Source organism: Pituophis catenifer, unplaced genomic scaffold, assembly GCF_029215685.1.
Source record: "Pituophis catenifer annectens isolate HBS135680 unplaced genomic scaffold, rPitCat1.0.hap2 SCAF_1, whole genome shotgun sequence".
Taxonomy (NCBI): Eukaryota; Metazoa; Chordata; class Lepidosauria; order Squamata; family Colubridae; genus Pituophis; species Pituophis catenifer.
Genome location: NW_027256881.1, coordinates 237,984,068 through 238,055,357, shown reverse-complemented (window position 1 = coordinate 238,055,357; position 71,290 = coordinate 237,984,068). Strand labels below are relative to the sequence as shown.

General features: G+C 41.2%; 4 protein-coding genes across 8 annotated transcripts in view; 1 reads left to right on the top strand and 3 right to left on the bottom strand.

The window, feature by feature from the left end:
• Positions 1–23, top strand: part of PRPF19 (pre-mRNA processing factor 19) — a 10,673-nt gene extending 10,650 nt beyond the window's left edge. For both annotated transcript variants that reach the window (XR_011599718.1, XM_070931760.1), the window contains one exon: positions 1–23. This exon is cut by the window's left edge. The gene's annotated coding sequence lies outside the window, so the exon portion shown is untranslated.
• Positions 24–5,930: 5,907 nt separating this feature from the next.
• On the bottom strand, positions 5,931–12,422 carry ZP1 (zona pellucida glycoprotein 1). Its single transcript, XM_070957307.1, has 10 exons — positions 12,358–12,422; positions 11,389–11,532; positions 10,415–10,599; positions 10,214–10,311; positions 9,635–9,762; positions 9,355–9,544; positions 8,899–9,049; positions 8,204–8,288; positions 6,625–6,741; positions 5,931–6,066 (listed from the first exon to the last, which is right to left on the bottom strand). Exons 1-10 carry the CDS (start codon positions 12,377–12,379, stop codon positions 5,945–5,947), a joined length of 1,242 nt encoding a protein of 413 aa, XP_070813408.1. The 5' UTR covers positions 12,380–12,422; the 3' UTR covers positions 5,931–5,944.
• A 15,629-nt stretch (positions 12,423–28,051) lies between these two features.
• Positions 28,052–54,270, bottom strand: BAAT (bile acid-CoA:amino acid N-acyltransferase). 4 transcript variants are annotated; one of them, XM_070931739.1, is made up of 4 exons: positions 52,287–52,360; positions 50,870–51,354; positions 36,600–36,802; positions 28,052–29,791 (listed from the first exon to the last, which is right to left on the bottom strand). In XM_070931739.1, the coding sequence occupies exons 1-4, from the start codon at positions 52,307–52,309 to the stop codon at positions 29,204–29,206; spliced, it is 1,299 nt and encodes a 432-aa protein (XP_070787840.1). In that variant the 5' UTR covers positions 52,310–52,360; the 3' UTR covers positions 28,052–29,203. The 4 variants fall into 4 exon arrangements, with proteins under 4 accessions (XP_070787840.1, XP_070787850.1, XP_070787833.1 ...); XM_070931749.1 differs by lacking the exons at positions 28,052–29,791; positions 52,287–52,360 and adding exons at positions 35,296–35,892; positions 54,221–54,270; XM_070931732.1 differs by lacking the exon at positions 28,052–29,791 and adding an exon at positions 35,296–35,892.
• Positions 54,271–59,444: 5,174 nt separating this feature from the next.
• CCDC86 (coiled-coil domain containing 86) lies at positions 59,445–67,467 on the bottom strand. The gene is made up of 4 exons (XM_070957306.1): positions 67,115–67,467; positions 65,345–65,474; positions 61,540–61,614; positions 59,445–59,933 (listed from the first exon to the last, which is right to left on the bottom strand). Exons 1-4 carry the CDS (start codon positions 67,345–67,347, stop codon positions 59,814–59,816), a joined length of 558 nt encoding a protein of 185 aa, XP_070813407.1. The 5' UTR covers positions 67,348–67,467; the 3' UTR covers positions 59,445–59,813.
• Positions 67,468–71,290: the final 3,823 nt, after the last annotated feature.

The following is a 71,290-nucleotide window of genomic DNA, read 5'->3' as shown; positions in this document are numbered from 1 at the left end:
CATTAAAAAAAACTAACAAGGTGTTTTTGGGTGGTATCTCACATTTCAAACATTTGAATTTTGAACTACATTTTGCCAACACACACAAGTTGGCTGTATCTCTTACAAATGTTTATGCATCAGAAGGTATCACAGTTCAGCAATTTTGATGATGAGTTCCTTAAAGATAGTATTCAATTTACATACATGCAAATGTGTGCTACTTGGAGATGTGAAATCTAGTACTTGTTTGATTAGAATAGACAGTAGTAGGCTATGTGGGCCAGGACCTGATTTGCATAAGACACCTTTCTGTATTTAGATCAGTGTGGTTTTGATCAGCCTTTTTCTCTGGGCTTCTTAATTTCCAAAGACTTTCATATTCGTTTCATTTCATTTATTTCGTAAATATATAAACGTACATTTTATTCTGTATTGTTTTAAGCATCACCTGGCTATATTGGGATAAAACTGAGGCCACAAAGTAGTTAATCTACCATTTTAAGTGAATTCATTTTGTCTGGTTAGTTTATGGATCATTGTGTTAGAAGCTTGGAATTACTGAGCAAACTGGTTAAATTAATCCTGGCAAGTGTTTTATATATAGCATATAGCAAGTAAAACATACTGTCAGGATTTTTCTGGGGACTTAAAGGAATTGTCACAGGACATTAAAATACCAATGCATTTTAGACATCAATACCAGAGACAGACCATGTTTGTCTATAAGTTTGTCGTCACATTTATACAGAAACATTAGGAAAAAAATCACTTCACTTAAAGAATGAACTTCATTGAACTACAAAGGCTTCACTTGTATTGCCTTACAGACCCTAAACAGCGACTGCAAGGCAATAGCTAAGATTGAACAGATCAAAGCAAGAGCACATCAACTTCTCCAGACATTTTTAAAAGAAGTTTGGTTATTTAAGTCCCATGAAAACAACACGGTTTCAAAAATGCTATGTGCTTACAAGGTCATTGGAGGATGCTACATTTTCATCACCTGCCACTTTATGGTATTGTGTTGTAAATCTTTGAACAGTTGTGATAAGGCCAGGATTAAAGCATACCAGTTAAGGCTAGCTGCTTCATAATGCAGTTACTGCTGCTTCTGTTAGATTCCCTAAACAGAAACTACCGTATTTTTCAGAGTATAAGACGCACCTTAGTTTTTGGGGAGGAAAAAGCTGATTAGTGGGTGGATCGGCCTCCCGGAAACCCCCAATCAGCTGTTCCCAGAGGTGAATTTTAGCAACGGGTCCCTTGGTTGTGAGCTCTCTGCTTTGCTTTTTTTTTTTTTTGCTTTTTTTCCTGCCTCTGAAAGAGAGCTTCAGAAAAAAAGCCTCTGAAACTCTGTTTGCGGGCTTCTTTTCTGAAGCTTAGTTTCTGATGCTTTTTTTGGCCTCTGAAACCTCCGTTTGAGAAACTGGGCGGGGCTACATTTGAAGTATAAGAGGCACCCAGATTTTCACCCTCTTTTTAGGGGGGAAAAGGTGCGTCTTATACTCCGAAAAAAACGGTAATATACTCTTCCATTGAATTGAACTTTCATCTTTTGTCAAGGCCTACACACCTATGGTTAGAAACTGAGAAAACTGCCCCTAGAACAGGCAAACAATTAGCCCTGTAATGCAGGATATTTTGAGTGGGATTGTGAATATCCCAAGTGTGAAATTGACACCCAAGTTTAGTATAACTTAATGTTATTAAGTATTGCTTACTGGTAATATATCCTACTGATACACATATAACTCATTCAGCAGAAGAGGTCTTATAGGCCATGATGGATTTCTTTGCATAATAGCAGGATGAATTCTGAAAGGAAGGACTTTTCATACAGAAATAATATGTTCAGCTTGTGAAATAACAATTTGAGAGGGGTAGACAAAAGAAGTAAACAGAAGACATTTACCTGCATCTTGGCATTAGGCAACAGATCTTGCTGAGAAAACAGCCGTTACAACTTGCTGTGCTCACCCAGCAAAAATTTAGAAAAAATTTAGAAAATTTAGAAAAAGCAAATTTTTTCCCTAGCAAAAATTTAGAAAAAGCAAATTTTCACAATGATCATACTGTCCAAGGGGCACAGCAAACAAGGAACAACAATGTATATTTGTACAACATCTATGGGACCTGCTTCATGGCTATCTAATTTTTATTTCATTTTCTTACAGTTCAGTAAAGCCAAACTCAGGTTTGTTATTTTCCAAAGCAAGCAGCGTTCTGGAGATCTATATGCAAGTTAGGCAAATTGCTGAGCAATTTTACCCTTCAGGAAGATGCTCAGAATAGCTGAGGGGTCATGTTGAAAGTGCAAGATTTAGTTTGAAAAGGAATCCCAAAATTTCTAGGTTTCATAGAAACCGTTAACTGTCTGTCAGAGTGTGTGTTCTCTTTTTTTCCCCCTATTAGAAAGGCAGAGACCTGACATCTGTTCAGTTTTACATACATTTGATACCTTGTGCAAATTAAAATGAAACTGACCACAAAAGCAACTGATATTTTGGCCTTGAATTGACAGATGATCTACAAACATCTTCCCTCCCTTTCCCCTTTTAGACAACCAGTTTCACTCAGACCAGGAGCATGAATATGTAGTTTACTTACATGGGTATTTAGAGTGTGATCAGAAAAATCCAGGTGGCAGTGACAACAGGGTGATTGAAGTTCCACCTGTTTTTGTGTGTTTTTTCATTGGGAGACTCCCACAGTGGAACTTAAGTTAGGCAACTATATACAGGTAGTCCTCAACGTATGACCACAATTGAGCCCAAAATTTATGCTGCTAAGTGAGACATTTGTTAAGTGAGCTTGCCCCATTTTACAACTTTTCTTGCCACATTTGTTAAGTGAATCACTGCAGTTAAATTAGTAACAGGTTTATTAAGTGAATCTGGCTTCCCCATTGACATTCCTCATCAGAAGGTCTCAAAAGGTGATCACATGCACCCCCAGGACACTCTAACCGTCATAAATGTGAGTCAGTTATCAAGCATCCGAATGTAAATCACGTGACCATGGGGATGCTGCAACAGTCATAAGAATGAAAAATGGTCATACGTCACTTTTTTTAGTGCCGTTGTAAGTTCAAATGGTCACTAAGTGAACTTATAAGTCGAGGACTATCTGTAAATGTTAAATAAATGTGCGTCATCGTCGACATCATCCTGACATACAGGATCACTGCCAGTTTGGCATTTAATGCACTTATTTATTGCCAGATTGCGATGGGGGTGGGGAGGTTAAATTGTGGAGTTTTAAAACCGGGCTTTTTAGTGTTGTACACTGCCCAGAGTCACTGTGAGATGGGTGGCTATATAAATTTGTTTAATAAATAAATAAGTACACTTTCTTTGTGGCAGAGTGGGGCCATAATAAAACCATTTTCTGTCAACTGAACAGAAAGAAAGCCACGTTTGTCAAATGTCATCAAGAAGAAACCCTGGCCAGGAGAAAAGCAGCCCTGTCAATGCTAGTTTGTGGTGGGCGAACAGTGCAAGTTGTGCTATGAAGCCTGCCTGGCCCCTGAATATTTGCTAAGCTAACAGAGAGAGTTGTTCTGCCAGCATCGCACTGCCAGAAAAAGGCCAGGTGAGACCCTCATCTCAAGAAGCCCCCTCACATTCGGGCAGAGCTAAGATAGGGGAAAGGGATTGTCAACTTCAGCCATCCCTCTTGGTTGACTGACTGCTTCACCAGAGGAAGCTAACCCAAGGAGGGGTAAGTCTCATTTGGGAGAAAGAGTGAAGTTTAGCATCCTGGGCAGTGGTGAAATCCAAATTTTTTTACTACCGGTTCTGTGGGTGTGGCTTGGTATGCATGGTGTGGCTTGGTGGGCGTGGCAGGGGAAGGATACTGCAAAATCTCCATACCCACCCCACTCCAGGGGAAGGATACTGCAAAATCCCCATTCCCTCCCCACTCTGGGGCCAGCCAGAGATGGTATTTGCCAGTTCTCCAAACTACTCAAAATTTCCGCTACTGGTTCTCCAAATTGCTCAAAATTTCCACTACCGATTCTCCAGAACCTGTCAGAACTTGCCGGATTTCACTCCTGATCCTGGGGACCCTAAGGTTGCTATTACCGCTTTAGCAAAGGCATTAAAAAGCTGCCTGGGTTCACTGAGGCAGCCCCGGGCCTGTCTGAGTCATGAAGCCTTTTCTAGGGCAACCATTCCAGTGAATCCTGCCAAGCACTTTCACTCTGAGGCAGGAAGACTTGATTTCTCCCTTCAGGAAGGTAGACAAGCTGGGTTGGGGTTTGTTTTGTTGTTTTTTGTTTTGCTCCTTCTCCTGATTTTGGAAAATGAGAATGCGTATCTTTAAAGGAAACCCAGATTTCAGCAACTAGGTAACAATTCAGCGAGCTCATCCTTTCCATTAAAATATGAGATTAGGCAAAGAGAGGAATTGGATTTGACCTTGGTCATATCCAAAAGACTGGGGAGGGGAGGATGCAGTCTCAATTTTGTTAGATCCCCCCCCCACTACAATTTTTCCCTCCTTTCACTACTTATTCAGTACAAAGCCAGCTGGGTGACCTTGGCCCAGTTCCTCTCTCTCTCAACCCTAGAAAGTAGGCAAGGACAAACCACTTTTGAAAAACCTTGCCAAGAAAACAGCTAAGAGTCAAAAATTGTCTCTATGGCAAAAAAGAGAGAGATGACTTTATAAAGTGGTATGCAGTTACCATTATAGAGGTAGATTAAAAGTGGCCTACAGTATCAATTTCTCATCAACTTGAACCCCAATGAAATCCTAGTTTTATTCTTGCAGGTAGGGTATGCACCCAAATTCATTCTCTAGGACAAAACCCTGCCTGTAGGTTTTTGTCATTTTAAAATGACCCCATCCTTGATCCCATCCTCTCAGTTTTAATTGAATTTGGTTTTAATTGGGTTATTTTAATTACTGGGCCGAAATTATTTAATTGTTTTTAAACTGTTTTTTAAATTTTATATGTTATGTTTTATCTCGGCTGTGCACCGCCCTGAGTCCCGCAGGAGAAGGGCGGTATAGAAATATAATAATAAATAAAATAAAATAAATAAAAAACATTAGGCTAGCCTATATTTTTGCATTGATATTTTTTGATTCTGTATCAGAAAACAAAAATGTAATGGTGTAGACAAAGGGGGTTTCCAACAATTAAGGCCCATCTCTGCTGCAAGTCATGAATATAGTAATTGGAGCTGAAACAAGTTCCAAATAAAATGTTAAGTATCCCCATGCAACATCAATGGCAGCAAAGATAGGGCAAACTCTGGTTTTTCCATCCACTTCTGGTGATGAAGTTCAGAAGGTATTTTGAAAGATATAAAAAATGGGTCAGCTGGAAAATGTGGGAAAGTATTGTTTTGCTACCAGACATCCCACCCCCCCTAAATATGTGTTGCTCCCCTCCTCCCATTGTTGCATTTGTGCAGATCATCTCAGGGCCATGTTTACAAATCTGCAATTCATATAACTCACATGAATTATTACCAGCAATAATTCATTCTGTCTTTATTTCTCAGAAACTCCTTAATAATTCCTAGAAACACTTTCTAGAATCTCTCTTGTTTGCTTCATTTAATATAGCTGGTGCTTTTAATGTCATCCCTCCCCTTGAAGCAATATTGAGGCCCTGGCAATAAGCTTAGAGGACCTCATGCAGGAATCTGTTTGAAATAAGAGACATTCTTTCTCTTTGTACATGCAGTATTTGCATAAAGGCATAGTTTTTAAAAGGATCCATATGATAAAAAAGGGAGTGAAGCATGAATTTTGATATCAAAAATGGGTTTCTTGCATTCATAATTGTAGCAATGTGAAGATATCTAACATCTACATAAGAACTGAATTATTACTGGAAGTAATCAATGGCAGATTTTCTATCTAGTCAACGAAGAACTGAAATATCAAGAGACACTTTATAAGCTATTGGGTATAGCTTTATTTATGTATTTTCTGTATAACAAATTTAGAACTTTGTAATCCTGCTTCTTTTCTTCCAGAGCGCTAGCACAGCAATAAATAGGATAATCCCAATGATAGGTAGTACCACCAAAAGCACCAGAGTCAGGTCTTCACTGGAGTTCACATCTGTGGATAAGAGAAAACAGTTTGTAACTTATCTATTGTCATCTCACAAAGCAGTTGTCACTTGGCCAAGCTATTGAAAAACATTTTTCTTGCTGTATAATGATTATTCTGTAGGGGCCACAGAAATAGCACTGAATAAAATATAATGATGTCCACATTTCTTATGAATGCTCCCTTACTTAATCTTTACGTAACATATTCTATTATAGAATATACAGTGGCTTGAGATCCAAATTATTAGCAAATTCTATCAGCATTACCCCAGCTTGGGGTAAAAAGAATGAGGGGGAAGAGGAAGTTTACAGCTTGGATTTTTCTGTAATAATAATGCAACAGCTTCAGGACTGTCAGTACATTCTGGAATATTAAAGGCAGTAATTGTCAGCTGGTGCCTATTTACCAATCCACTTATAAATATTCCTATTTAAATGACTATGCATATCAAGCATTCACTTTATACAGAAATGTAGTAATCCGAGATTGGTGTTTTAAGGAAAATATGAAGTATGTTAAATATATTATTTTAATTCCTGGCTCTTTATTATTGTAATTACTTACCATTCTTCCACTCGACTTGTTTCTCATGAATACTTTCTTGAAAAATTACAGCTCCATAAGTGCTTACTAAATCCAAGGATTCTGTCTCATTCTCCTCCTTCAAAAACCGACGGCCTCCTAAGACACAGGACAAGATCTCCAATAAGATACATAGAAATGATAAATTCCCAGCAGATTGCAATTTAATTACTAAAGGGGAAAGTTCTAAAATAATAATAATAGGGGATTGGTGAAAGAAAAGTTCAAAAGACCACTCTCTCAGCTCAATTCACCTCACAGAGTTATGAGGAAAATAAGAGGAGGAATGGGCATTAGATATGTTTGCTGCCTTGAGTTATTAATAAAAAAACAATAAAGGTAGGATGAAAATATTTTTTAATTATTTACATAATCACTTAAACATATACAAATATTTTTAAAAAAATGAATCCATGGGATAATCAAGAAATTATAAATTAGTAAGCTTAATTTTAATCAGGCAAACTGGTGAAAACACTATTCAATGAAAAAGAATTGAGGCACACAGAGGCATAAGCCCACTAAAGAAAAATCTGCATGATTTTACAATGCTAAATACTGCTTTACCAATATTTCATTTTTTTAGAATAACCGTCAAGTGAATGAAAATAACCTTGCTCATGTTCAATATTTGGATTTTCTAAAAGCCTGTGGCAAAACTGGTAAGAAAAATACAATTTAGTGGCAATGAGGTCAAAAGCTTTGTTCTTTTACATATTGCAAACAGGCAAAACAAAACACAAAATTAATTAGTAATATGTCGAATGGAGACAAGTAGAGTTTCTCAAGAACTTGTTTCAGAACCAGTGCTTTTTAACTTAAACTGCACCTAATCAATGTTGGAAGAGCCCTTAAAACTTTATTTAGTCTAACTTCTTCTTCAATGGAGGAACTGCTAAACATTTTGGACATGTGACTATGTATCTTCTATTTGAAAACCTCCAGTAAAGAGTGATATGTCACATCATGAACACCATCAGGAAATTCTTCTTAATATTTAACCACCTGAATCTATCTCCCTCTGATTCTTGCATTGCCCTCTGCCTGTGGGGTGAAAGAGAACAAGTGTACTTCCTCCAGTGTATATCTGAAAACTGCTACCATTTCTCCCCTCAGTCTTCTCTTCTGCAGGCAAAATATACTAGCTCCTCTAACTATTTCTCATGGGGCTGTTTGTCAATCCCCTTGCCACCTTATAGTCATCCTATGAACTTGCTCCAATGTATCAATGTCTATTTTATATACTGCAATGTCCAGAGGTGAATACAGCATTCCAATTGGGGTTTGATCAAGGCAGAGTAGAATGGGACAATTGCTTCTTATGGTCTTCCTTGCTCATACAAGTTTATGGATAAGCAGTGAGCTAGTCAGGTTTATGGGCAATGCTAAACTATTGAAAATGATTTCAAAAATCCTTCCTTAACCTAGATCATGTTTGATTTCTTCATGCATTCCAAGATATGTTGATGTTAACTATTTTTATATATTATGTGCCTCATGAACACCTAAGTAGAGGGAGAAAAGTCCTTTAAAACTGTGGCAGTGAAGCATTCTAACTTACTTGAAGTCACTGGCATTTGACATGCAACTCTGCAGGAATCATGATCGGAAGGATGGCAAACAGATACGCTGCAGAAGAGGTACACCTAGAAAAGAGATAGCATGAGTCTGTTAACAGAGTAGACCAACTTCAATCTTGCCAGGTCTAATTTTAGTTAATTTCAACTCACACAAGATTATAACTTCTATTAAGATATATCTCCAAAATATGTACTCATTAATGCCTTGCTAAAAAAGACATTTTCAGTCTCCTTTATTTACCCAAATAAGCAAGCAATGGGCAGTGCCCTAACAATTAAGGTATTGTATATTTTATCCATCTCTCTTTAGATATAAGATATACACAGCTTCCATAAGCAGTTTATTAGATACAAGTATTCAGGAAACAAGATTTCTTAAACAGATTTGTAAAAAAAGATGACTACAAATAAATATATTGGTCTCACCTCAAAATGCCCATTAAAAATCCAGGTTAATGCCCTCCAGAGATTTGTTTCAGACCTGCTCCTTAGCAACATGTGTGATCTGTACTAGTATTAAAAACCTGACCACACCATTTTCTTAGGAAAAGTAGTTACTAGATTTTTCCCCTTTATATTCAAGTAGCATACTGTGCACATTGTCCCCTACTCTCTTAGAAGATAATTTAATTGGAAAAACTGAATGCAAAAAGAAGTATTTTGCTTATCATCTTACCAAACCATCTAGCACCATTTGAGGGGCAGAATCCACAAATGTGAACGTGTAAATGATGAAACGCTGGTAGTGGTTAGGAAAGGGAAGCTCTGATGTAACAGGTCCCATGGGTACCAGCTCGGTTCTGTAGTTGTCGCCTTCAAATGGGCACCTGGGAAGAAGACGCATTAGAAAGGCTGTCAAGATGTGGCTCTTTCTCCCAGCCTTGGGATCATGATGTGTTGAAGGCCCAATTGTATAATGGTTTCATTTCCGTTTGGATCTACATTTTATTATTCCATCATCATTAATTGGTTTAACCAGATTTTACAGAATTTTCTGTAAGCCACCCAGAGTCACGCTGATTAAAGTGGATGGCTGTATAAACTTGTTTTAAATAAAGTGAGTAAAATATTGCCATTGAAACCACCCAGTGCTATGAGAATTAGCATTTTTCTTTTTTTTTTATTTACTTACCCATCTACTAGGATTGGCCACTGTAATTGCTCAAGGGGATTTGAATTTGGAGTAGCCCAGCAGTCATGGAGAACCAGAACTAGGGATGGGTCCAGTCTCTGTAGGATGCGAATCTCCACATGCACAGGCTCTCTCAGGATCTTCACAATAGGATACTGTGTATCTGAGTAGTATGAGGTATAGCTCGAATCTGGGGACAAGAGGCAAAATATGGCTGTATGATTTTTCAAGGCAAGGAGATGCACAGCTGTCTTGATATCAGACATTAAGGCATATGTACCAGTGGCAATTCGCAGCTCAAGCCGGAGAGGTCCCACTTGGAAAATTGGAGCTGGGCTGGGAGGTGAGAACACTTCAACCTGAAGTGGCAGGAAATCAGTAGCATTGTAGATACAACGAGCATGAAGCCTACATGTACAAGATAGAAGAGACTTTCCTGTAAATCATTTGTTTTGAGTAAAATGTTCAAAATTAATCTTACTTTTAGTAGATAGCTATCTTTTCTAAGGTTTTGAGTTAACAAACCTCGGTTATAACATGATTATTTATGGCAGTCTAAACAAATGTGAATCAAGCTGCGCTTAACTGTTGGATACTTTGAAAAAAAGTGCTATAGAAGATGGACCTTAGTTTACAAATGATGCGCAACCAATCTATGCCAAAAGTGGGGAGCCTTCTACAATTGGACTTCCATTCCCATTCTAATCAGCTAATGTACTCAATAATCTGGAAAAATAACTACATAAATCAAAAGCTAAACTACATAAATCTGTAAAACTTAATTTAGAAGACTAAAAATATCCATATCTTAAAACTAAAGGGAGAACTATCTCATCGGTACATGGCAAATTGAACATACATGAAGGTACTATCTCGTGTAATAGAGCCATCTGGACCTTTTAGGATGTCAAGGCCAGAAACCAGCTGGTTTTCGTATATCAACTTGCCACCAGTCACCTAGAAGGACAACAAACACAGGCATTTTTATATGGTCTAGTAATTAAATCAAAGATCCTTCAAGATCCAGATAGATTAGCACTTGCCTAGACAGCATCCTCACCTGGACAGTTGTGCCACACTGTGTGAGAGGAAAGCGGAAGACCAGGAAAGATTCTGTCTTCCTGACTGGACTGCAACCTGCTTGGGCATAGGAGAGTTTGACACTCTCCAGAATGATCGGATAATCCAGCATATCCCTGGAGATTACCAAAATGAAGTAGCCATCTCGAAGGCACTGAACAGTGACTACAAGACACAAAGTGCAGAGATTACAAGCCAAACAGATCAAGAACACTTGGGGTGGATGGGTGTGTTTGTTTATTTTCAGGAAAAGGCAGAAGTGATAGTTCTCTCGCCCAGTTTTATCAGACTGGGAGCAGAAAATCTATTGCTCAGCTGCTTTGATGCTTCTCACATTAAAAATAAAGTGTATCTAGAATAAGCTTCACCAATATGAATCAATGTATAATCTGCAAAGGCCCCAGTGAATAATTTCTAGAGTTATTGACCATGTTGGAGGAAAACTTGGAAAGTTGTCCCGATGAACAGCTTGATGTTCCACTATAGTTTGGTGCAGCAGTTAAAGTGCTGGCCTAGAAACAGAAGATAGTGAATTCTAGTCCTGCTTTAGGCATGAAAAACCAGCTGGATAATGTCTCAGCCTAACTCACCTTACAGAGTTGTTGTCATTGTGATAGGAGAAAGGAGTACGAATAAGTTTGCCACTTGGAGTTGTATATGGAAAAAAGGAGGGATAAAAAAAATCGAACAAAATATCCTAAACAATATGGAAAACCTTAAAACCGAAATTCGCACAAGATCTGACTATTGCATATAAACCCTCTTTTTATGAAAATGATCTTATTTGATAAAATGCTGAAAAGAATGTGGATAAGAAAAAAAAAACTGTCTCAGCAGTGTTCCTAGTTATTGGCTGAGAGCAAGCAAGACATTTTACTTTCAAAGTACAGCAATGGCTCAGCAATGGCTGGACCCTAGGCTCAGCATTAAGTATTTTTTTTTTTTACTTTTTACCTGTGTTGCCATAGTAGCATGGAGTCACCTGATCCCTAGCATCATAACAGCATCCAGTCTGATGACAAGCTGTTGGTCCTTGTACATCTGCACAGGGTATTCTCCCAGAAGAAACTTGGCATTGCTGCTGAGTTAGAGGACGACCTGGAAGTAAGAGAAATTACATTGTTTAGAAAATAGAAAAATTAGCCCTTAATGATTAGATGCATGTATCATAATAAACCATAATGTTTTTGTCTGGTTTGAGCTTAGCATCACAAACTCTTGTGATTCAAGGAACAAAGGGAGAAGGGCAGAAATACACAAGAAGCTGAAAACTGGAAGGGCTTTATACCTAAATATAAAGACAACTAGACCTCACATGTGACCTGTTAGGTCATTTCAGAGATATTTCCTTACTGGATTCCTCAATGCCTTCAAAAATAGCAGAGCTTCCAATGGACATCAAGAGTTCTTAAAGTATCTCCATGGAAAGTGTACTGGTGAACTGTATAGGAGTCAAACATCAGGAGCTGACATATGAAATGTTTCATGATGTTTTGTATTAAGTCATAAAATACTTCGATAATTTTTATGTCCTAAATTGTTTTATAAAACCTGCCAGATTTCAATTCGACAGGTGTCATGGGTCCCAGATTTTGGATGCATTCTACAAGTTAGCCCATTTGAGGTAATTTGGTTGAAAACATTTTGGCCTATGAGGCACCGTTTCACCCAGTTAAAGGTAACAGACACACAGTATTTAGTAGTATATAAATAAGAAAAAGCAGAACTAGAAAAGCAATATAGAGCAAGAATGCCTATATAACCATTTCTTTCTCACCGTATGATAAGATCTGCACATTCAAAAATTAAAAACATAAAACGAGAAACCAAAGTTACATTTATTGAGTGATCATATATACTCCATATTGCACATGTATGAAACTGGCAATAACAAAAATTTAAGTAATAAGAAAATCCACATACCTAGGCTAGACTGGATGACCATAGGATGCACATGCCCAGGAAAGGCCTCACCAGGACGAAAATGGTCAGGCTGAAGTGGAAGAAGCTGGCCAGGTTGCGATTCGCCTGGATACACCAGGCCTGGCTGAAACTGCCCTGGACGCACTAAGCCAGGTTGTGACACAACTGGATGCACTAGACCAGTCTGGAGTGGGTGCACATGTCCGGGCTGAACTGGGTGCACGAAGCCAGGCTGGGACTCACCTAGGAGCACCTGTCCTGGCTGGAAGGGACGCACTAGGCCGGGCTGGGACTCTCCTGGGCGAACCTGGCCTGGCTGGATGGGGCGCACTAGGCCGGGCTGAGACTCTCCTGGGCGAACCTGTCCTGGCTGGATGGGGCGCACTAGGCCGGGCTGAGACTCTCCTGGGCGAACCTGTCCTGGCTGGATGGGAGGCACTAGGCCGGACTGAGACTCTCCTGGGCGAACCTGTCCTGGCTGGATGGGAGGAACTAGGCCAGGTTGGGACTCTCCTGGGCGAACCTGTCCTGGCTGGATGGGGCGCACTAGGCCGGGCTGAGCCTCTCCTGGACGAACCTGTCCTGGCTGGATGGGAGGCACTAGGCCGGGCTGAGACTCTCCTGGGCGAACCTGTCCTGGCTGGATGGGGCGTACTAGGCCGGGCTGAGACTCTCCTGGGCGAACCTGTCCTGGATGGATGGGAGGCACTAGGCCGGGCTGAGACTCTCCTGGGCGAACCTGTCCTGGCTCGATGGGGCGTACTAGGCCGGGCTGAGACTCTCTTGGGCGAACCTGTCCTGGATGGATGGGAGGCACTAAGCCGGGCTGAGACTCTCCTGGGCGAACCTGTCCTGGTTGGATGGGGCGTACTAGGCCGGGCTGAGACTCTCCTGGGCGAACCTGTCCTGGATGGATGGGAGGCACTAGGCCGGGCTGAGACTCTCCTGGGCGAACCTGTCCTGGCTGGATGGGGCGTACTAGGCCGGGCTGAGACTCTCCTGGGCGAACCTGTCCTGGCTGGATGGGGCGTACTAGGCCGGGCTGAGACTCTCCTGGGCGAACCTGTCCTGGTTGGATGGGGCGCACTAGGCCGGGCTGAGACTCTCCTGGGCGAACCTGTCCTGGCTGGATGGGAGGCACTAGGCCAGGTTGTGACTCTCCTGGACGAACCTGTTCTGGCTGGATGGGAGGCACTAGGCCGGATTGGGACTCTCCTGGGCGAACCTGGCCTGGTTGGATGGGGCGCACTAGGCCGGGTTGGAACTCTCCTGGGCGAACCTGTCCTGGATGGATGGGAGGCACTAGGCCGGGCTGAGACTCTCCTGGGCGAACCTGTCCTGGCTGGATGGGGCGCACTAGGGCGGGCTGAGACTCTCCTGGGCGAACCTGTCCTGGCTGGATGGGAGGCACTAGGCCGGGCTGAGACTCTCCTGGGCGAACCTGGCCTGGTTGGATGGGGCGCACTAGGCCGGGCTGAGACTCTCCTGGGTGAACCTGTCCTGGCTGGATGGGAGGCACTAGGCCGGGCTGAGACTCTCCTGGGCGAACCTGTCCTGGCTGGATGGGAGGCACTAGGCCGGGCTGAGACTCTCCTGGGCGAACCTGGCCTGGTTGGATGGGGCGCACTAGGCCGGGCTGGGACTCTCCTGGGCGAACCTGTCCTGGCTGGATGGGGCGCACTAGGCCGGGCTGAGACTCTCCTGGGCGAACCTGTCCTGGCTGGATGGGGCGTACTAGGCCGGGCTGAGACTCTCCTGGGCGAACCTGTCCTGGTTGGATGGGGCGCACTAGGCCGGGCTGAGACTCTCCTGGGCGAACCTGTCCTGGCTGGATGGGAGGCACTAGGCCAGGTTGTGACTCTCCTGGACGAACCTGTTCTGGCTGGATGGGAGGCACTAGGCCGGATTGGGACTCTCCTGGGCGAACCTGGCCTGGTTGGATGGGGCGCACTAGGCCGGGTTGGAACTCTCCTGGGCGAACCTGTCCTGGATGGATGGGAGGCACTAGGCCGGGCTGAGACTCTCCTGGGCGAACCTGTCCTGGCTGGATGGGGCGCACTAGGGCGGGCTGAGACTCTCCTGGGCGAACCTGTCCTGGCTGGATGGGAGGCACTAGGCCGGGCTGAGACTCTCCTGGGCGAACCTGTCCTGGTTGGATGGGGCGCACTAGGCCGGGCTGAGACTCTCCTGGGCGAACCTGTCCTGGCTGGATGGGAGGCACTAGGCCGGGCTGAGACTCTCCTGGGCGAACCTGTCCTGGCTGGATGGGAGGCACTAGGCCGGGCTGAGACTCTCCTGGGCGAACCTGGCCTGGCTGGATGGGGCGCACTAGGCCGGGCTGGGACTCTCCTGGGCGAACCTGGCCTGGCTGGATGGGGCGCACTAGGCCGGGTTGGGACTCTCCTGGGCGAACCTCTCCTGGCTGGATGGGACGCACTAGGCCAGGTTGGGACTCTCCTGGGCGAACCTGTCCTGGCTGGATGGGGCGCACTAGGCCGGGTTGGGACTCTCCTGGGCGAACCTGTCCTGGCTGGATGGGGCGCACTAGGCCGGGCTGGGACTCTCCTGGGCGAACCTGGCCTGGCTGGATAGGGCGCACTAGGCCGGGTTGGGACTCTCCTGGGCGAACCTGGCCTGGCTGGATAGGGCGCACTAGGCCGGGTTGGGACTCTCCTGGGCGAACCTGTCCTGGCTGGATGGGGCGCACTAGGCCGGGTTTGGACTCTCCTGGGCGAACCTGTCCTGGCTGGATGGGGCGCACTAGGCCGGGCTGAGACTCTCCTGGGCGAACCTGTCCTGGCTGGATGGGGCGCACTAGGCCGGGCTGGGACTCTCCTGGCCGAACCTGTCCTGGCTGGATGGGGCGCACTAGGCCGGGTTGGGACTCTCCTGGGCGAACCTGTCCTGGCTGGATGGGGTGCACTAGGCCGGGTTGGGACTCTCCTGGGCGAACCTGGCCTGGCTGAATGGGGCGCACTAGCCCGGGTTGGGACTCTCCTGGGCGAACCTGTCCTGGCTGGATGGGACGCACTAGGCCAGGTTGGGACTCTCCTGGGCGAACCTGTCCTGGCTGGATGGGGCGCACTAGGCCGGGTTGGGACTCTCCTGGGCGAACCTGTCCTGGCTGGATGGGGCGCACTAGGCCGGGCTGAAACTCCCCTGGGCGAACCTGGCCTGGCTGGATGGGGCGCACTAGGCCTGGCTGAGACTCTCCTGGGCGAACCTGTCCTGGATAGATGGGAGGCACTAGGCCAGGCTGGGGCTCTCCTGGCCGAACCTGTCCTGGCTGGATGGGACGCACTAGGCCAGGCTGAGACTCTCCTGGGCGAACCTGTCCTGGCTGGATGGGGCGCACTAGGCCGGGTTGGGACTCTCCTGGGCGAACCTGTCCTGGATAGATGGGAGGCACTAGGCCAGGCTGGGGCTCTCCTGGCCGAACCTGTCCTGGCTGGATGGGGCGCACTAGGCCAGGCTGGGACTCTCCTGGCCGAACCTGTCCTGGATAGATGGGAGGCACTAGGCCAGGCTGGGACTCTCCTGGCCGAACCTGTCCTGGATAGATGGGAGGCACTAGGCCGGGCTGGGACTCTCCTGGCCGAACCTGTCCTGGCTGGATGGGACGCACTAGGCCAGGCTGGGACTCTCCTGGCCGAACCTGTCCTGGATAGATGGGAGGCACTAGGCCGGGCTGGGACTCTCCTGGGCGAACCTGTCCTGGCTGGATGGGGCGCACTAGGCCGGGTTGGGACTCTCCTGGGCGAACCTGTCCTGGATAGATGGGAGGCACTAGGCCAGGCTGGGGCTCTCCTGGCCGAACCTGTCCTGGCTGGATGGGACGCACTAGGCCAGGCTGGGACTCTCCTGGCCGAACCTGTCCTGGATAGATGGGAGGCACTAGGCCGGGCTGAGACTCTCCTGGGCGAACCTGTCCTGGCTGGATGGGGCGCACCAGGCCGGGTTGGGACTCTCCTGGGCGAACCTGGCCTGGCTGGATGGGACGCACTAGGCCAGGCTGGGACTCTCCTGGCCGAACCTGTCCTGGCTGGAAGGGACGCACTAGGCCGGGCTGAGACTCTCCTGGGCGAACCTGTCCTGGCTGGATGGGGCGCACTAGGCCGGGCTGGGACTCTCCTGGCCGAACCTGTCCTGGCTGGATGGGGCGCACTAGGCCGGGCTGGGACTCTCCTGGCCGAACCTGTCCTGGCTGGATGGGGCGCACTAGGCCGGGCTGGGACTCTCCTGGCCGAACCTGTCCTGGCTGGATGGGGCGCACTAGGCCGGGTTGGGACTCTCCTGGGCGAACCTGTCCTGGCTGGATGGGGCGCACTAGGCCGGGCTGAGACTCTCCTGGGCGAACCTGTCCTGGCTGGATGGGGCGCACTAGGCCGGGCTGGGACTCTCCTGGGCGAACCTGTCCTGGCTGGATGGGGCGCACTAGGCCAGGCTGGGACTCTCCTGGGCGAATCTGGCTTGGCTGGATGGGGCGCACTAGGCCGGGCTGGGACTCTCCTGGGCGAACCTGTCCTGGCTGGATGGGACGCACTAGGCCAGGCTGGGACTCTCCTGGCCAAACCTGTCCTGGATAGATGGGAGGCACTACACCTGGCTGAGACTCTCCTGGGCGAACCTCTCCTGGCTGGATGGGACGCACTAGGCCAGGCTGGGACTCTCCTGGGTGAACCTGTCCTGGCTGGATGGGGCGCACTAGGCCGGGCTGGGACTCTCCTGGGCGAACCTGTCCTGGCTGGATGGGGCGCACTAGGCCGGGCTGGGACTCTCCTGGACGAACCTGTCCCGGCTGGATGGGGCGCACTAGGCCGGGCTGGGACTCTCCTGGACGAACCTGTCCTGGCTGGATGGGGCGCACTAGGCCGGGCTGGGACTCTCCTGGGCGAATCTGGCTTGGCTGGATGGGGCGCACTAGGCTGGGCTGATTCTCTCCTGTGCGAACTTCTCCCGGCTGGATGGGGTGTACTAGGCCGGGTTGGGACTCTCCTGGGTGCATCTGTCCTGGATGGACGGGGCGCACGAGACTAGGCTGTGACTCTCCTGGGGGCACCTGTCCTGGGTATACTTGGCCAGGCAGGAGTGGGAGAAGTTGACCAGTGTGAGATTGCCCTGGACGGAGTTGACTGGGCTGGTGTGGGAGAAGACCACCAGGCTGGGACTGCCCAGGGTGCACCTGAGCTAGGTGAGACCCTCCTGTGTGCACTAGAACAGATTGAGGCTGGTTCACATGGTGCATGTTGTTCTCTGGGGTTTTGACATTGGGGCAGATCATGTTGATGTCATGAGCAGCTACTGTTCGGTTGTTTGTTAGTTCCTCTAAATGGACTTTCAACTGATGTATGCCATCCTAGAAAAACGTTAATCCAAAATGTTACAATATAAGCTTTTAGTAGATAGAGTCAGATATATAGATATATATAAAATATGCATATATATATGCATATTCTTTCTAGCCAGGTTTTACCTACGTAAACTAAGTTATTCTACAGTCCTGGTAGGTACGTAAACAACTTAGTTTACGTAGGTAAAACCTGGCTAGAAAGAATATGCACATAAAAGCCTACGAATAAATATATATTATGGTTCCTTAAGTTTTATCTAAATCTTTTTTTACATTAATTGCTATGCTTCAGAAAATATTTTAACAGTAAAATTGGCAAGGACCTCTCCCATCTTTTAGGATTAGGATTTCCAAATCACGGTAGTTTGTAAGTATGGAATTTCCCTTCCATTATTTTTTTTAACAGAACTTGTTTGTCTTTGTAATATGTGAATAAAGGGAGCCTGTAGGTGACCTGTAAGCCCTATAGGGTAGGGCAGACTAAGAAACTACTTCTATGTAGGGCCAAAAATACAACACTGTAGTAACAGAATTCCCCACTTTACCATGATGTTAATTAGGGAGGGGGTTGTCTGATATGTTTTCTCCCTTTAGTTTCTTAGAACGGACTCAAGCCCTGCTTGTTTGTTTAGTTTGGTAGCAACTCTAGCTTCTGTGCTTCAAAAACCATTCCCTGTGCTTTTTACATTGCCCTTGAATTTGCTGGGGGGGGGGGAATGCAGACCCAGGTGTCTACATAAATTATATTTCTGCCTTTCCCAGCCTGGGGCCTTGCTGACGTTTGGGGTGGCAATTCTTATTTCTAGCCAACATTGTTTTTGGTTGTTGCAAATTTAAGCCTAAAATATCTGATGGGAAGATTGGGAAAAACTCTTCTAAGTAGAAATTCTGAAATACAATACATATGTCTACAGCTCCCCTCCCCCCACCCAGCATTTTCCAGCGAAGCCTCACCTTCTTTATTACACCGCAACCACCATAGCCAGCAAAGAAGGCAACTGTCCTATTATCTGACATGATCAAGTGACGACAGATGGGACAATTGGCAACTTCAAAGACTTTCCCAGATTCATCTGTTGACAAAAATTAAATCATTAACTACCAAAGGCTATTTATCCAAAAAGATTCCAAAGGCAGTAGCACTAATAGGCTCTGCAAATATGTGTTCTTTGGATTACTTACATGGTCTTCATAACAACACCCCACCATTACTGAAGAGATATAAAAGCTAGAAGCAGATTTGAGCCAGGCTAAGATTCGATATTGGGATAAAACTCAAATATTAGAAATCCAAATCTTTGGTCAGGACAGAAATGCCTCTTCCGTGCCAAGGTGCTGAGATGACAAACGGTATTTGACGTAGGTACAGAATTGTAAAAGGGCAAACTGACCCTAAACAGATACATCCTGTTGTTTAATGTTTATTACACCTCAAATATCATGTATATCCTAGAGAAGAAATACTGCTTCCCTTACTGTCCTCTTTACTGCTCGAGGCGCCTTTGAGCCCCTTTTCTCCTCTTTTATTATGTCTTGAGCTCCGGAGCTGAGAACCTGAGCCTGTGGGAAAGGGGCTGTTATGTCTTTCTTAGAGATAGATTAAAGGGTAACCTCTACGTGTGAAATGTCTCACTCTTCGTAATAACTTTGCCTTTATACTGTATAAATATCTGGCCGAAAGCAGCCATCATTGTTCAGACCCTTTTCTTGTCTTTGGACTGTTTGAACCGTGCACAATAAACTTTTTCCTGCAACAGATTAAAGAATTTAATTTCTGTAATTTGTATTTGTCATAGATTCCATAATTCTTTTGAGCTTCCTCTACAGTACAGTTAAACAAAAACTTTGTACTACAATTTGCAGAATTCTCTCCAATAACCATACTAGAGAATTCTGGGTGTTGAAGTTACCTCCCAGAAAGAGGAGGCTACAATAGTCACAAATTAGTTTGTTTGGTCCTATGGCTAATTCCAGCCATGATGATTTGTAAATCATACTGTAGTTCATTGTAGGGACTGACCAATTATAGTTTATTTATTAAACCTCATTTAGATAACCCAAGTTTACAATATGTGAATCAAGGCATAGGCTCTGAGCTGACATTCTTATAGGAGAGGTTTATCTGAAAACAAATTCTACAAGAATTGGATGCTAGATTAAAATATATCCAGAAAGAAACTACAGAAACTTTAGCAAGTAATAGCAAGCAGCTTCATTTTAAAAGCCAAGATTTGTGAATAGCTTTCCTGGCTTTGCATTTATAAACCTCCAATTTCACTCCCCAAGGATTGTGGAATTATTTCTTACACACTCTTACAAGTTGCTAATCTTTCCTAGTGCTCTAATTTCCTTGTAAGATTTCCTGTCCCTATTAAATATTTTACACCAGATTATCTAGCCAAAATTATGTTAGAAGGAAGCTGCTTGTGAACCATGGATTGCCAATAGCTTGTTTTCCCCCTTGCTCTTTTCACTATAATTTCATGCTAATTGCCCTACAAGTTCACTAATTGTAGGGCAATTAGCATGTCACATAAGACCCAGGGCAATGTGGGTTTAAATCCCTCTAACCACAATACTCTTTGGTGACCCTGGCCAATAAATAACTGAGAATAAAATATGGGAGGTGAAAGAAGGCTTAAGGTGATGCTTTTTAATAAAGTTTGTTAGTTGGAAAAAGTGTTGCCAGGCTCCTTCTGATTGCTGGCTCCTTTAGATCAGCATGTCTCTCCCTCCTAGAATGCCAGCAGAAGTTGTTAGGAAAGCCTACATCTATTCTAAATTGTAGAAATGGCAATTATATATTCTGAATCAACTTAATATCAACTCTTCACTCACAGGAAGAAAATTGTCTAACTTCCTTTTGCTCAGTAATAGAGAGCATATAGAAGTAGCCACCACACTCACCCTAAAAAGGATTACTATGTGTTGTAAGCATAAAGTCCCCTAACAGCCCCAAGTGTCCTCTTGTTACAAGACATGTTACAACTCCAATTTAGTATTTTGCAGGAAAACAGTCCATTTCCTTACCCACAACTTTAAAGCGGACCTCTTGGCCATGACGGGGGTAGACAAGCAATTGCAAACCATGGTCTCCGCAGTTATAGCGATACTGAATGGCTTCTGTGCTAGATTTCCAGAAGTCTGCTTGCCCGTGACATAACCCAAGAATCACCAGGATTATTAAACCTAGAGAGCCACTACAACCCCACCCCATGGTTGTAGCGGCCAAATTAACAAATGCTGCACCAACAAGCTGCTACTGCTGGTAAAAACAGAAGGGCGGAAGAACTGGAACTATAAAAGAGCAAGGGGGGAGGTGGATTGGCTGAAATGAAAATTCACCCCAGCAGTGTCTGCACCTGGGGATCTGCAGAGGCCAAATGAGGGACAGGGTCAAAAGAACAAAACTCAACCAAAAGAGAAACATACATAGTATTCATCCAACAGGCACTTCCCTGCCACTTTTTTCTCTCATCCTTTCTTGGACTGGGCTGTAAAAATAATTCACTTTAGGAATTATTGCTGATTAGGGAATGAGGCAATCCCACATATACTAACTTGGAAGCCAGTTCCACTAAATTCGGTAGAACTAAGTTTTGCATGGATTTTAGTAGCAAATGTTCTGTCTCAGTTCTTTACATTTTTCCCCCTATGCTGCCTCCTTTTCTGAGACTGCATACTTTCGTTTTCTTTGAAGTTTTTAGGGCAAACAGAAATTTAGCAAGATAAGATTGGAATAGCTTCTCCAGTTGAATTTCATCCTATTACACAGTGCAGCTGTTTAAGAAAAAAATACACTCTGCAGGGAAACTAGATCTACCAGAAATTTGTTATGAAGGGTGCAGGTTTAATTATTTTTATGGTGTATATAGGTTTTTTAAATTAAATTTTAAATTAAATTTTAAATTAAATTTTAAATTAAACAGCAGCCCACAATATTATAATGTACAATTTCAAAGTACTCTACACCATGCTTCTTGCCACCCATAGCTTTCCATTTTTTTCGTCTTGACACTAATCTAGTCTTGATTAGGCAGTTTTAGGTTTCATCCCTGAGTTTTTCTTTTTCCTTGAATCTCTTTTTGTCTTTCTGCAAACTTTACAGTAACCCATTCTACTCATACCTCCCTTTTGTGATAAACTGAGCCCAAAGATTGGCAGATGAAAACATTATTAGCTTGGAAATGAAATAAGTGTTTCAACCTCTATTTTCTGACTGGTAGGACATTGTTTATTGTATTCTTTCCATTATATTCATGGATTTTATAATCTGTACCATTTGGGCACATGGTTACATTACTTACTAATTTATATTGCTTTTCTCTGCCTTATACTAAGTTGCATTAACTTTAATGTTAAAGTTAATTCCATTCTGTCTCTAAACACGTCTATACCAATAAAACACCACTGAAGTAAATGATTGTAATTTTTCCATTTAGTATGTTTGGTATATTTGTTCCAGTCATGATTTGGGCTGCAAGAATGCAGGTGACCACTAGATGGTCCAAAGATATGTGTCTAAAAGCCTAAATGCTAATAAACACAGTCATAATTACTATCAGAGTTTCTAAAGTTCTTAAAGAACAGAGGATCCAAACTTTGGAGAAGATGGGCAAAAAAAATAATGTTGAAAAACTAAAAATTATCATCTTCTCTGGAGGAGATTTTCAAGTGCAATAAAAAACGACACAGATTCACAGCATGAGAGTTACACATATTTCCCATGATCCCTGCATTTATTATCACAATGTTCTCATTTCACCGCATGTCCACTCACACATATTTGGATTGTTAAGATTGTTTTTCTGCAATGTGAGGTTACAAGGGATGAATCTTTCATTTTAATATTGCTCCTAGGAACCTCCAACCATCATTATCTTTAATTCTGCTTCTTCTCAAATAATGTTACCACTAGAATCTGGTGAACCTTCACATGTCTGTTAGTTATATCATACTTCTACTCCCAAATGAGGAGATCAACCATGACTGCTCTTTAGAACAGTGGTCCCCAACCTTTTTATCGCCGCGGACCAATCAGCCTTTGATAATTTTACCGTGGCCCGCCCAGGAGCTTTTGCGCACGGCCCAGGAGCCTTTGCGCTGCAGCGTTCATGTCCCCCGGCCGCTGCGCGGCCCGGTGCCAGGTACTCCACGGCCCGGCACCGGTCCGCGGACCGGGGGTTGGGGACCACTGCTTTAGAAGGCCAAATCCTGAAGATGAAACTCAAATACATTGGCTACCTAATGAGAAGGAAGGTCTCACTGGAGAAGAGCCTAATGCTGGGAAAGACTGAGGGTAAAAGAAGAAGGGGACGACAGAGAATGAGGTGGCTGGATGGAGTCACTGAAGCAGTAGACGTGAGCTTAAATGGACTCCAGAGGATGATAGAGGACAGGAAGGCCTGGAGGAACATTGTCCATGGGGTCGTGATGGGTCGGACACGACTTCGCAATTATCAACAACTCCCAAATGCTTTGCCAGGAAGTGAGTCTGTTAAACCAATGTGGGAATGGATCTTGCTTCTTTGTTTAGCTCTGGAATTTATATAAAAAAGTGAGAGCTGCTACAAACATGCTGGAATCAGATAATATTTTTTTCCAGTGAAAAATTGTATCACTGTTCAAAAATATACTCTCTCTTAAAGATGGAGGGACCAGCAATAAAGTTCTAACTTCAATTACAAAGATGTTTGCTAGCCAGCAAGGCAGAGGTAGGTTTTTATACTGCATTTATCCTCTCCCATTCCCCCAACTCCACCATTCAAGGTAAAACACCATTTTATTTTTCTTCAATATCTTGACATGCACCATGGTTGCAATTTGATTTTGGCAAAATATTTGACAAAGAATTCCATGATATTTTGGATAGCAAAGAGGCTTGCTGCAGGTTAAGTAGATTTGTGTCGGGTTGGAAAACATGTTGAAAGAGTAAAGAAATATCTTCTATTAGTAAAATTACTAATTTTCTTACAGATGTTTTATTACCCAAGTAGGTTACATCACCAGTACTAGTAGAGAGCAGTGTTTGCATGAGAGAGCACCAAGGACCAGTGTGGGATTCAGCCAGTTCGTACCACTTCAGGAGAACCGGTTGTTAACTTTCTGAGCAGTTTGGCAAAGTGGTTGTTGGAAGAAATCATTAGGGCAGAGAACCAGTTGTTAAATTACTTGAATCCCACCACTGCCAAGGACCCCCGCAGAGTAAAGTTAGCCCTGGTTCTTCAACAGACTGGAAAGAGGAGTGCCATTGCAGTGCCATTGCTGCAAGACTCCATCCTAAACTTTACATTATTCAATGTTTGTTTTTATCAAATATGCAGATGATGGTAGTAGTTTCTAAATTCTATAATGGAATGGAAAACTGACCAAAATCAAACAGCCTATATCTGCATAAACCTGCAACCTGTATCTGCATAAAAGATATTTCCGTTTAAGACTACAGCAGTATGTTGAATGGTTAGCAATTTGGCAAGGAAAGTAAAATGATTCCACATGAGTAATTATGGAGCTGCTTAGGGAAAAGAAGGAGGAGAATATAAACATCTCCTAAAGTACAAGAAAGTATATGAAATTATTCTTTAGCACTCCCTCCTGACTGCCATAGATTTTAAAAACACACCACTATTCTGAAAAGCCAATTTGGATGAAGATTGAAGTACTTCTTAGAAACTAGAGAATCCAAAAATGAATGGGAGAATCATTACAATAGCTTGTTTGCTTCCTATCCCACCCAGAACAATTCTCTGATTAATCCAAATCTTATTCTCTAGCCCCCCCCTTTCTCTAAAAGAAATTGGACCTCTGATTCTGACTTTGTCTCAGGCAAAGCCCCAGGAGAAGATTATACCCATGGAGATTCATTAAAAGTTAATACTGTTTGGTGGAAGCCTATTTTGGTTGAATTTTTTAATAACGTTAACTCCTCACACCAATTCCCTCAAGAGGAGTTGCAATGCAAGCTCTAGTGATCCCAATAGGAAAAAAAAAGGTAATCCTCCAGGGAATTATAGACCAATTAGGCTGATTAACACCACAGCCAGATGTATACAAAACTTCTAGCTAACACATTAGAGGATTGGATCACTGAAACAATGTATTTGCAGGCAGGGTTTAGAGTAGGATACTCAACAATTTTGTATTGTATGATTTGATAAATAAGTATGTAAAACATGCCTTCAGGAAATTGTTGCCCTTGTGGATTTCTGTGAAGCTTTTGATTTTATCAGTAGAAACAAGCTATGAGTTAAATTAGATAGAAGTTTATTGATATTAATCATGATTGTGTTTAATACACAAGCACTCAAACTCAGATTAGGGTCATCCCAGGAGGACATCTGACCACCCCAAACAAAATAAAGATTTCTAAAGGATGTGTGCTTGTCCTGCTCCTCTTTCATCTATGTATTATGGTAATTAGGTCATCCCAGCTCTGAATGGAGAATTTTGTTTCCCCAGGAAATATGGGAAATGGGAACTTGTCCATATTACCTTATGCATATGATTTATTGCTTACATCTTACTCTCAGATAAGCTTGCCCAGACAGTTAAAGGCACTGGATTGTTATGGCTCCTCAAATGTTTGAATCCTGAAAAAGCAAAAGTGGTGGAATAGGGGTGGTGGGAGGCATATGTTAAGTGCATGTGTAGAACAATTGTTGTGATGGAATGTGCCTTTGGCAACCCAGAGATTTTCTTGAAAGAAGCCTGAATTAAGACACCATGCAGTCCCAAGCTAGAGGGGAAGGGAGGAAGAGGGTTAGGGAAGCCTCTCCCTAGAATCTTTCAGGATATATCTAGTAAGTTAAAAGTAGTTTAGCAAGCTTCTTCCCATTAAGTGCGAGCAAATAAAGAACTGAGCTCAATTGGACCCCACTGTCTTCTCTCTGGGCTTGGGCCTAATAATTTGCATATGCAAATAGAGGTATTTATTGTGCTGTATGTGCAAAGGGAAAAGGGATCCACACCATTAACTCTTTACTCATCTTCCCCAGTACTGTTGGAAGAAAAATCTGTTCATTGCAAGCCGAGAGAGAGATGCAAGAGTCAATGAATTTGGAGGCAGGCTCCATTTATTTAGGAATCAGAAGCAAAGTGTCTTAGCATCAGTTCTGGGACAGTTGACTGCCTGGCATGGGAAGTAGAGTGAGTTTTATACCCTTTTGGACCGTTGAGATTGAGATGCCTGATGGGGTGATTAGATTAGATTAGATTAGATTAGATTAGATTAGATTAGATTAGATTAGATTCTCTATTCTAATTGTCCTTATTTGGTTTCCTGGGTGGTGGTGGTCAGGGTCAAGGCTAGCCTTGGGGAAAAGTGGGGAATATAAATTCTGTGTGGCTTAATCCTGTCAATTCGGCCTGTCTCAGTCTTCTAATTGGGGTTACCTGAGGCCATTCTGGCTGGGAGGCAAGGATTGCTTTAGCGTCTATGGATGGTTCTTCTTTGCCTTCTCTGGGGGCATGGAATTAAAGAGGGGTGGGTGTACCAATACCCAGAATATGTACTGCACATAAAAAATAAAGTAAAACTATTTCAGCAAATTGCATCAGGCTCAGTGGAGCCTGATATTCTGATGCTGTTTCAGATCCTGGGCCCAGGCTTGCTTACTCCAGCCCCTGCTGCTCTGAGAAGGTCACAAAAGGACCCCAGGGACCCTGCAACTATCATAAATACATGCCAGTTGCCCAGTGTCTGAATTTTGATCACATGACTAGAGATGCTACAATGGCTGTAAGTGTGAAAAACTGTCATAAGTCACTTTTTTCAGTGCTGTTTTAACTTCAAATGGTCATTAAATGAATGGTTGTAAATTGAGGACCAGCTATACTAAGCCTTCTACCTTCAGCCTTGAGCAAGTGGAGGATCAGCTGGAGACGGCAATGCTGATGATAGATGCAGTGGTGGTGATGGTGGCTATACTTTTCCTACTTGTGATTAAGTTTAAGGATCCCACTAAGCCATAATGTGGTTTATATGGGAGGAAGGGGTTAGATATTAAACATTCCCAGCAAAATACAGGTTATAGATTCAATAAATGTACTCTTTGTATAAAGTTGCAAAGCAAACATGGTTAGAGAATCTACCAATTGGTTTCTTCCAGTTTAGATGTTTGGGAAGACTGTGTGGATATCACAATTCTTACGCTCAGAATTTTGCAGCATGTTTCCCTTGATAGTTCTTGAAAGTGCACAAACTCCAGTTCATTTAAAATTGTATATATAATGAGTGGAAGAGATTCAAACTCCTGTATACAGTAAATGCTGATTTACAGCACTCAGTTCATAAACAGGTCTCCTCTAAAAACAGCCAGCAGGTTGTCATCATTGTTAAAATAATCAGGCTGATGGTCACTTGTGGCTTTTCCGGGTTATTTGCATTTGTCTGTCATTTTTATGTTGTTTTAAAATTCTGGGGGGAAACAGAGTTTTCCTTTGCCTCCATCTGACCACACATTGGATATAATAATAATCATATTAACATAAGCGGTATGTTTCTTCTGTTGCGTGTATATATAATGCACAGAAGTATTGCACAATTTATTTTAACTGGCATGCAAATAGGCCTCCACTTCAACTTACTCAAAATGTATATTTACCTATCTAATCAAAGTGATTTTTTAAAAATAGAGATCAGCCATCCCCAAATTGAAGCCATGCAGTTGTATAGGAATTACAACTTCCAGCCAGGAATGCTGACATTCATGTGTGGTTGAGCTCATTCACATAATGCAATGGTAGACTTTTTAACACTATGATTTGTTGCACAAGCCATGTCACTGCACAAGGTTCCATTCATAACATCATGCTAAACAAAAACTAGGTAATCACATTGTGGTTTTGCATAATTTGCGATCCCAGCCAATATAAGATTCTTTAGGCTTGAAGAGGCTGCATGTTGTGAGTGTGGACAGGATTATTTCTGAAATAAAATAGGAAATACAAGAAAGGAGATATTGTTTGCCTAACGTTGTATGGTATCTTCCAAAGTTGTGATATTAACAATATTAACAATATCTGATTAGGCTTTAAAATTGGAAAATACACAACGATGGCAAAACTAACAGCATATATCCACAACAGACACTTAACTAAATTTAACCAAGAATGGCTTCCATATATACGGTATACAACACAATACACACAAAAAGGCAAATACAAACATTGCTAATATGATTTTAAAGTGACTTTGAATGTTCATATAATCTGCAAATTAGTTGCAGTACAGAGAAAGGGGAAGTTAGAGATTTAAATTAAATACCTATGTATTATTTCCAAGCAGGACACCCTTTTTCTTTTCCTCCCGCCCCCCACTTTTTTGTAGTTATAAATAACAATAAAAATAATAGAGATTTTTTTTTAAAAAAATGATTTATATGCCGCCCTTCTCCGAAGACTCAGGGCGGCTTACAATGCGTTAAGCAATAGGCTTCATACTTTTGTATATTTTATACAAAGTCAGCTTATTGCCCCCACAATCTGGGTCCTCATTTTACCTACCTTAGAAAGGATGGAAGGCTGAGTCAACCTTGAGCCTGGTGAGATTTGAACTTGCAGTAATTGCAGGCAGCTGATGTTATAAAGTTCAAAGATATAAACTTTTTTCATATGACAAAATCATGCAACACATTTTGCAATTTATCAATGTTATATTTTGCATCCACTGTATAAGCAATCCATGCTTGTTTTATATTAGAAATATTATATTTAACATTGATACAAATTTGCTATTTATGTTAATTATCAGAGTTAACAGCTTTCAGGGTTTTTTGCAGACAGCACTGCACTTAAAAATGTAACTTCTTTAACATTTTTACCTAAATCATACTAAAATAATAAGAAGGTAAAAAGAGAAATAAGTGATTGAATAACTTTATAATGCATGTAAGTCAGTATCCCAATAGAACCAAGCATGGTTTACATATGTCCTACCCAGGGGTGGGTTCTACTTACCTTTACTACCAGTTCGCAACGGGGCTGTGTGCGCGCTCTTCTGCGTATGCGCAAAAGCATTTTGATGATGTCAAGGTCACTGGGCGGAGCCTCCCGCTGGTTTTACTACCGGTTCTATAGAACCGATGCGAACCGGGGGCAACCCACCACTGGTCCTACCCTGAGATTAATTAGGAATCCTGCAGATAGCTGTTTATGAAACAAGTTGTTTACCACAATAGATGCAACACATTGAGAATTTATGGAGATTTTTTGTACACAAAAGAGGCCAAAGGATTCATTTCAAAGCCAACATATTTATAATTAACTCATCATTTTATTTGAAAAAGAAATTTATAGAAATACTCTGAAATTCACAATAGATCAAACAAGACAAGTACCATTAATCTTTTTGCATTTCCAGAGTCTTGTCATGGCACATGATTCTTACTCTCTAGTTATCTTTATGACACCTGCATTATGAGAACCTAATTTTTATCTTCTGAGTAGACTTTTTTGGACCCAAAGAACTTATGAAACCTGCACTTTTTTCTAATATCATCACTTTCCCGCTGGGCCAAGATGGAGCTCAAAAAATTTCAGGACCTCTTTCCAGAAGTGTTCCTCAGCTTTGGCATGAGGCTTCATCTCCCCTCCCCATACTGTGGGTATAGGACTACCCCGGATAGAAGAGATAAAACAAATTGGGGATCCTGGTGGTTCTATCATATGTCCAGCCCCAGGGTAAGGTAATAAGCTGCAGTTAGTTCTCCCATACTTCTTTGCACGGCCCAAGGCCACTTCAGCAAACATCTTGCTGTTCAAGCTTTGGTCAGCTTCTCCTATCACAAGGAGAATGTGACCCTGGGCTTTTTCCACGGGAATGGCAGAGACTTCATGAACTGAATCCAGAGGATCTCCCATAACATTGAAACTGGACATTAATCCCACTTCATTGATAAGAATTGCCTCTGCTGAGTAGGGTACAGCAGGGATGTTGATATCACGAAAATGGAGGGGTGCACCATTCATACTTGTGGCACCGTTGATGCAAACTGCAGCTGCTATTTCCTCTAAGAAGGTTCCCATGGCTAATGCAACTTCAGCTCCTTTGGACAAGCCAATAACTCCAATTTTGGGGCCTTTTACCTGGGTGAATAAGGGGAGAGATAAACACATAGCCAAGCTTAAAAATAGTTCATGGAAGCTTGAAAAGTGGTTATTAGATTAGAATTCTTTATTGGCCAAGCATGATTGGACACACAAGGAATTTGTCTTTGGTGCATATGCTCTCAGTGTACATAACAACACTGTTATGTGCAAACATAATCCAGGGAAAATGGAAATTCTTAATCCTGATCCAAACATTTATCACAAAAGCCTAAATACACAGAATGAATTTGTGAAAGAAAGTGATGGAATTCTACCGGGCAAAATATAAACTTGTCCAGTGTTTGGTTTTAAAATTTGGTACTTAATATGATGCCTTTTCTGCCATCAAAATCCTACTGTCTTGTATAGTAATAAATAAGACTACCTGAGACCCCTTGTGAAGATAACGGAGTCTTGTCTGAAGATTTAATCCCTTTTAGTGTTTCCTACTTAATATGGTTGAACAATTATCAATGAATATTCAAGAGTTTACAATCAGATGGGAGTACTTCTGTCAGTCTGAATCTGGTCAATTTAGCCCTCTGGTGGCTATGACATTGTCCAAAGCACTGTCCAGTCTTGAAGTGCCCTCAGCAAGAGATCCCTGAAGTTCCCAATCTGCTTTTACCAGGCTATTCGATTCCACTTGGCTCACTAGCAGTGTGCTAAATATCATCTTTCTCACCCATCCAAACAAAGTTGCTTCTCCTTATTCTCACTGCTGCCAACTGGTGAAGAGAGTGCTGCTCTAGCAAGACAGTTACAACTAAACTATATTATGTTTTCCATTGGACTATACTTCCCTAGACTATTAGTGAGCAGAGCCAAGCAGTCACTGGCTTAGTTTTGTGGGACCCCCAGGGGAGTGATAGATCCGACCCTCACTGCTTCACAAAAGTTTTGTTGCACTCTAAGGCAAGAACTGAAGCGTTTGACCTGTGCATATTATCTCTTTAACAAACTAACAATAGGATGAATTTTCATTTTCAGATAACTGAAATAATACCTACAACAATTTCTATGTTTAGACTCTTCATCTTCATAACTATCTGTAATTTGTCTTTCTGGGCACCTAAATAAATTATGGAATTAAGATAATGCTATGATTCCTTAAAATAACTATAGTTATTATCTTAATTCTAAAATAATTTTTTAAAGACATCTATCTAAATATCCCTGTTCATGCTCCACTCTGGTTCCTTTCTTTTTTCCTCATCATGATTCTTAAAGTCCTGTTTTCAGAACCGACTGCCTTTTCTTGATATTTTAAAGTTCATTGTGCAAAAGAAGGAATGAAAGGATAGAAAAAAATAAATAAATAAAAGCATTTGGCCCATAGAAAAACAAAGACTCCTTTGAGTTGATCTTGACTTATAGTGACACGAAAGACATGTTTATTAGTTTTCTTGGCAACAATAATAGAAGCATTCACCATTGTTGTATTCTTTAGTATTTTTCAACTTCTCTTTAGACTATAGGTGCTTAGTGACCATTCAAAGTTACAACAGACCCCACTCCCCAAAAGGTACTTATGACTAGAGATAGGAAGGCCTGGGAAAAAAAGGAAAAATTGGGAAAAAAGGTTTTTTTGCCCAATTTTTTTTCAAACAGCTTTGGGGAAAAAAAGAAAGAAAAAGCCCTGTTTTTTTCCCAATTTTTCCAGTTTTTTTCCATCTCTACTTATGACCTGGATTTTAAGTTCCAATGCCTTCCCCCATCCTCCAGATCATGTGATCAAATTTTGGGTGCTTCACAACTGGCCCATATTTATGGCTGTTTACAGCAACCTGTGTTCCCATGAGCACAATTTATGACATTTTTTTTGCCAGAAACTGGGATTTACTTCCAATGGATTCCCTTAACAACCACCACTGCAAAAAAAGTTACAAAATCAAGTTGTTCATGTGATGACCTGCTTAATGACTGGCAGTCTGGCACAATTTACAACCATATTTTGGGCTGAATCACAATCCTAGGTTGAGGACTATCTGCATTGCCCTGAATTTTCCTGATTGTCTCCTATCTAAGTACTGAATATCTTACCCTGCTTAGCTTTTTTTTGAGATCAGTCAAGGTCAGCTAGGTGCTGTCAACTAGATTGGGTTACTTAGAATCCTCCATTTCTAAAACACATCCTTCACAATAATTTACAGCAACTGAACACATTCCATTGATAATCCCAGGTTTTCTTGATGCCATTTTTAAAATATGGAAATCTGGAAGAAAGACACCTTGAATACATAGGACTATTTCCAGAAGTCATGCATTCCACTCCACATTTGTGTGACAATGGTCAGTTTATTTTTTGGACATGCAGTATGACTGATATTTTTGTATTTGGTGTCTGTTTGCCTCAAAAAGAGATATGCCCTGTCTTCAAAATGTTTCCTTGGATATTTCCATTTGGGTACTAATCAGGTCCAAGTATATTTGGCTTCGAAGGACAATTAGGTGCTGCTACTTGCTAAGATGGGAATTGATCCACGCAATGAAATAAGCTCTCATAATTTAATATAAGATATGATCAGTTGGCTTTGGGCTTGGTTGAGAAGCCTTTTTATATTGTAAGTGGGCTAGCCTAGCGTTGGTTGAGGCTTTCTTTGGGATAGGAATAGGGAAAAAAAACATTACTGACTTAATTTGAGCACTTATACTAAAGAAATATCAATCAATCTTATGGAAGCATGAGACAAATAGAAACCTGGAAATTATATATATATATTTGCCCTTTACTACAAAGTTATATTTCTGATATGTACTTTACAGAATAAATTATGTCATAAGGATATTCTCATCTAGACTGAGTGTGGTGGGATATAGTCCAGAATTACAGGAGGATGAACTCCTTCTCAAGGAGCAATGAGACAACATAGCTTTGAATTTTTGGTATATAGGAAAAGGGCAAAGGTAGACCTTCCCTAGCAGTTCACAGGATAAATCTAATAGTCACACAGAAAAGTGCTTTAGTTTGGCAAAATTTCTGCCTATTGGTGAGTAACAGTAAAGAAAGTACTGTGAAGTAGTGTACTCAGTGTCTGTGGAGATTTTGTCATCCAAGTCATAGTTGTCTCAAAGGTGCTTTTTGAAAAGACAACTGGACTGGTTATTTTTTTTTCTTGAGGAAGAAGAACAAAACGTTTCGTTTCTCATCCATGAAACATCATCATATGTGATGGCAGGGGGCAGGATGAAAGGATAGGTACTGACAGTTGAGACTGGATCGTGGTGGTGGTGGGGGATGTAAGGATATGTTCTGACCAGATGGTGAAGTACTCTGAATACTCTGAAGTAGCTCCTTGTGTCATTCTTGGTTCCTTGGGGCTGACAATGAGTTCCCACATCACACTAAGCAAATCCAAGCAAATCACTTTATGTTTTATTATGGTTTGTGAACTTAAAAAGGTTGATGGTTTGTATTCTATGGTCATTGGCATTTTATGTTAATCAGGGAGCAATGGCTTATCCAACAAACTATGGATCAAATAAACTATGGATCAGTAAACCCTGTGAATGGTCTTTTTTCTGGTTACAATCACTGACAACTTATCATATTTTCAGGTGGCATAAACCTGGTTGAGAGCTGAATAGAAATACAATTCAGAATTATCTAGAAAGGTCAAATAAACTGGTGGTAAAAAAAATAAAATTTAAGAGAACCAAAGGTGAAATTAAGCATTTAGAAATTAGAATTCAGATGCATACTTATGGGATGGAAGATATTTGACACTAACATCTAAAAACAACAACAAAAAAAACCCACCAGCTTAGAATACTTGTTGATTGGAAACTATGATATAGCATTGTGATGTTATAAAAAAAGGGCAAATGCAGTGGTAAAATCCTACCAGTTCTGTCCGGCTCATGCGAACCAGTAGTGGCGGCAGCGCATGGTTCGATGAAGCAGTAGCGGCGACAGTGCGTGGTTCAGCGAAGCGGTAGTGGCAGCAGCACATGGTTTGGTGAACCCTAGCAGTGGCAGCGCCTGGTTTGGCGAACTGGTAGTGGCAGCAGCACATGGTTTGGTGAACTGGTAGCAGCGGCAGCACAAGGCTCCGCCCACCCACCCTGGCATCATTACTTCCTAGTTTGAACCAGGAAGTAACCCATTTTTGACCCTCTGCGCATGTACAGAAGGCTTTGCGCATGCACAGAGGGTCAAAAATTGGACGTGACAATGCACTCACTTCTGACCCGGTAGGGAAGGTAAGTAGATTTCATCCCTGGGCAAATGCAATTTACTTTGCACCAGAAGAAATGTAAGTTCCAAATCTCAGGAGGAAATGTTCCACCCTTTAAGAATTCACACAAGCTGATGTAGTTTCAGAGAATGGCAAGTAAGTTCTTTGAAGGCAGAATGAAGCATCTTGACTTGTATACCACGTTTCCCTGAAAATAAGACCTTGTCTTATATTTTTTGAACCCCGAAATAAGCACTTGGCCTTATTTTTGGGGAGGTCTTATTATTTTGGGGCATGTAGAGAAAACCAGAGGAAATGGCAGGGACCGACTGCGTATGTGTCTAAATATTTTCAAGGAGGGCTTATTTTGGGGGCGGGGGGCTTATTTTAGCACATGTGCTCAAAAGCCCAATTGGGCTTATTATCAGGGGATGTCTTATTTTCGGGGAAACAGGGTAACTTTATGAAAAGCAAATGATGGATGAAAGGATGGAAGAGAATTAAGAAGCCCACAGAGAATGCTAATGTCTGTTTTCTTCTCAGACTGCGGGACATGTAAACATGTGAGGCAGACTTTGAATATTCTGAAAAATTTCCTAACAGACGCCAGGGACTGGAAGGGTGGCACACCCACAGATGTTGTTGGATAGCCAACAAGAAGCAGGGCAGGTGCCCACCCTAAATTGTGAGACTGGCTGTTCAGCGTGGTTTATGGTGGCAGAAGCTGGCAAATTTCTGAAGTGGAACAAAGTTGAGCGGAGGCCGCTTTTGCAGGAGTGGCCTGAGGAGCATTACACATTCTCAACAAATGTGTAACAAATGCTGGAGAAGCAGTTGGTTCCTTATATTGAGACTCTCTTTAGCAAGCACAGAAAAGGCTTTTTAGGGATGACTATGGAGGCTATAATGACATCACAAGACCTACATTTTAAAGCTATATATCAAGGTTTCTTGCTGTGCAATTGTTCAGTCATTTCCATCTCTTCGTGAACATCTAATTAGTCAAAGAGCTAGAAGGCCCCCCTCAGTGGTGGGTTGCCCCCGGTTCGGACTGGTTCGCAAGAACCGGTAGTAAAACTGGCAGGAAGCTCTGCCCACTGACCCAGACATCATCAGAAGTGATCTGTGCATGCACAGAAGAGCGTGCGCGGGGGCACGATGCGAACCGGTAGTAAAGGTAAGTAGAACCCACCCCTGATCCCCCTTCATCTAAAGGAGATATTTTAACTTTAACCTACACAGGATAAGAAGATTAGAGTTCATGGCCTCAATTATCCAAATACATAATTCTAAAGGAAGCTAAACAACTGAGCCTTTCTTTTATCATAAATTACTATTCTGAATTGGCCCAAGATGAAACTTAAAAAAAATCAGGATCTCATTCCAAGAGTGCTCTTGGGCTTTAGCATGAGGCTTCACTTCTCCTCCCCACCTGACTGGGAAGAGAGAAAACCGAAGTGGATAGGCATAGCAAACTGGTGATCCAGGGGGTTCTATCAAATGTCCAGCTCCTGGATAAGACAACAGGCTACAATTATTTTTCCCATGTTTCTTTGCTCGAGCCATGGCTGCTTCAGCAAACACTTTGCTATTGAAGCTTTGGTCAACTTCTCCCACCACAAAGAGGATGTGCCCTTGAGCCTTCTCTATAGGGATGGTAGATACGTCAGGTATTTGATCCAGAGGATGTCCCATGCCATGGAAAATGGATATCAATCCCATTTCATTAATGACGAACTTCTCATGTGGGAAGGGAGCTCCAGGGATACTGATATCATGAAAGTGGAGTGGTGTACCACACATTCTTGTTGGACCATTGATGCACACTGAAGCCACTATTTCCTTTAAGAAGGTACTCATGGCCAATGCAATTTCTGCTCCTTTGGATAAACCAATAACTCCAAGTCCCGGACCTCTTACCTAGAGGAGCAAATACAGTGAGACATACAAAAGTTTAAATCAGTTTCTTCTTTAAAACAATGAGGGTTGATATCAAAGCTATTTAAAAAATGACAGTCTTTTAGTTCATGTGTTATATTATCGCAGATCTACACCATTCAAAAATGGAAAATTGGTCACCTTGTCTTTCTGCCAGCCAACCAATATATGACAAGAAAATATGACAGGGAGAAGGAAGCAAGCAAGCCTGACAAAAATGTTGCTGCTTTTATGAATCAGCTCTTTAAAGCAGTGCACTTTTAGCATGACTCTCAATTGCATATTTTTGCATGTTTTTCAGATACACACAAGGAAGCCTAAGGAAAGAAATTGTATGCTTTAATCAAAACCAAGTGGGGTGGGTGTCATGGGTGTCCACAAAATGGCAAAGGAGCATTGCAGCATTGAAAGGTCAGCCCTGCACCTTTTGTATGTGCATGGGATATCACAATGCACATACCAAAGGTGGCAATGCAATGCTGCTCTCATCATTCTGCCCTCAGGAATAATGCTACTGATCTGTGCTGTGCTCATGTCAGGCCCAAAATGCCTTTAGCTTGTTATATCTGATGGGTGCATAGCATGCCTAGTTTGTATGAAGTATTCTACATAGCAAATAAAGAATAAACTCTAGGATCTTTCCTGAGTCTCAACAAGAAGTTTAAGAAAAGGTATAATCTCAGGCATACCTTAGGATTTTTCAAGAGCAGTCTGGATGCTTCCTCAAAATACTCCAGATCTATTACTTCCAGAGTCTGCGGTAAATCATCATATCCAAAGAAAGCCAAAGCCAGAACTGCAAAGCCTTTACTAGCCAATAAACCAGCTCGAAATTCGATTAGTCCTCCAGCTCCACCAAACAGGTCAATCAGTCCTGGAAATGGCCCAGGGCCTGGTGAGGCAGAAAGAGAGAAAAAACAAGGATAAGTAAAGAAATGAAAAACAAAGAGTAATATCCTTTTATCAAATACATTATTTTTTTCTGATTTGGAAACAATGATTTTAATGATGTCTAAAACTGTGTTTGTTTGTTTGTTTGTTTTCTTTTCTTCTTCTTTTTTTTGCAGCTATGTCACACTACTGGGCCAAATTTAATTTTCACTCAGCTACCGTTGCAAAAGCTTTTTCATAGGTACAGTTAGCAAGCTTTGCATCTCACATCTTATTTGTGAGATGCATGAAAGACTTTTCGTTGTCTCAAATAAGTTTCTTTCTGTCATTTTTGTTCCATTTCTCTGAACTACTACATCCATGTTCAATTTTATCTGTATCTTCTAGGGCATCAGCTATTTCACTTAATTCTGTGTCATCTGCAGATGTGAAGAGCTTTCCCTCCTACCTCTTCATCAAAGAAATTAATATAAAATATTAAATCATGTAAGTCCCAGGGTGAAGTTGGCAGCACTGAATTCAGTATCTCAGGTCAGTTTCATGAAGAATCATGATTAAATAGGACTTCCGGTTTCCTTGTCTTCGGCGACGGCGGCGCTCTTTGAAGCTCCGCCAGCCCCGCCGCCTGTAGAGCCGCTTCGAGACGAAGAAGCGGCTCGAAAACTTCTAAATCCACAGGATTGAAGAAGGAGAGATCGCAGGGCACAGGTTGAGCCCCTGTAACCCCCCAGGGAAGTTTCTGGGGAGAGAACAGGCGTGGCTCCCTCCCAACCTGCTGAAACTCCGGGCAACGTGGGACGATTCTGCTTTTGCAGAACAAGCCGGCTGCAGGAAACTTAAAGCGAAAGAACCAGCTTTAATAAACAGCGAAACTACTGAATCCTGAAATTTGGAAACGCAAGTATTAGCACTTTGTTGACTTTTCAATCTGAGAAAATGCGAGTGAGTGAAAGTGCTTTGAAAAAACATGGCGCCTAGCCTCAGAGTTAACGAGCCAGCGAGTGTGGATTGGTGAAGTTACTTTGCTTTGTTACAAAGTTTCCAAGTTGCTACAAAGTTGCCTTGCTTGTTATAAGAGAAACAACTGGGAAATTTTTCCCTTTTCAATATTGGACTTTGCTTTATTTTAACCCTTATTTGATCAAATCTGGGGGACTTTTTTAGAAGTCTTTGTGCAGGAGGGAAAGGAAAAGGAACTTCCCTCTTTAGAAAAACTAGATCACGAGCCAGGATGGCTTCAAAGAAGCAGGAAGGGAAGGCATTAGGGGGGGGATCCCCCACACACAAACATGAAACGCAACTTCCCCCTGCTCAACAGCTACAAACTCAGAAAAAAGAATTTGATGTGGGAGATTTAAAAGAATTTATTTCTAAAACTTTGGATGATAAATTTCAAAAATCTCAACAGGAGATAGATGATAAACTTCAAAAATCACATCAGGAATTTATGCAGGAAATTAATGAAGTTAAAGACATGGTGAAACAGAATCAAAATAAGGTGACCAAAAAAATTTCAGAAGTGGCGTCTGGCCTGGCAGAATTTATTGGGACAGTTGATTTTAAAGTTGAAGAATTTAAATCAGAAGTTAATGTTAGGATGAAAGATAATGATTATAAAATTGATGAGGTTGACAATAAAATGCAGAGAATTGAAGATGAGATTGTTATGATACAATTCCGGGCGATGGAATTCGCCATACGGCTTCGGGGAATTCGAGAGGAGGAGAGACAGGATTTGAGACAAGTTTGCTCTGAAGCCTTGGCTAAGATTTTACAAGCTAATCCTGATTTGGTATTTCATAAAATAGATAAAATTTACAGAGTGAACTCTTGGGTGGCCAGACAAAGACAACTGCCCAGAGATGTGGTCATATACTTTACTGACAGAGAAATTAGAAATGATATCCTGCAAAAATCTTTTCACACTTCTGTACAAGTGGGGGGTTCACGACTTGAAATTTTTAAAGAATTACCTCCTAAAATGCTGAAAGCTAGAAAAGAATTTGGTTTTCTTGTTAAGGAATTGAAAAATTTACAGATACCCTTCCGGTGGGACGCACCAGCTGGGATAATTTTTAGATATAAGGGAGAAGGATATCGGTTGAATACCGTGGAGAAGGCACAACACTTTTACAGTACTATTCTTAAGGAAAGAACACCATCTCCACGTACATCTACAGTTTTGGAGATTAAGGAGAGTGAAGAGAGGCAATTGAAAGAACAGTCTAAGCAGGAATTAGAAATAGTGCAAGGTGCAGAAGGAGGTTTTCTGAGTGAGCCCTTGTTGGATTCTTCTCCAATTCTGGATTTGATTCAGTTGACTGAAGTTAAAGATCAACGTATAACTAGAGCTCAATCCAAGCTACTTAAACAAAAGCAACAACAACAACAGGAAAGACAAGACAAGAAGGCAGTTAAGAGTATCATACAAGAGAGTGGCGCTATGGGAGGAGCGAGATCGAAGCTCTCGGATGAACTTCAAATATTTTGCTCTGCGCTCCAGAAAGAGGCTGATGACCTTTAAGTGTCTATCTTGGAATGTCAATGGGTTGAATTCAGCACAGAAAAGGAAGAAATTATTTACATATTTGAAACAATTTAATAATGATATAATATGTTTACAAGAAACGCATATTACAACTCAAGATCAAAAATATTTGATAAACTCAAAACTAGGAGCACATTATATATCTTCAACTTCGCAGAAAAAGAATGGTGTGGTTATTTATGTAAATAAAAAATTAACAGCGAAAGTCATAGAAGCAGATCAAGATGGTAGGTTTGTAGCAATTGAACTGCTCACAGCAAATGGTCAAATTCTCTTGATTGGAATTTATGCTCCCAACCAACAACAGGACTATTTTTATAAGATGTTACATACTAAAATATTGCAATGGGATTATAGATCTATTTTAATTATGGGAGACTGGAATGGAGTAATTGATTCTAAACTAGATAAAAAGAGCTTGGCAAACTCTAGAATTAGACTACCACAGACTTTTTTTGATATGAAAGAAGATATGGAACTAAAAGATGTTTGGAGAATACATAATCCAAATGAATTGGATTACACTTTCTTTTCTGATAGACACAGATCCTTTTCTAGGATTGATTTTATCCTGTTGTCAAATGATCTACTTGTTAAAACAAAAAGAACAAAGATTTTTCCAAGAACTTTGACTGACCATAGCCCTGTATGGATAGAAATTGAGATGGACAAGGTTGAGAGACGTTCTTGGAGATTAAATGAGAACTTGTTTAGATATGAAAAAAATACAATAGAACTTAAAAAGCATTTGAAAGAATTTTTTGAAATAAATTTGAATAAAGGTACCCCAATTGAAATTGTTTGGGACGCAAGTAAAGCTTATATGAGAGGGGTACTTATCTACATGAATTCTAAACATAGACTGTTCCGACAAAAGAAAGGATCTGAGTTGGAAATGGAAATAAAGAATAAAGAACAGTTACTTATTAAAAATCCAACAGATGAAAGAATACGAAGTGCTATAAAACTTTTGAAAGACCAATTTCAAATGCTTATGGCGGAACAAGTTGCAACAAGCCTACAATACGCGAAGCATAATACATTTTGCAACGCTAACAAACCGGGCAGATGGTTGGCTTATACATTGAGGAAAAAACAAAGTACACGGACTATTGATAGTATTGATATTGGAGGGAAAGAAATTTTTCAACAAAATTTAATTAAAGAAGCTTTTGTGGACTATTATACTAAACTATATGCCAAAGAAGAGGTGCAGAATGGACTTATAGAAAAATATTTAAATGATAAGAGAGTTACAAAAATTACTGATCAACAAAAGGAAAGAATGAATTATCCTATAACAGAGGAGGAGATAACAGCAGCAATTAAACAGTTAAAAACAGCCAAAGCTCCTGGCACGGATGGTTTGACTGCAGTGTATTATAAAACTTTACAAGCTGAAATGGTGGGACAACTTAGAGATTTATTTTGCAATATTCAACAAGGGGGTAAAATACCCCCATCTTGGACAACTGCTTATATATCTTTGATACCAAAAGAAAAAGAACAAGTTGGTCCTAAAAAACCAGAGAATTACAGACCAATATCTCTTTTGAACACAGACTATAAAATTTATGCGAAGGTATTAGCCAACAGGTTGATGCCAGTAATTCAAAAGGTGATTCATGAGGACCAAGCGGGATTTATTGAGGGCAGATATATGAAGGACAATGTAAGGCAAGTAATAGACTTATTGGAATATCTTGATAAGAATAAACAGATCCCTGCAGTGCTGGTTTTTCTGGATGCAGAGAAGGCCTTTGATAGAGTGGATTGGAATTTTCTACTAAAGACTTTAAAAAAGATGGGCTTTGGGGACCAATTTATACAGGCGATCTCAGCAATTTATCAAGAGCAAAAAGCACAGATTATTATTAATGGAAGTCTGACGACTGAGTTTAAAATTGAAAAAGGAACAAGACAGGGATGTCCGTTGTCCCCACTTTTATTTATTTTAACATTGGAAGTCTTGCTAAATACAATACGGGACTCTAAAATTTTGAAAGGTATAATGATAAGGCAAGAGGATTATAGAATAAAGGCATTTGCAGATGATCTGGTGGTTACCCTATCACAACCAATGGAATCAATAATCTTGATGAACGACATTATACAAGACTATGGTAGAGTTTCAGGTTTCAGACTGAATTCAAAAAAGACTAAAATGATAGTTAAAAATATGACACAAGATCGTAAACATGAGCTTGAAAGGAGGGCAGGTTTTGAAATTGTACCTAAGGTAAAATATCTTGGAGTTCAGGTTGCAGAATCAAACATGAAATTGTTCCAAAATAATTATGAGGTGTTGTGGCGAGAGGTCCAGAAAGACATGGAGACTTGGAAAAAGCTGCAACTGTCTTTACTTGGAAGAATAGCAGCAGTTAAGATGAACATTTTGCCAAGATTTCTGTTTTTGTTTCAAATGATTCCGGTGCTTAAAAGTGACAAACAACTGAAAGTTTGGCAGTCTGGTGTGAATAAGTTTGTCTGGAACGAGAAGAAGCCGAGAGTGAAATTGAAAATTATGCAAGATGTTCCAGAAAGAGGAGGCCTTAAACTCCCAAACCTACAGTTATATTATGATGCAGCAGCTTTAACTTTAATAAGTGATTGGTTGGGAAGTAAAAAGACTGGAATACTGAATGCAGAAAGTTTTGATCTTGAATTTGGATGGCATGCTTACCTATTTTATGATGACAAAGTAGATAAAGTATTTAAAAGTCATATACTTAGAGAATCTTTGATGAGAGTTTGGAAGAAGCACCGACTCAAATGGGATTATAAAATACCGTTATGGCTGGATCTTGGTCATACTATGTGGAATACAAATATAATGTCACTCGGGGGGTTTTTATATAAAGAGGTTCTTTTTACAGATGCGGGCAGATGGCAGCTGAAGACATTACAGACACTGTTGGATGAAGGAATTAATTTAACTTGGTTACAATATAATCAACTACAATTGAGATGGAAAGAGGACCAAAAAACTGGTATTATGTTGCATGAGGAAGAATTGGTTAGACATATAAGAGAGAAAGGTCCAATGCATATTAAAAGGCTTTATAATGTTTTGCTAGAAAGGGATTCAGAAACTGAATTAGTTAAAGATTGTATGATTAAGTGGGCACAAAATTTTGAAGAACCAGTGATGTTGGAAACATGGGAAAAAATTTGGGTTCAGAATGTTAAATTTACACAGTCGCAGAACCTGAGGGAAAACTTTTATAAAATGTTTTATAGATGGCATTTAGATCCTAAAAAGTTGTCATGTATGTACCCTAATGTTCAGCCAAAATGTTGGAGATGCGAATGTTTGGATGCTACGTATTATCATGTTTGGTGGACCTGTAGGAAAGTTAAGGCTTTTTGGATAAAAATATGGTGGGTTATGCAGAATGTTTTGAAGAAAAAAATTCAATTCTCTCCACAATTGTTTTTATTGGGTATAGTTAAGGGTTTTACACGGGGTGAAATAAAACTAATATTGTATATGATAACTGCAGCAAGATTGTTGATAGGTAAATATTGGAAGAATGAAGCTTTGCCTACTATCGAGGAATGGACTTTGAAGATGGCTAGTTTTGCAGAGATGGCGAAGATTTCAGCATACTTAAAGGATTGTTCACAAGAGACTTATGAATGGGAATGGAAAAGGTGGATAGAATATGTTCAGAACAAATACCAAACTAGAAAGTATCAAATAGCTTTTATTTGAAAATAATGTATTAGAAATATCTTAATGTAAAGAGAAAAAGAGGAAAAATTATATAGGGGGAGGGATGGGTTCAGGTTTATATATCAGTGTTATTAGTTATGAGTACATAATAGGGAAGTCTGGGGGGGGGAGGATTAGGGAGGGTTAGGGAGGATGGGAAGTTTGGGGAGGGAGGTGGGGGGGTGAAAAAAAGGGGTGAAAATGTAATTGTAAAACTTTTGCAATAAAAAAAAAAAAGAATCATGATTAAATGATTCTGAATCTGAATATTATTTTTGAATCACTATATATCCAAACTGACATGTCACTCAATCGTAATCATCCTGCCTGCTCATGACAATGTCATAGATACTTTGTCAAATGCATTGGTATACAGCACTTCCATAATCTATGAAAGATGTGAATAGAAAGTAAAGATTAGTCTGATACATGCTAACTTATAGTGGTGGGTAGTAACAGACTCTCATAACTGGGGCGGTCTACAAATATTGTAAATTAGTACTACTGCAAATATATGAAGTTCAAGTATTTCTTCAAGATGGTAACACGTAAATTCTTTCATGATCTGCTCTAGAATCTTCCCAAATATTGATGCCAAATTGACTGATTTGTAGTTCCCCAGTTCCTCCTTTCTGACAGTATTTTTGTCCTTTAGTCATTTAGTATTTCATATATTCTCCGAGATAATTTCAAAGATAAAGATCATCAGCAGGTTTTTTCCGGTGGTCTAGGAATCATCTAGGCCAAAAGACTTTATTCAATAAGTGTTCCCTGACCATATTTCTGTCCAATGGAGTGCTTCTCAGAAAAGACTGGGCCAAAGAATGAGATGGGTAGTTCTCATAGCTCATATATCAATTATTGTTTTTTTCCTTTGGGCATATATGATGAATACTTTTTGTTGTCCTTACCAATTTTCACTAACTTCGACTCATTCTCAGCTTTAGTTTTCCCAACAACATCTATGCATATCCGGGTGACGCATTTGTTCCCCTCCTTGTGACATGACATGCCTTTCTATTTTTATGTGCCCTTTTTCAAAAAGTGTTCAGATCTTCACTTGCTTTGTGCATGGGCACATGGTCTCTTTTATCAGTATCATGATCCAACTTAGATAAAAGTGCTCTGTGCTCATATCCACAGAACAGCCAATCACCATCCAAAGTAGAGAGGCAGAGGTGGAGAAGGAGATCAGACCTTTCAATCTAGCCAACAGAAGATGAACACTTCAGAAATTTTAATATTAGAAATCCTTATGGGAATGCTAGTAACCAGGTAACTAAGAAATTTTGGAAGATATGACGGATTAATTTTGGAAGATAATAAAATATAGATCCAGACAAACTTGTGAAGATGGTTTCCTGGTCTGGCTAATCTCAAAAGGCTAACAGATTATGGGATTGCTCATCCAAGCACAAATCAACAGTGTTTCCATGCTTGCTAGGAAGTCTAGGCACTACCTTTTTGCCGGGTTCAGCCCGTAAGATGGACCCATGCTATCCAGGTCATTTTCAGTCTCAGCTGGATACCACCATCATTTTCCATCTACTCTCCATCGGATCATCTCCTGATACGCCCACTGCACTAACTCTGTAAACAGACTTATATCTCTGGGCCTATGGATTGGCATTGCTCTATCTGTCCTCCCTAACCGAAAAGAGAAGTTTACCTTAGGTATGAATATTGAGGGAGTCAGCCTCGGCTATTACTTCCATCGTTTCTGGACTATCCTTGGACTCCTCCCACTAACATGAAGGCAGTGGCGTTTTCCAATGTATACTACCTAAGACTTATATATTTCCTCCATTGGACTCTTAAATCATCATGGTTGACCCCCTGGTTATAAGGGTCATAACTACTGCCATAACTACTCCCAGTAACAAATGTATTTGACAGCAGAACTCCTTGGGCTGCGAGAGTCCCCCCTCGCAGGCTTGGCCCTCCACTCTATCGAGGGCCTACCTCAATGACGGGTTTTGGAACCCCGAGAGGTGGCATGCAGCAAAAAGGAGACTGAGGGGATTTTTGATTAATACTTATACAAAGTTTTTACGGGGTCTTAGGAAGGGGTGGGAAAGACCTGGGGGAGTCTGTAGAACCACAGAGCGGCAGAGTGGGTCTGAGGGTCATGGCGGGAGGAGAGAGGGAGGGGGGTTAGATAGGGAGCCAGGGGATGAGACGAAGGGCCATTCCATCAAAACAGTGGGTTGGAGGGACAGATATGGCGGGCGCAGGGGGCCGTATCAGGTACGGGGAGTACACACTCGCTGGTTGTGAGGGGTGGTGTGCTCCGGCCCCCAAGGCACTTCTTGTATTCCAGGTTGTGCAGAGTCTCAGGGCCAGGGCCTTCAGTTGTTGTTGTGCAATGCCAGGTCTGCGACTAATAAAGCCCTCATTCATGATTTAGTTCAAGAGGGGTGTGTGGACCTGGCTGGGATCACGGAGACCTGGCTGGGCCATGAGGGGGGGTTCCCCTCGTGGAGATGTGCCCACCAGGCTTCCATGCATTTCATCAGCCGAGGGCCCAGGGGAGGGGCGGAAGGGTAGCGGTGATTATTAAAGAAAGTCTTAGTCCAAGGGAGGCCACTGTTCTTCAGATAGCTGGCTGTGAGTCCCTCTTTGTGAAGTGGGGTCACGGGGTGCAGATGGGTTTGCTGACCATGTACCTGGCTCCCTGCCGCGTGGCAGCTGCCCTGCCTGAGCTGCTCGACGTAATAGCCGGGGTGGCAGTGGATATCCCCAGGCTTATGGTCATGGGGGATTTCAACCTGCCATCCATCGGTGAAACGTCGGAAGCGGCTCAGGAGTTCATGGCTTCCATGACGGCCATGGACCTGACCCAGTTAGTTCATGACCCTACCCACATAGGGGGACATACGCTAGACTTGATTTTTGTCTCTGGTCAGTGGTTGAATGATCTCACAGTAGGGGATCTAGTCATCAAGCCCTTGTCATGGACAGATCATTCGCTCCTTCAGCTGGACTTTCGTACCGCTCCCCCTCGCCGCAGGGAGATGGAACCGACCAGGTGGTTCCGTCCCAGGCGCCTGATGGACCTCGAGAGGTTCCTGACAGAGCTTGGGCCATTCCCAGAGGGTCTGACTCACGGCTCGGCTGAGGATCTGGTGGCCACCTGTGATAGGGCGGCCACCAGTGCCTTTGACCGTGTCGCCCCTTTGCAGCCTCTGACCCGGTGCCGTTCTCAATTGGCTCCTTGGTTCTCTGAGAAGCTGAGAGAGATGAAGCACCGGAAAAGACGCCTAGAGAGCGACTGGAGGACCAGCCGTGCCGAATCAGACCGGACACTGGTGAGGTCTTATATCAAGACCTACCTAGTGGCAATAAGAGTGGCGAAATCTAACTATTTCTCCACTCTTATTGCATCTGCAGAGATCCGCCCAGCCGACCTGTTCAGGGTGACCTACTCTCTACTCCAGGTGGGAGCGAGGGAGGACCCCTTGCAGGGTAGAGCTGAGGATTTTGGGCAATATCTGCATGATAAAATCACTCAGATTTGGCACGGCCTGGACTCTGATTGGATAGTTTTGGACGGGATGACGGAGGCGAGTCTTGAGACTATTATCTGGGAGGAGTTTGACCCTGTGACTCCTGAGGACATGGAGGCTTAACGCTACCACATGTTTACTGGACCCATGTCCCTCTTGGTTGGTACTGGCCTCCCGGGAGGTTACACGAGACTGGTTTCAGGAGATTACCAACTCTTCGCTGGGTGAGGGTGTCTTCCGAGCCGCCCTGAAAGAGGCGGTGGTGAGGCCCCTCCTCAAGAAGCCTTCCCTGGACCCGGCTGTTTTAGCTAATTATCGTCCTGACTCCAACCTTCGCTTCGTGGCAAAGGTTGTCGAGAGTGTGGTGGTGAGACAACTTCCTCGATTCCTGTCTATCTAGATCCGTGCCCGTCGGGCTTCAGGGCGGGTTACAGCACGGAAACGGCATTGATCGCATTGGTTGATGATCTCTGGAGGGCTCGGGACAGGGGTTGCTCCTCTGTCCTGGTCCTCCTGGACCTCTCAGCGGCTTTTGATACCATTGATCATGGTATCATGCTGCGTTGGCTAGAGGGGTTGGGAGTGGGGGGGCACCGTTTTACGGTGGTTCTCCTCCTTCCTCTCTGACCATACGCAGTTTGTGTTGACAGGAGGGCAGAGGTCGACCTTGAGGTTCCTCACTTGTGGGGTGCCGCAGGGATCGGTTCTCTTGCCCCTCCTGTTTAACATTGATGTGAAGCCACTGGGCGAGATCATCCGTGGCTTTGGGGTGAAGTGTCAACTGTATGCCAATGACACGCAGTTGTACATTTCAACCCCAGGCCACCCCAATGATGCCCTTGATGTGATGTTCCATTGCCTGGAGGTCGTGCGGATCTGGATGGGGAGGAATAGGCTCAGACTCAACCCCTCCAAGACTGAGTGGCTGTGGTTTTCGGCATCCTGATATAGCCAGCTTACACCATCACTGACTATTGGGGATGAGATCTCACCCCCCTCAGAGAGGGCTCGCAACTTAGGCGTCCTCCTGGACTCACGGCTGTCTTTGGATGATCATATGACGGCCGTGGCCAGGGGGGCTTTTTATCAGGTTCACCTGATTTCCCAGTAGCGCCCCTTTCTGGGCCTTGCGCACAGTCACTCACGCCCTCTTCACTTCCTGTCTGGACTATTGTAACGCTCTCTACATGGGGCTCCCCTTGAGGAGCACCTGGAGGCTCCAACTGGTCCAGAATGCGGCTGCGCGAGTAATAATGGGGGCGACCTGTCGCTCTCATGTAACACCTCTCTTGCGCAAGCTGCACTGGCTCCCGGTGGTCTTCCGGGTGCGCTTCAAGGTGTTGGTTACCACCTTTAAAGCGCTCCATGGCTTAGGACCTGGCTATCTACAAGACCGCATTCTGCCACCGATTGCCTCCCACCGACCGGTACGCTCACACAGAGAGGGCCTCCTCAGGGTGCTGTCAGCCAAACAATGTAGACTGGCGACCCCCAGGGGGAGAGCCTTCTCTGTGGGGGCCCCGCCCTCTGGAATGAATTGCCCCTGGACATACGAAGGATCCCTGACCTCCGCACCTTCCATCGTGCAGTGAAGACCCTGTTATTCCAGCAAGCCGCTCTGATAGGATAAATGGTTTTAATTTGGTTTTAATGGGGTTTTAAAATTGGTTTTAAATGAGCGTTTTAAATTCGGCCTATGATTTAATTATTTTAATCTGCTTTTAAATTCTATTTTGTACACTGTTTTATTATGGCTGTTCACCACCCTGAGTCCTTCAGGAGAAGGGCGGTATATAAATTAAAATAAATAAATAAATAAATAAATAAATAAATAAATAAATAAATAAATAAATATCACTCTAAATTAAGGTGACCAGATTTTAACACTGGTAAAGAGGAACATTGTGGGCGTGGCTTATTTTGTGGGCGTGGCTAGCTGGTCATGTGACTGGGTGGGCGTGGCTAGCTGGTCATGTGACCGGGTGGCCATGGCTATGTCTATAGGGTAAGGTGAACAGATTTTAACATTGGTAAGAAGGACACCATTGTGGGCGTGGCTTATTGTGTGGACGTGGCTTGGAGGCCATGTGACTGGGTGGGCGTGGCTACCTGGTCATGTGACCGGGTGGCCATGGCTATGTGTATAGGGACTACTCAGAGGGCTGAAAAGTCATTTCTGACAGGTCCTCACACTTTTGACTGGTCCTCACACTTATGACCATCCTCATATTTATGCCCGTGCAGCATTCTTAACAACCATGTCACTCATTTCACAACTGCTTCTCTTCAACAAGGTGACAAGATAGGGCAAAAATGTAAAATGTGAGGACAGTCGTAAGTTCGAGGACTGGTCAAAAGTGTGAGGAGCAGTCAAAAATAACTTTTTCAGCCCTCTGAGTAGTCCATATGCACAAAAGGACTAACCAGAGGGCTGAAAAAAGTCATTTCTGACAGGTCCTCGCACTTTTGACTGGTCCTCACACTTATGACCATCCTCACATTTATGCCCGTGCAGCATTCTTAACAACCATGTCACTCATTTCACAACTGCTTCTCTTCAACATGGTGACAAGATAGGGCAAAAATGTAAAATGTGAGGACAGTCGTAAGTTCGAGGACTGGTCAAAAGTGTGAGGACCAGTCAAAAATAACTTTTTCAGCCCTCTGAGTAGTCCATATGCACAAAAGGACTAACCAGAGGGCTGAAAAAAGTCATTTCTGACAGGTCCTCGCACTTTTGATTGGTCCTCACACTTATGACCATCCTCACATTTATGCCCGTGCAGCATTCTTAACAACCATGTCACTCATTTCACAACTGCTTCTCTTCAACAAGGTGACAAGATAGGGCAAAAATGTAAAATGTGAGGACAGTCGTAAGTTCGAGGACTGGTCAAAAGTGTGAGGACCAGTCAAAAATAACTTTTTCAGCCCTCTGAGTAGTCCATATGCATTAAAGGATTACAGCAATAGAGAGGGATGAAGGAATGGAAATTAGAGTAGGAGTGAGGGTAAGAGGGGGAGGAAGAGAGGAGGAGAAGGAGAAAGAAAGAGGAAGTAGGGAGGAGAAAAAGAGGGTGGGGGTAAGAGAAAGTAAAAAGGAAAGAAAAGAGAGAGGTGGTAGGTTTGAGGAGAAAGATTGCTGTACAATAAAAAAGATGAAAGGGAAGAAAGCCAACCCCAAGCAAATATAAAGATATTAAGATAAAGAATGAATTGTTAAACTTTAAAGAATAAAAGAGAACAAATATGAATAAATAGCAATAATTAGAAACACACATACAAACATACAATGTATTTTCTTTGAACAGAATATTTGGCTGGTTCACAAATTTAAACAGCGTTTAGTCATTTCAATTAAATTTACAATTTCTATATTTCCTTTTTGCCATATTTATTCCTCATCTATTTTTTTAAAAAACCAATATTACCCTTCATCCTCATCTCTAATCTTAATCAAATTCAAATTTTCCCTTCTATTCTATATTATACCCCTTCCCATTGTCATCTATTTTTATATCCATCCTCACATTGTTTAATTATGTAATTATGTAATACAGTTGTTTAATACAAATTCAACATTTTAATATAAATCAATTAGTTATAAAACTATCTTTTTTGTATATTAATCAATATGAACATGAATATTCCAATTATTTCCATGCAATCCAATTTCTTACAAATCAATTAATTATATTTACCAATAATAATAAACCAAATAATTTCTCCCATATATTCCTCCGAACCACAACTTAACCATTTCTGCTTTCAACACAATATACAATTAATAGTATCTCAATTATTACAATTCCCTAGTTAAATACAGCTTTTTTTCCTTTGTGTTTTAAAATCTTGAACTCTCCTCCTAAATTTCCCATTGTTTGCAGTTTTTCACCTACCTTTTTTGGGGAGGAAAAATAAAAATAAATCTCTCTCTGCCTCATTTTGTCACGCTGCACCAAAGACCCTGGTTTCGTTTTCATTTTCGTTTCTGAAGCTTAGCTAGGGGAAAAAAAACTGCTTTACACTGATTGCCTGTAGGGCGGCCCTTTGAAGCCCCGGGCAAGAGTTTAAACAGTTTTTTTTTCTTTTAGCCATCAGCTGGGGCTCAAGAAAAATCGGGACTTTTTTGAAACGCCGCGGGACGCGGGACAAATTGCTCAAAAGCGGGACTGTCCCGCCAAAAGCGGGACGTCTGGTCACCTTACTCTAAATACATTTGGAGGCACCATCTGTTGCAAGCAAGAGATAGAGGCAATAAAGAAAAGTGGGAGAGAAAACAGAATTCAGTTTCCTTACCTGGAGGCAAGAAGAGGGCTCCCCGGACCCGGCCGGACTTAATGGGGATGCGTTCCACTCCAGGGGCTGCATACCATCGTTCCACAGTGCAAGTAGCCAGTGGTTCATGTATCAGCATGGGCAACATCACAGTAGAATCGAAGAGGCTAATCTGAACATAGAAGGGGCTGCCTGTCACATCACGTTTGAGCAGCCTGTGGAACATCTTCTCAGCCTTTAGAGTGTAGAAGAGGCCCATGGGCCACACACCTGTATAGTTGCCTCCCAGAGCAGAAACCTGTGCCACATCCACTTCTCCATTCTGATTGGCTTGGTAAAATGCTCTGGCTGCAAACTTAATTCCCCTTTCATCTGTCAGTGATGCATATAAGGTCACAAGCTGGGAGGGTGCCAGGCCAGAGGCATAAATCTTCACTGGTGAATCAGCAAGGGAGACTTCAGGAGTGACACTGAGGTGGACCATAGCAGCCAGTTCTTGAGGGTATCTGGGGAAAATCAGGTTCCTAATTATATAAATTTGGGACTTGTTCAGTCTCCTTACCAGTGGTCAGTTGCCCCCGGTTCGCACCAGTTCTATAGAACCGGTAGTAAAACCGGCGGGAGGCTCCGCCCACTGACCCTGATGTCATGAAAATGCTTCTGTGCATGCGCAGAAGAGCGCACATGCGTGAGTGAAGCGGTGCGCGCGGCCCCATTGCAAACCGGTAGTAAAAGTAAGTAGAACCCACTCCTGCTCCTTACCACTCCCCTCTCAAACCATGCTGGTCCTCAATCTGTGGTCAAAATGTCATCTACATTGCTCTGCCAGTCCTGTGTTACAATGCTGAAGTATTTCAGAGGTGTCTGTTTCATTAACTTGTTCAGACAATTCTTAATCTCAGAACCCAACTCTGGGACCAATTGGAGGATTTTATAAATGCTCCTAAGTTTTCAATTCAATGCCATTCAAATGCATCTGATTTAATCTACTTTGGATATCTTTTGTGAACCTGCATCTACAATTTCCTACTTTGAAATCACTGGCATCAACAGGTTTGTGCTGCAGATCAGTTTGCAAGATTATCAAAGTGTTAAAACCAGCAGGAGGGAAAAGGAACAATAATACACTTTGGATACACACCTGTGGGAGATCATCTTTCCATAGGCAATTCCTAACTTGATGCTTTTGCAGTTCACTAAGAACATGTCAAGACAGTTAAACCAACTTTTCTTTAAGCCAACTCCCTCCCACAGAGCAGAAGAGGGGAGGGCAAGGCAAAGCTTGCTAGCATTTTGCATGCCCCCTCACCTTCCAGTTCCTGCGCCTCTGAATTTGCCAGATTATAGAACCAGCCTCATGTAGCCACCTTCTCTTCTCTCAGCCGTAATGGAGAGGCACAGTGCAATTCTCTCTCTCTCGCCACAACAAATACAATACCTTTCAGTTCCAAACTTCTTCATAATAAAGGCTTGTTCTGCCAGCTGACCACCAAGGAAAAAATAGACTTTGGGCAGAACTCCGAACTCAATTCTGCACTCTTCTCTGGAGCAAACAACGACTTAAAGAGGATCCAGCGGAGATTTTGGAAAATAAGGAGCTGGATCCTCTCCATGTGACTTGAACTAATTCTCAGGGTGATATAAAAGTTGGAATGGAATTTAATAGACTGGAACAAGCAATTTTAGAAAGAAAGGAACATAAGATACAGTATTCTATTTGTAACTGTTTTCTGCCCAGAGTCATTTTACAGAGTGTTTAAATAAATAATGCCTTCTTTTAACCTTTTAATGCCTTAAAATATACTATACCTAAAACAAGGAGGAATTGCCTGAAACACTTTTCTGTAAAACAGACAAAACTATACAATTATGTGTACCAAGAAAAAACAATGACTCCAAAAGAGCTCACATTTCAGTTCTGGTTTCACACAAGAATCACTATTTTAGGAAGCAGTTAAAATATTACCTTCTATCCAGCCAGACCAATGAATCTCACCAGACACATGGTGCACCAGAAGGCTTTAATGCCAAAAGAATCAAACTTCCCTCAGGAAATTACGGTATATTTTCAGTAAAAATCTGTACTGTTTAAAAATGATCCATTTAGCCAAACTAACAAAATTCATAGTCACATATAATAAATGGCATTGATGAAAAAAGTTTCAAACATTCCATGAAAACAACGTTCCCCAACACATTCTAGGCAAACTCCTGTATTTCCAAAATTAGCACAGAATGACCCACCTCCCTATCCACCAAACTAAACAATTTAGCAGTAGGTCACAGGAATAGGATGCAAAAACTTTCTTTGGAAATGAGAATGAGATGATTAAAGAAGTTCAATTTTGTTCCCATTTATTTTCAATATATTCTAGAGCATCAGTCTATTTCAACCTATTTTGCTTTTAGATTTGCTTCCATGTCATCTCTTTCTGCTTCATTTGAAGTTTAGAGTCATAGACAAGCAGATTAACAGGAGGATAAACGGTTCTGGATTATCAATTCTCCCCACCACATCTCCAGACTAATTTTTTAGCTTCCCCAAAAATCATCCATAATCAGAAATTGTAGGTCATATGTGGAAAAGCTTAAATCCATCTCTGTAATTAATGTTGTAAAACTGAGAATCTATTCCCATTTTTATAGTATTCATGACATTTGATCATTCTTAATCTCATCCTGATGAAGAAGGGAGTTTTGGGATGCACCCCACAACTTCATGTTTTTTAAAATCCAGAAAAAGGCCTAGAGGTCCAATTTTAATATTTCAATGTCCAATTTCCCCTGATCTCTAAAATCAAGGCTAAGCACACCTTTCCTGTTTCTGAACCATACCCCGAGTAAGATACTGAATGGCTTGTACAAAATTGCCTCTTTCTATTGTATTTTATCACTAATTTTTAATACATTTTTTTTTCCATTTGAGGGCTGCTTTCCTATCAGAAGGTGCTGGGGAAGGGGGAGTAGAAGAAGAGAAGAATATATTTCCTAAACACTTCAAACTTTTTAATGCTGCCATTCTTCTTGCAATGGATACTTCACCTGGCTTTCAGTTTAACATTAACAACACAGATTGCAAAACAATATCAAGTAAATAAAACTGGAGCAATGGACTCTTGTCTGTTTAACTTAGTGGTGAAACCTCCCCAGTGAGATTGAGTTACTTCAGCAGCTATCCTCCCACTCAAGCACTGGATGTTTCTTTCACTCTGGAACATGAACACCCTGAGATACTATGATCTTTTCAGTGGAGTAGCTATTGGCTGTACCGTACATATGATCAATCACTCAATCTGCACTACAAAAGCTCTTCCCATGAAAATGCAGTTGCTCAAAAGATAGGCAAGTTTTGATAAAGAACCCCAAACTCACTTTTCTCCAGTGCTTTTCCACAATTCTCACGTCTCTCTGCTTGCTATTTCTGCTTGTTTGCTTGGGATCCAAGCTCTTCTAAATGCCACTTTATAAATTAAAATCCGAGAATGAGGTCTTGGTTCATAAAATTGATTAACATGGCCTGTTTATACTGAGTTATCAAAACCGCCTAGTGGTAATCATTAACTGAAAGTCATAAACTATATCTAATCCACTCACTGTAAAATACAGTGACTGTGGGGACAATGACCTTTCATTCTTAAACATACCATTTAAACTTAGCTATTCCTAGATCCCAACTTTTTTACAGCTCTGCTTGAACTATTTTTCCAGGTCATCATATTTATGAGAAAGCAAACTGGGAAATAAGAAACGGTGTCTCTAGACGTTCTAGATAACATTGATTACATTATTATAGTACCATGCAAACACTGTACAGACTTTGGATTGGCTAATATTTGGCAGTCAGTCTGGATCTGGAAGTCCCATGGTATCTTAGCCCCTTTATTCCCCATAACCTTCTATGAAATCTTCCATCTGGACCTGGGGAGGATCAGATGTTCCTGTAGCAGAATACCAGCTATTTAGTCATGGTGTTCAGCATATGCTGTTCCTATCTTACACCCTGCTAGTAGGTGTTGGATTGTCTTTGAGGCCTCTCTGCATAATCTGCATCTTGGGTCCTGCCTAGTGTGGTAGACCACAGCTTTTATGGATCTGGTGCTTAATGTCAGTACTTGTGCTGCTATTAACAGTGTTTCAGTCCAGCCCTTTCCAATGGCTGGTAGGATTTCCCAAGCCAACTCAGCTATGTGTCAATGATGCATCTTATGCAGGGTCTTGCCTTGCCATGTTTCTTCCTCTGTTTGATCTTCTACATTTGCTGCTGCCTCAAGCATTCCTTTGGGTGCCATTTTAATGAAAGCTCAGGCTGTTAATATCATAACTGTTGCTACAGTGATCCTGACCTCCCATAATCTTGTTCACAGTCAATCATTATAGTCTGATAAAAGTGTATAATGATTGCTAAAAGCCAATAAATGAAGCTTAAATATCCTATAGGAAATGAACGTATCAATTCGTTCATTCATTCGTTCGTTCATTCATTCATTCATTAAATTTATTTGCTGCCTATCTCACCATGGGGCTACTACTACTGTAGGAGGGATGAAAAATGTTGTATATATAAAAATACTATAGACAGTACTTGATTCACGACTACAATTTCAACTGGAATATCTGTTGCTAAATGATTTGTCTCTGATTTTATAACTTTTGCCATGAATCACCATGATTGTTATATGAATCACAGGTCATTAAGCAAATTCAGCTTTTGGAAAGCATCCGGAAAAGTCACAAATGGCAGTCATATGACTCCAGGACACTGCAATAGTTGTAAATACATGTCTATTGTCAAGCACCTGAATTTACGTAACTTGTCCATGAGGGTGCTGTGGTCATAAGTGTGAAAACTGGCCGTATGTCACTTTTTTCAGCACCATTGTAACTTTGAATGGTTGCTAAATGAAAGATTGTACGTTGACGACTACCTATCACAGCTCTTTAGCCACCCCCTGAACTAATTTGCAAACAAAGCCATGCAAAATTACTATGAATGAAACAAAATATACATAAGCTTGGTTATAATATACACTTGGTCAGTGTATTATTATGATGTTTTGATGTGCCTTGGACTACAGATCCAGGCAGTCCTTGTTTAGGAACCACAATTGGGACTGGCAACTTAGTCATTAAGAGAAACAGTGACTATACTGATGATGTTGCTTCAGCTTTCCTTTGCTTTTCAAACATGTGAGGTAATAAATGTAAGACTGGCCTTAAGGTTACTGTTTCATTACCACCATAACTGTGACAGTCACTAAATGAGGCACTTGCTAAGCCAGGTCAGTTACAGTCCCCCTGGGTAAACCAGACAGGAAACCTGACCAGGCATGCCACTTATATTGTAAAGCTATATTAACAGAACCTTGCAAATCTGAAAGTACAAATCTCCTAAGCTTGGCTGTCTCAGGAATTCTGGGAGTTGAAGTCCACAGGTTGTAAAAGGGCCACATTTGCCCACCCGTCCTTACTGGATTTTTTTTTTTTTTTTTTACAGTCAGTTCAATTTAGGGCGGGTCCTTCCTAAATTTCTTTGACTGTTAAGCAGCGTTTATTTGATACTGCTTTTGGCAGCCTTTCTTCCCCTCCTCCCTCAAAGTCATTCCCACATAGCATTACAAAATAAAAGGTAATTCTTATTGTATAAGAGCCAATTTGGTTTAGTGGTAAAGGTGTTGGCCTGGGAGATGGTTTACCCTAGTCCTGCTTTAGGCATAAAAGCCAGTTGGGTGACTTTGGGCTACTCACTCTGTCAGCCTACCCACTTCACCGGGTTGCTGTTGTGGGGAAAATAGAAGGCATGTGTTAGGTGAGCTTGCTGGCCTTGATCCCAACTTTCATTGAGTAAAAAAAAAAAAAATCCCTGTGAAAAATTATGTGTAGGGAGCAATTACTTTTTTTTTCCTAATGAAAGGGGTATTCTTATTTTTGTTATTACAACATATTAAGAAATTCTTTAGGTGTGCCTTATGACACCAAAAAAAGCAACAAGTTAAACTGGTTATCACTTGAAACTAATAGCTTGTATGAACAGGCGCTAGGTTTCTAGACCTCATTTTTAAAAAGTCTGAAAGGTACAATTAGCATTTGCTTCCACGCACAAATAACTTCTTATCTTCAGGGAAACAGTTCAGTAATCTCCATTTTGTTTTGATATTCTCATTATCTTTCATTCTTCTAGTAAAAAAAGGACCACACTTCTCTAGAAGTGTATGTATGTATGAATTCATTCTTATATAGCTTGGCCATTCTGACAATAATCTAATCTTTGTGCAAAAGATATGCAAAAGAAATCACCTTCACATTGCACCTTCTGTTTGTGTAAAACCTTTGTGTATTGTTCAATCTAGCATGGCCCAGCAGATAACATTGTCACAAGCAGAATAAAGTTATTATTCTGAATAATGTTCTACCATACAGGTAATCCTTGATTTACAACAATTGAATCCAAAATTTCCATTGCTAAGCAAGACGGTTGAGTTTTGTCTCATTTTACTTTTCTTGCCACAAAGTGAATCACTGCCGTTAATAACTGAGTTAAGTAAATCTGGCTTCCCCATTGACTTTGCTTGTCAGATCACAAAAGGTGATCACATGATCCCGGGATGTTGTTAAGTGTCATAAATACATGCCAGCTTTCAAGTTTCTGAATTTTGATCACGTGACCATGGGGATGCTACTATGGGTCGTAAGTGTGGAAAACAGTCATTTTTTTTTATTTTATTTTTTTTTAATTTGATTTATATACCGCCCTTCTCCGGAGACTCAGGGCGGCTTACAGTGCATTAAGCAATAGCCTTCATACTTTTGTATATTTATACAAAGTCAGCTTATTGCCCCCACAAACTGGGTCCTTATTTAACCTACCTTAGAAAGGATGGAAGGCTGAGTCAACCTTGAGCCTTGGAGAGATTCGAACCAGCAGTAAATTGCAGGCAGCTGTGTTAATAACAGGGTGCTTTAAACCACTGTAGTACCAAGGCTCTGTTGTCATATGCCACTTTTTTCAATGCTGTTGTAACTTCGAACCATCACTAAATGAATGGTTGTAAATCAAGGACTACCTCTAAAAGGAACGATCTTGAAAGTAATTATTTTAGTATTCTGGCTTAAGAACTTGCAGGGAAATTTCAAATGCTGTATATCTCATAGGCAAAGCCAGAAGAAACATCGCAATACGATTTATATACATAGATTCAAATAAATATTAAGCAATATAACCACAATTAGTTTTGTTTTTTTTTGAATTGATAAAAACAGGATTATACTTTCACCTTTATACAGCAATGGTTTATAACCCAGTAAATCTTTTGTTATAAAACTGCTACCTTGGTGAATAGCTGACAAGGAAGTGCAGGATAAAAAAAATGAAGAATGGGATATGGATTACATTTTCTCACAATACTCAAATGCCTTAGAAAAAGATTCAGTTGTACATACTGTATATTTCTATATCAGATTTCCCTTAATTAAGTATACATCCTTCATATTTCGTTATACCTGCTATAGAGCAGAAAATGTTGAAAACATTAAAATTTGCATATACATGCAGCCAAAAGCCTCTACTTTTCTCCCAAGATTCCCAGTGTGTCATGCTGCAAGTTGAAACTGACACAAGTGACATCCACCATTCTCTATGCAGGTAATCCTCAATTTACTACAGTTCATTTAGTGACCATTCAAAGTTACAGCACTGAAAGTGACTTATGACCGTTTTTCACACTTACGACCATTGCAGCATCCCCATGGTCACGTTGGTCAAAATTTGGATGCCAAATTTGGCAAATTGACTCATGTTTATGATAGTTGCAGTGTCCCGGTATCATGTGATTACCTTTTGCAACCTTCTGACAAGCAAAGTTAATGGGGGAACCAGATTCACTTAACTGTGTTTCTAAATTAACAACTGTAGCGATTCACTTAACTGTGGCAAGAAAGGTTGTAAAAGTGGGCAAAATTCACTTAACAACTGTCTCACTTAGCAACAGAAATTTTGGGCTCAATTGTGGTTATTAAGTTGAGGTCTACCTGTACTCCACAGAGTAAGCACATTTTATTTTACCATACTGTGTAGAGCAAGAAAAAGAAACCCAGCATCCTTTGTTTCTAGCTTATTACTTATATGTATTACTTATATGTATTACATAATATATGTCTTATCCTTTATCTAGTAAAGATAGGAATTCTGTTATAGGATGAAAGTCAGAGAGAGACGTGGAGTTTTTTTTTTTAAAAAAATCTCATAGACAATTCCACTAAAAAAAACCAACCTGAACTACCCAGATTTTACCAAATCCTCCACAATCAACGTAACCCATGAAGAGCCTTGGTAGTACAATGGTCTAAAGCACCCTGTTATTAAGACCAGCTGCCTGCAATTACTGCAGGTTCGAATCTCGCCAGGCTCAAGGTTGACTCAGCCTTCCATCCTTTCTAAGGTAGGTAAATTGAGGACCCAGTTGTGGGGGCAATAAGCTAACTTTGTATAAATATACAAAAAGGATGAAGGCTATTGCTTAGCGCATTGTAAGCCGCCCTGAGTCTCCGGAGAAGGGTGGCATATAAATCAAATAAAAAAAAAGATTTGATGAATCATGTGTTTTTCCTCAAAATCGGTTTTTTAATTATTAGTTTCTTTTCATGATTAAAGAAGAAAGGTAAATTCTGGAAATTACAAATCATCCGGAAGCTGTAGATTTTGCAATAACTCCTTTAGGGCTTTCTCTCATTTTCAAACAAATATTCCAGCTGCCCTCCTCACATTTGTTCTTTTAATACCAAAGCTACAAGATGAGAAATTATTGGGATACAATAACATATTTTGCAGGGAAGGTCCTATTGCTGATTGCAAGAGAAGCCAAATAAAAAGTTCTAATACGGCAACGTCTCTTCATACACTGGATTCTGTCTCTCAATTTTTGCATTTCAAGAAGTCTTTCAATGTGCTACAAAGGAGACTTTTGCTCTCTTATTGCTTGGCTGCTTTAAGTTGTGCCTGGGAGTTTTGCAGCAAGGCCAATGTGTCTCGTTTCTCAATTCGCCGCAAATGTTTCTTCTTCGCACGCTTCAGCTTCAAGGGATTTCGAATCTAAAAAAAAAAAAAAGAGAGAGAGAGAGAGAGAGAGAGAGAGAGAGAGAGAGAGAGAGAGAGAGAGAGAGAGAGAGAGAGAGAGAAATATGGTCTTATCTCATGCTCATCTAAGACTTAAAAACATTCTGAATAGCAATCAACCAAGCTAGAGGCTTCCAGAATGTTATTGCTATTAGTTTACAAAAGTCTCACAACAGAATCAAACACAGCTTTTCCATAGAAAACACAGTTTTTCCACAGAAAGGAATTACTAAACCTTGTCAAAGGTGCCTAAATCTAAAGAAAGCAACAGATTAAATTCTACATATGCAAGAGGAAGACAAAGAAAATGTAGAAGTAGGACTGGCACATGTCTGCACCACCACAAACAAGCTGTTTTGTCATCTGGCAACAGACATTCCATTCGTCAACAGTAAATGGAAAAACAAGAAAGACAACCAGTCTATCACTTCCACACTTTTTCTTTTCCTGAAATGTTCTGTACCCCCAAACAGCTACTATAAGACATTGTAAATAAAAAGCATGTCTTATTTCTTTGCTTCTAACTTTTTATGCAGAAAGCAGAGAAAAATCATTTAAATATATAAGACCCTTAATAAAAACTAAAATAGGGCTTTACAATCACATTCCTATGGTATCAGCCTGCCTATGACGATCCACTTGTACTGCTATATGATTTCCCATGTTTGTATGCCTCTGACTTTCTCCATGTTGCAAAGTTGATAGCTATGATCTCCCAATAGTATAGAATCCTGAATAATCTTGGTAGTAAAGTATTAACAATAAAACATAGCTGTCGCCTTGGACTCTGAAACTACCTTTCGCTTGGATCAGAGCCTGGATAATTGAAAGAAGGAGCCAGATGAACTCCAGTGACACACTATCATTATCAATTCAATTCAATTTGAGAAGCAGAGGTTCTCTATAATGGATCTTATCAAACGCCCTTGAAGCTCCCTTATTCATGGCTTGGTCCAAAACCTAGTATGCATCTCTCATGTTGGCTCATTCTCAAAAGGAATCTCTGTGGCAAAAATGTAGAAACTTGGTTCAAGCACATTTCCATGCAAAGTTAGCAAGTCATGTTTCCATTTAAACTCAGGCTAAGGGACGAATCTATCCTCTGGGATCCTATCCACCCTCCTAATGCTTCAGGCTGGGAGGGAGAGAGGCAAAGTCCTTCAATCATGGCTGCCAAAAACCAGCAGCACATCAATATCTTGATTCCAGACCAGAAAATCTATTTACATACAATTATTGTATAATTTTACTTGTTTTGGATTGGTTGTACTGAGGCACTTGTGCTCTCCTTCCACAAGAAAAATTAAATGCAGTTCTATTTCACCAAAGGATTTCCCATCTGAGGCAACAGAGAGTGATATAAAATTTGTGTAGTTACTGGATCAATAATTCAGCCTCCAATTCTCAAATGCTCCTTCTTAATTGTAATGAAGAAGCATTACATATATTGCTTCTTGATCCAAACCTATTATAATGTACTACCAAGTTAAGTAAAACATTAATTACGAAATACACTCCACTATTCTTCAACCAAGGAAAGAGATTTTCTTTCTAGATGAAAATAACTTGATCCAAAACTCACCACTTGCACAACCTCCGCTTTCCTCTCATTTTCTAGCCTTCTTTTTAAGTTATCCCTCCTTCGCTGTTTTTTCTCCTAAAAGGAAAAAAAAACTTTTATGTATGCTATATGTCACAGTCCTGTCAAAAATATGACCAAATAATTCCATAAAAATACAAGAATACAAATACCAACAGAAAAAACAGCATATGCAAACAGCTTTATGAACCCAAAAGCTGAATTTATTAATAACTCTCAAAAATAAGTAGCAAAGTATGTAACATCAGAAAAATGTTTTATTGAGTTGCTAAACACTTTAAAAGTTCTCGCTCATTGAACTTTTCCAGACTGATAAGCTGGAATAAAAGTTATCATTTTATGAGGTCCTCTCAAAAAATTTTTAAGCAAAACATGTGACTTTAGAAACTATGCGTTGAGACCTTCACTGAAATGAACAGAATATTTGTGGGATTTACGTACAGTCAGGTCCAGAAATATTGGGACATCGACACAATTCTAACATCTTTGGCTCTATACACCACCACAATGGAGTTGGAATGAAACAAACACGATGTGCTTTAACTGCAGACTGTCAGCTTTAATTTAAGGGTATGTACATCCAACTCAGGTGAACGGTGTAGGGCTTACAGCAGTTTGCATATGTGCCTCCCACTTGTTAAGGGACCAAAAGTAATGGGACAGAATAATAATCATAAATCAAACTTTCCCTTCTTAATACTTGGTTGCAAATCCTTTGCAGTCAATCACAGCCTGAAGTCTGGAATGCATAGACATCACCAGACGCTGGGTTTCATCCCTGGTGATGCTCTGCCAGGCCTCTACTGCAACTGTCTTCAGTTCCTGCTTGTTCTTGGGGCATTTTCCCTTCAGTTTTGTCTTCAGCAAGTAAAATGCATGCTCAATGGGATTCAGGTCAGGTGATAGACTTGGCCATTGCATAACATTCCACTTCTGTCCCTTCAAAAACTCTTTGGTTGCTTTTGCAGTATGCTTTGGGTCATTGTCCATCTGCACTGTGAAGCGCCGTCCAATGAGTTCTGCAGCATTTGGCTGAATGTGAGCAGATAATATTGCCCGAAACACTTCAGAATTCATCCTGCTGCTTTTGTCAGCAGTCACATCATCAATAAATACAAGAGAACCAGTTCCATTGGCAGCCATAAATGCCCACGCTATGACACTGCCACCACCATGCTTCACTGATGAGGTGGTATGCTTAGGATCATGAGCAGTTCCTTTCCTTCTCCATATTCTTCTCTTCCCATCACTCTGGTACAAGTTGATCTTGGTCTCATCTGTCCATAGGATCTTGTTCCAGAACTGTGAAGGCTTTGTTAGATGTTGTTTGGCAAACTCTAATCTGGCCTTCCTGTTTTTGAAGCTCACCAATGGTTTACATCTTGTGGTGAACCCTCTGTATTCCTTCTGGTGAAGTCTTCTCTTGATTGTTGACTTTGACACACATATACCTACCTCCTGGAGAGTGTTCTTGATCTGGCCAACTGTTGTGAAGGGTGTTTTCTTCACCAGGGAAAGAATTCTTCGGTCATCCACCACACTTGTTTTCCGTGGTCTCCCAGGTCTTTTGGTGTTGCTGAGCTCACCGGTGCATTCCTTCTTTTTGAGAATGTTTCAAACAGTCAGTTTGAACAGTGTTTTGGCCACGCCTAATGTTCTTGTTATCTCTCTGATGGGTTTGTTTTGTTTCTTCAGCCTAATGATGGCTTGCTTCACTGATAGTGACAGCTCTTTGGATCTCATCTTGAGAGTTGACAGTAACAGATTCCAAATGCAAATAGCACACTTGAAATGAACTCTGGGCCTTTTATCTGCACATTGTAATTGGGGTAATGAGGGAATATCACACACATGGCCATGGAACAGCTGAGAAGCCAATTGTCCCATTACTTTTGGTCCCTTAACAAGTGGGAGGCACGTATACAAACTGCTGAAAGTCCTACACCGTTCACCTGAGTTGGATGTACATACCCTCAAATTAAAGCTGACAGTCTGCAGTTAACGCACATTGTGTTTGTTTCATTCCAACTCCATTGTGGTGATGTATAGAACCAAAGATGTTAGAATTGTGTCGATGTCCCAATATTTCTGGACCTGACTGTATATGTAAATTGACTCTAATTATTTTATTTTAATTGACTGAATTTTGGGGGGTATTTTTTCACACTGGCACATAGAAACATCTGAGTAGCAACAGTATCAAATACAAAAATTGTGGCATGACATCTAATGCAAGTGTCGTCATTTGCCATGCGGATCTGGATGGGGAGAAACAGGCTCCGACTCAATCCTTCCAAGACCGAGTGGCTGTGGCTGCCGGCATCCCGATATAGCCAGCTGATACCATCGCTGACTATTGGGGGCGAGTCATTGGCCCCCACGGAGAGGGCTCGCAACTTAGGTGTCCTCCTGGACACGCGGCTGTCTTTAGAAGAGCATATGACAGCCATGGCCAGGGGAGCTTTCTATCAGGTTCGCCTGATTCGCCAGTTGCGACCCTTTCTAGATCGGGACTCCTTACGCACAGTCACTCATGCCCTTATCACTTCCCGTCTGGACTACTGTAATGATCTCTACATGGGGCTCCCCTGGAGGTGCACGCGGAGGCTCCAACTGATCCAGAATGCAGCTGCGCAGGTGATATTGGGAGTGACATGGCGCTCAAATGTAACACCTCTCCTACGCAAGCTGCACTGGCTCCTGGTGGTCTTCCGAGTGCACTTCAAGGTGTTGGTTCTTACCTTTAAAGTGCTCCATGGCTTAGGACCTGGGTACCTACGAGACCACCTTCTGCAACCAATAACCTCCCACCAACCAGGATGCTCCCAGAGGGTGGGCCTCCTCAGAGTGCCGTCACTAAAGCAATGTCGACTGGTGGTTTCCAGAGAAAGAGCCTTTTCTGTGGGGGCACCTACCCTTTGGAACAGGTTACCCCCAGGGATACGAATGATCCCAGATCTTCGTACTTTCCGTCGTGCACTTAAGACCTTTCTATTTCACCAAGCCGGGCTGGCATAAATCTCTTCTAATTGTTCTAAATCTTTATGCTGAAGATTCTTAACCGATGAACTAAATTGGCTTAATCATCTTATATTCACATTTTATATGTATGTTATTTTAACTGTTCACCGCCCTGAGTCCTTCAGGAGAAGGGCGGTATAAAAATTAAATAAATAAATAAATGAATAAATAAATAAATAAATAAATAAGTCTATCTTTTCCCCATGGGTGGCCATGTTGTATATTATGTCATTTTGTTTATGACATAAATTAAACAAGCACCAAGATCTGGTAGTACATCTTCACTCAATCTTTCTTAATATATAAGTAGGATCCTCATGAAGCTCTATTAAACATTCAACAGCAAAGATATGCCGAAATTCATATTCTGCTTTATAAAATAGTAGCATCATCAACATATATACCTGAATAAAAGGGTAGCAATCCTATTTTAAACTTTCAATAGAAGAAATAAGTACAAAACCTTTTAGATGCCAAATTCAAAATAGCTACAACATATCAATCTGCAGGCCAAAGGTATATGCTGTACTTAATCCATATGCTTTTGTGAATTCTGTTTGCAATTCTTGTGCAGTATCAGAACAGAGGATGTGAATTCAACAGACTTAGCACTAGTCCTTTCCTGCTAATTCAGTCCATAACTTAATTAGAGTGACAAAAAATATCAGTGAAGATGGTGTCTGGGTAGAGATGCTTAGGGATACATTATAGTTATTTAATATTATGGACATATTGCTTCCATTTGAGACAAACATATTTTACTTACCTCACGCTCCCTTTGTTTTTGTTCCTTCAGCTCCTGGGCAAAATCTTTGATCAACTTCTTTTCCTGACGTATTTTCATTTTATGTTGCCAGGAAGTATGTAAAGGCTTATCCTGGATCATGTGGGAAAACCTGGGGAGATGGGGAAATTTACATCTTCAGCTAAAAATAAAGAGCTTAGTTTCAGCACTAGATGGTATCACCTAGATGGAGACAGCCATAGTTTGCCTTAATAAAGCCTTAATTTGACTAACTGGTGCAATACACTATAAACTACATACCATAAACTACAACTAAACAAAACAATCTTAGTAACATTTAGCATATTGTGTGAAGCAGATCTAGGATAAGAGTCCTGGGTACTCTTACTTGGCAAGGAGTTCCAAGGATACAAAAGCCTACTTTTGCACATCAAAAGCATTACCCTAAGAAATAAGAATATTAAAAGCATCCTATGATTTTAACTCGTGAGTGCCACCAAAGGTTAGTTATTCAATACAAACCCTTTAAAATTTACATTCAACTTGAACTGTGGATGAATAGTAACATTATACTTTTTTTGGTAATGTTTTAGTGTGCACACTAGATAGGCACGAAGTGCATAAAATAAACTCTGTCTAGGAGAACTAACCAATGCACAGTATTTCTGTCTAACAAAGCGGTATAAAATACACATAAAAGGCAGCCCATTTCTTTTTAACTCAAAGCAGATTTTAGATAAATGGAACCAAGAAAGAATCAACAACGCTAGATAAAATTTTATTAGGAACGGATGAAAAGGTGATAAAGAAAACGTATCAATATTTACTGGAATATAAAATGGCGGAAGAGCAAGTGAAGGAAACTATGGTAGTGTGGGCCAAAAACTTTGGTTATGATATTGAACTGGATCAATGGCAAGACTTATGGGAGAGAAATAGGAAATTAAAGTTAGCCACTGCCTATAAAGAAAACCTATATAAAATGTTTTATAGGTGGCATCTTCCGCCTACAAGGTTAGCAAAAATGAATAAGAATCTATCATCACCGTGTTGAAAATGTAACTCAGCGCTAGGATCATTTTACCATATGTGGTAGTCATGTACGAAAGCCAAGGAATTTTGGTGTCAGATAAAGACATGATTGGAAGAGATGTTAGACCAAAATATAGATTTGAAACCAGAATTATTCCTATTAGGAATTATAAAGAGAAATATAGTAAAGGATTGATATATTTAATGCTGCATAACAGCAGCAAGATTGGTGTATGCGCAAAACTGGAAAAATAGAGATATCCTCTCTGAAGAAGAGATAATAAAGAAAATAATAGTATGCACAGAAATGGACAGACTGACACTAGAACTTAAAAATAAAGGTGAGACAGAATATTACAAAATTTGGAACAAAATGTATCAATGGTTGGAAACGAGGAAAAGGAGCCAGAACAGAAAATACTGAGGATTTGTAGAATTGAAACTGGACAAAAATTCAAATGAGGATAAGGGATATGTCTCTAATGTCAAAGTAATAATGTACGATGAGTAGGAATTGTATCTGTTGTTATGTTAAAATATGTATGAAAATGACAAAGCCAGGATGATCGCACTGTGTCCAATGTTTTAATGTTTATTTAATAAAAAAATTAAATAATAAAAAAAGATGAATGGACTTCAACTCCCAGAATCCTTGCTGGGAATTTCTGGGAGTTGAAGTCCATAAAAGTGGCTGATGTGGAGAAAACTTCTCCCCAGATGCTGCGTCCGATCACCTGGCGACCAAGATCGCATTCTTACCGCTTTTTGCCGGGATCTTTCCATACCCGGCCAGATTTAGGCTTTCCTTTGGGGATAGATGGTGCCTCCTTCCGCTTCTTACCCAAAGCAGTTACTTGCAGCTTCCCAGATCCAGCTTCCACTAAGGCGACAGCCCCTTCCTCGTTCCCCAGCTGCTGAAGTTGCTCACCCCATTCCGGCTCTGGAGACGGTCGGTCGGCTTGGAGCTGCTCCTCGGGGATAAGCGCTGCCATTTCCTTCCTTTTTATCTCTTCGCTACACACTCCCAGCGAAAAAAACACGCTCTCTCTCTCTCTCCCCCTCTCCCACCCCACGAGGAAGACTCCAGTAGGGCCCTTTCGGATGACGTCCCATATGCGACGGACGCGGATGCGCAGAACTACGAGCGAGATAACGTTCTTTGTGGCGAATGCAGTATTCATTGGAGCTAGAGCGGTTCCTTGGCTAGAAAGAGGATAAGTTTCACTTATTCTTGAAAACAACTTCCGGTCTTCTCTGCTTTTAGTGGAATCCATATGCGGGGCAAGAGTGGTAAAAATTCAGTACAATTGTCTTCACTATGTAATATCCTGTAAATATTTTGGGAACAGTATGGCTAGAATTCCGAAATGCATGGTGGCTGGGCATTCTGGGCTTTGCAGTATAGATACATCTGGAAAGCGTTTAGTTGGGGAAGATCCATTAAAAATACCATTAGATATTCAATTAAAGCTGATAGTTGAAAGTTTTCGGTTCTCCAGGGCTTTTAAACAATTGTCTAGAATTAATATAAGGGGCTTTTGATAAGGGTATTGCTTATTTTCTCCCCTTTTAAAAAGAAAAATATGGTGAAATATTTTTGGTGAATAGCTAATAATTGAACAGTGACAGTACTATCAAAGTTAATACACAGCAGTGATTAAAATACATTAAAAGCAGATATAGAGCCATGTAGTAGAACATAATGTTAATGTTCTAGGTAGTATTAATATAATGTTCTACATAGTATTAATATAAGATTAAGTCAATCCTCCTTTATTTTCTTCCTTGTGTTTATGATTTGGGCTAATCTCTCTTGAGACTTTTAATCTTTCACACATTATTTTAATCTTTCACATTAATCATTAAATTTTGATAAGAGTTAACGCAGAATAGAAATTAAATCCATTTTTGCCATGAAAGAATTGCATTCATCACCAACCTGCCCAAAATTTACACACAGAATAAGAGATGTTTCAGGCATTTTTTGGCTGCTTAGAAAAATACATATTTAAATGGGCATTAATATAACCTTTTGTTATTTTATAGTATATTTAGTATATTTTATTTATTTTCATTTGACTGAAGTCTAAACTTAAAGGTCTGCTTTTAGCAGTTACATTTTCCTTACTCTGTTCCTAATTACTAACTGAATTAGGAAAGTACAGTTAGAAAAATAATATTTCTGTTTGTTTGATCAACTCTTAAACCAGTAACACCTAATCATCCCTGAGCCTCCTACTTCTGCTTCTTGGCTGTGGAAGACAGTTATGGAGAAACATTACAAGCATATTAAAGACTTTAAGCAATGATTGATGGTCTCAGCCATAGTTATTGTTGCATTTATATATATTTATATAATATATACAAAACACTATTTTGAATAAAATAGTCTAAGACAGTGGTCACCAACTGACCACTGTCCGCAAGAAAATGTTGGTGGTCCGCAGAAAAATTATTTGCATTTTTTATATTGCACTAAATCAGGTGTCCTCAAACTACAGTCCCTGGCACAGATACATGCAATGAACATTTGTGTTGCTGCAGAGAGTCTCCCCCTTTGGTTTTTTTTTGTGTGGGTCAGAGGGGGGGAGAGAAATTCTAACTTGGGGTCTGCTTCGGGCTCCTGGTGCGGGGCTTTGGGCAATGGCCCGAGGGAAGTGCCGCTGGTGGTGAAGAACGGAGGGCCTTGTTCCAGTGGGACTGCATCATGGCCTGGAACTGGCTGACCATCTCAGCCCGCTGAGCCTCCAGGCGCCAGTACCTGGCCTTGCACTCCCACAGGTCTTCCCTCTGCTTGGAAAGCCTATGCTCGTAGTCCTCAAGTGAGGTGCTTCTACTGAGCCTCCTTCTCGGTCAGATCCAATTTGAACTGAGCCAGCTATTTTGCCAACTCTTTCTCATGGTGGCTGCTTAGCTCCAACAACTGCTTCCTGTTGGGTCCCTAAGGAGCCCGGATTGGCAGGCGAGGAGTGGCTGGGAGGAGAGGGGCGAGTAGAGGCTGGTGAGGCGCCCCTCGATGTGAGTGACATTGAGTTGGCCACGCCCACCCAGTCACATGACCACCTAGCCATGCCCAGCCAGCCAGTCATTAGGCAGATCATATTAGTGGTCTGCGGGGTTTAAAATTATGAATTTAGTGGTCCCTGAGATCCGAAAGGTTGGTGACCCCTGGACTAAGAAATGTTTTAAGAAAAGACAGTTCTTGTAGTTTTGGCAAGCTAGTTCAAACTTAAAAGTTAAAATCTGAGTGCACCTGGGTATGCAATTCCTTATCTGTTTTTAATATGAAACTTGCCTTTGAACTCATTGGACTTTGCTACCTGTTTGAAAAAGCAAAAAATGTAAATTTATTTTGTAAATTTGCCAAATCTGATCAAGTACCATATGATGAGGCAGATCCTGTTTTCTGTATCGAATATAAGAAATATATATGTGAACTTGTGAAAAGAAAATGAATTTAACATCATTTTGATACTCTAATATTTCAAATGCTCAGTGCTTAAAAATGGCAGAGACTAATGTGTCACAAAGAATAATAAACTGATAATTGTATACATTTCTATGCATTATGAGATGCATGCATTTGTTGTGTTGTTACATATTATGTCTAATTCCCTGGAATAAAGTTATTAAGATAACTAGAAGTATCTTTGAATTTATTTTTGATTTTTAACCTCTTTCTGTTTATATCAATCTAAAGTTGTCTTACATATTAAAAATAGAATATAAAACAATGCAATCAAAATAAAAACTAAAACTAAATTCTGTATCATTACCATTTCCTTACTATTTCCTTGAAAATCTTTAATCATGCTTCTGATGAAGAGAATCTTCAGAAACTTTTTGTGTGAAGATTAATGCAAAGAATGAGTTAAACCACTCTGCTTTCTTTCTACTATCTGTTACGTCCTTGCAATCTTCTCTTTAGTGGACCAACTGTTTCCTTGACTTTTTTCTTGTTATTTATATATAACTTTTATAAACTTTTTTTTATTATCTTTGATTTTTGTTGCAAGTCTTCATTCATTCTGAGCCTTTGCTTTCCTGACTTCATCTTTGCAGATTCAAGCTATCTGCTGTTATTCTGCCTTAGTTATGTGTCCCTCTTTCCATTAATATAAGTTAATGATTGAGTTAACACAAGGTGTCAGTCTCAACCCATTAAAGCTAATTTGAGTACAGACTGCACTCTTGGGGTAGGGAAGCAGAAAATTTCTCCAACTTACTGAATGCTTTCATAAGGCGTTAAAACAGTATAGTGGACAAGACAGAACTCTGAAGCACCATGGATCAATCATCTAGGTCAGTGATCCCCAACCTTTGCAGCTTGGCGGCCTGGCTGGGTGGGAATCAGTTTCAGGAACATACTCTAAATACACCTCTTACTGAATTTGCTCTGAAAATGAGTTTCATTCAAATGTACTGTATCTGGAACTTCGGGGCTTCCACAGTCTCAATTATCATACCCACAAATAAAATATTTAAAATTGGCCTATGATTATTATAAGAAAATCTTCTCTTTTTCACATACTTTCGTATTCTTATAGCTATCTCTTTTGAGCAGCTAGAAACACATTCCACATTCTAAGACATTGGTTGCCTGTCTTAATCATGGTGCCTGAACTAGAGTGGCCAATTAGGAAGGAAAAGGATTAAACAAATTGATGAGCGCCTCATCTATCTATCTATACCCTCTCAATGTCTTCAAAAGCTGCAAGCTATATGAACTGGGCAAGCAGCTGTCAAATTTACTGTGATCTGGAATGCAAACTGAGGTAAATCCAGTTGATTTAGCTTGCAAATACAGATGAAAATTGCTTACAATTAGTCTCTGAAAGTTCTAGTTCTTTTTCCCTTACATCTTGCTGGAGATGCTGTGCAGTGTGAAAAAACACCAGCAGCCTGTTCATCTATATATTATAGAGGCAAGTAAGC

What these genes read in the sequence shown, in the direction of transcription:
- ZP1 (XM_070957307.1), bottom strand. Translation starts at nt 12,379, where the DNA reads ATGGTCATCCAGTCTAGCCTAG. An exon ending in ATGCTACTATGGCAACACAG is followed by an intron (nt 10,600 to 11,388) that starts GTAAAAAGTAAA and finishes TGTGTCTTGTAG; the next exon opens with TCACTGTTCAGTGCCTTCGA. An exon ending in ACAAGTCGAGTGGAAGAATG is followed by an intron (nt 6,067 to 6,624) that starts GTAAGTAATTAC and finishes TCTTATCCACAG; the next exon opens with ATGTGAACTCCAGTGAAGAC.
- BAAT (XM_070931732.1), bottom strand. Translation starts at nt 52,309, where the DNA reads ATGAAGAAGTTTGGAACTGAAAG. An exon ending in AGCCCTCTTCTTGCCTCCAG is followed by an intron (nt 36,803 to 50,869) that starts GTAAGGAAACTG and finishes CTGCCTCACCAG; the next exon opens with GCCCTGGGCCATTTCCAGGA. An exon ending in TGCTCTTGAAAAATCCTAAG is followed by an intron (nt 35,893 to 36,599) that starts GTATGCCTGAGA and finishes TTGCTCCTCTAG; the next exon opens with GTAAGAGGTCCGGGACTTGG.
- CCDC86 (XM_070957306.1), bottom strand. Translation starts at nt 67,347, where the DNA reads ATGGCAGCGCTTATCCCCGAGGAGCAGCTCCAAGCCGACCGACCGTCT. An exon ending in AAAAACAAAGGGAGCGTGAG is followed by an intron (nt 61,615 to 65,344) that starts GTAAGTAAAATA and finishes TTTTCCTTTTAG; the next exon opens with GAGAAAAAACAGCGAAGGAG. An exon ending in AAGCGGAGGTTGTGCAAGTG is followed by an intron (nt 59,934 to 61,539) that starts GTGAGTTTTGGA and finishes TTTTTTTTTTAG; the next exon opens with ATTCGAAATCCCTTGAAGCT.